The sequence below is a fragment of the Panicum virgatum genome, chromosome 8K, assembly GCF_016808335.1.
Source record: "Panicum virgatum strain AP13 chromosome 8K, P.virgatum_v5, whole genome shotgun sequence".
In the NCBI taxonomy this organism is placed as follows: domain Eukaryota; kingdom Viridiplantae; phylum Streptophyta; class Magnoliopsida; order Poales; family Poaceae; genus Panicum; species Panicum virgatum.
The window spans coordinates 22,786,535-22,858,466 of record NC_053143.1 but is presented as its reverse complement, the minus strand read 5'-3'; the positions used below and the strand labels follow the sequence as shown (position 1 = coordinate 22,858,466).

The 71,932-nt window shown below is 46.3% G+C and overlaps 1 protein-coding gene and 1 long non-coding RNA gene across 15 annotated transcripts; both read left to right on the top strand.

The window, feature by feature from the left end:
- Positions 1-14,591: 14,591 nt before the first annotated feature.
- LOC120644216 lies at positions 14,592-19,844 on the top strand. 14 transcript variants are annotated; one of them, XR_005663517.1, is made up of 11 exons: positions 14,592-15,595; positions 16,158-16,348; positions 16,438-16,557; positions 16,739-16,817; positions 17,034-17,084; positions 17,352-17,395; positions 17,485-17,581; positions 18,438-18,578; positions 18,728-18,825; positions 19,106-19,201; positions 19,433-19,842. It is a non-coding gene; the product is annotated as an uncharacterized LOC120644216 (long non-coding RNA). The 14 variants fall into 14 exon arrangements; XR_005663510.1 differs by having other exon boundaries at positions 14,593-15,595; positions 18,438-18,825; XR_005663512.1 differs by having other exon boundaries at positions 16,158-16,557; positions 18,438-18,821.
- A 43,509-nt stretch (positions 19,845-63,353) lies between these two features.
- LOC120644215 (cycloartenol-C-24-methyltransferase 1-like) lies at positions 63,354-67,540 on the top strand. Its single transcript, XM_039920779.1, has 13 exons — positions 63,354-63,460; positions 63,608-63,700; positions 64,997-65,063; positions 65,165-65,238; positions 65,343-65,427; positions 65,932-65,987; positions 66,073-66,127; positions 66,218-66,265; positions 66,356-66,439; positions 66,537-66,737; positions 66,826-66,951; positions 67,058-67,155; positions 67,274-67,540. The coding sequence occupies exons 2-13, from the start codon at positions 63,615-63,617 to the stop codon at positions 67,338-67,340; spliced, it is 1,047 nt and encodes a 348-aa protein (XP_039776713.1). The 5' UTR covers positions 63,354-63,460; positions 63,608-63,614; the 3' UTR covers positions 67,341-67,540.
- The last annotated feature ends 4,392 nt before the right edge of the window (positions 67,541-71,932 follow it).

Here is a 71,932-nt window from a genome sequence, read left to right as displayed (position 1 = left end):
TTCCGGGCTTAGATATGCCTTCCTAAATAGTGATGTAGAGTCTCTCGTGATCATTAGCGACAAACTCTCAGAAGAGGAGACAAACAGGCACATCACCATTTTAGAGAAGCATCGATCAGTCCTAGGCTATACCCTGCAAGACCTCAAGAGCATTAGTCCCGCTCTTTGCACTCACCGAATGCCTTTGGATCCCAAAATAGCACCTTCTAGGGAACCCCAAAGAAGGTTGAACAATGCTATGAGGGAGGTGGTGAAGAAAGAGGTTCTTAAACTCCTAGACGCTGGAATCATCTATCATGTTCCGCATAGTGAGTGGGTAAGCCCAGTTCAAGTCGTGCCCAAGAAAGGAGGCATGACGGTGGTGGAAAATAGCAAGAACGAGCCAATTCCGCAACGAACCATCATGGGATGGAGGATGTGTATAGATTACATAAAACTCAACAAGGCCATGAAGAAGGATCATTTCCCACTACCTTTCATCAATGAGATGTTAGAGCAGTTGGCGAAGCACTCCTACTTCTATTTTCTTGATGGTTATTCTGGTTACCATCAAATACCCATCCATCCCGATGATCAGAGCAAGACCACGTTCACATGCCCTTATGGAACATATGCCTACCGACGAATGTCGTTCGGGCTATGCAACACACCCGCTTCATTCCAAAGGTGCATGATGTCCATTTTCTCCGACATGATCAAAGAAATTGTGGAAGTTTGCATGGACGACTTCTCGGTCTATGTAACGATTTTGATCATTGTCTAGAAAATTTGGATAGAGTCTTGCAGAGATGCCAAGAGAAGGACCTAATCCTCAATTGGGAGAAATGTCAGTTCATGGTCCGTGAAGGCATCGTTCTAGGACATTTGGTGTCCGAGAGAGGGATAGAGGTGGACAAGGTGAAGATTGAAGTCATTGAGCAACTTCCGCCTCCCACCAATGTGAAAGGAATCAGAAGCTTCCTTGGCCATGCCGGATTCTATCGAAGGTTCATCGCGAACTTCTCCCAGATGTAACACCCGGTTTATAAAAGGACATAAACCGAGCAATCATATACGTGCCAGGATCAAGTCACACATATATACAACAAAATGAACAATATATCACAGCACATATCATGTAAAAAGTTATAATAAAGCGAATACGAATGTTATTTATTATATTAATGACAAAATGTCTGATACAGCGGAAGCGTAAAATACATATACGAAGTCTCTCGGAAGCTGGGCGCCACAGGGACGTCGACTGGGACACGAACGCCTAGAAGTCCTCGTACTCCTGGTAGCTCCGGGTGAACTCCCTCGCGTCGGCAGGAACTGAGCAGCAGTAGAGTATCCCCAAGAGGAAAAAGAGTAGAGTAGGCAAGAGTGAGTACACAACTTGTACTCAACAAGTATAACACAAACTATGAGGCTCTAAGGTTGGCTGACTTAACTGCATTAGCTTTTAAGTCTTAGCAAAATTTTATTAAAGCTATTTACTACAAGTTGATGAATTACCATAACCCAATTATATAGTAATTAATCAGAATTAATTATGATACTACTGAGAACCAAACCAAACCAAGCCACCCGAGGAAACCCTCCTAACCAAAGGAAGATAACCCCACTAATCAAAAGGAGGATCTGGGCCGCTCATAACCGTGAGCATGGCTAGTATACCAGTTTTACACTCTGCAAAGGTTGCACATCTTTACCCACAAGTCGTGAGTTATGCTAGTTGTTCATCACACTTCCTTAGGTGAGATGACTAGCAAACTCACTACGAGGCCGTTACAAAGGACCATGTTGGTAAGGGGTAACCGCTAAGGATTCAGGCTATGCAACGATGGTGCCCACCTCGAGGGGGTACAAGATAACATAGACCAAGCCTCGTAGCGCAGGGACCATTGAAGCTCGACCCCCCTCTTGCCCCGTCGGTAAGTTACTCCCGAACCAAAATGACCTAATTAGTAAGCCAAGACCGTCCCATTCCAGTCTTATGGTAGCGCTGTTGTCCCAGTTTGTCGCTTTATGAACCGGTCCTTATGGAGAGTGGCCAACCCAGCACTAAGCACCGTGCTGGCCCCCTAAACCATGTTTCTAGAAAAACTCATTTTAACGAGACGTGAGCCACTCAAACGGGCCACTCCCAGAATTAAGTTGCATATACCATTAATCAAATTAATTAAGAAGGACCAAGTGTGTTATAGCGCGGCACCTAGCACAACTAACCAAAATGCAACCCAAGGGATATATATAAAGGATATAAAGTGGCTAGGAAAGTCCTTATAGGCATACCGTATTAAAATGCAGTTTGAAAATGTATTTAAAGTGATAGGTGTTGTTCATGTTATACTTGCCTTCCGCAAAGTTCTCCTACTGCTCAAACTACTCTGAAGATAGCTCCTGGTACTCCTCAGATGGATCAACATCTACTCACGATCGCAACGCCAAAACAAGTCCAGCACATACACATACATGCAAACAAAGGCAAACACTAAGAAACAGTACAACAATACATAAAAACAACAAACAAAACTAAGCTAGAACTATTCTACGCGTTACAACGATCGTGTGGACATAAAGAACACCTAAAACGGAGCTAGAACGCGAAAACTACGCTTAAAACAAGATATAGGGACCTATCTGCGAGAAAAACTGAGCTACAGGGGGTTCTGGGCAAAAACTGGGGACTTATACGCAATTGAACCATAGCTGCAGGGGTTAGCACGCAAAACTGCCAAGGGTGGACGACGGGTTCTAAAAGGGAAAAGATCAGGGGGCTAAATGAATAAAACAGGGCCTGGATGTAAATATTTTTACACAAGTTAGGACCGCGGGTTAATTCTGGAAAAATCCGAGGGCTCTTTAACAAAAGCGCCAGGGCGAAGGGGTATCTTCAGATCTGATCCGTTGGATCGAGATCTGAGGGCCAGGGTTTCATGGCTCTGCAATCTAATCAGGGGCGTCGGGTTTAGATCGGGCGGTTCACGGGGGTTTGGTCGCGCGGGTGGCGGCGCCGGTCACCGACGGCTCTGTTCCGCGGCAGAAGCTCGCCGGCGTTTGTCAAAAATGGCGCTACCGGGCTCGGTTCAATGCGGGTTTGGGTCAGGGAGGATCTACGCATCATGCGTGATCCACCTGTGCGCTCAGGTCGGGGAAACGGAGCTCGGGATGGCATGCGCGGTGGCAGTAGCGGGTCTGCGCGGCGGCGATCGCCGGAGCACGCGCGTTCAGGCCGTGGCAGTGCTGGGATGTGTGTGCAACGGGGTCAGGGAGAACGCGCAAGGTGCGGCACCCCTATGGCATGCTCTCCGGGGCCTAACACGCAGTGCAGAGGGAGCTCGCCGTGGCGCGGCGGCGCTGGGTCGCCGGCGTGCAGCGCGCGGGTTCTAAAGGGCATTACGGCCTACGACCTCTAGTGAAAAAGGACCAGGACGGCACGGGGGTTCTTATCGAGGGCTCGTGATGGCCGGAGTAGCAGCGTAGGGTCGCCGGCGTCGATGGCGAGCGGCGGCGGACGGCGCTACGCACGGGGTCATGTCGCTACGGGGCTTCTCCGGAAGTCTGGTCGACACGGATCGACTCGTGGCGGACCTGGGATGGTGCATCAGGGGTTAAGGAGGTCCGGCGATCAACGGCGGTGAGGAATTGCTCGGATCAAAGGTTACCTACAGCGGCGGGATCCGGGGAAATTCCGGCGCGTGCAGGGTAGTAACAGAGCGTGGAGGCCTCGGAAAGGTTTCTGGCGTCGAGGTGAAGCTTAAGCGGGGTCTTGCCGGTGTCGAGGTACAGCGGGGCGGCCGGTCCTCGACGGAGCAGGGCCTCGGCGTGGCGGAGCTTGGTGGGTGCGGCGGTGCTAGGGCTCTGGGGTGTGGCAGAGAGGAGGGTGGGTGCGCAGAGGGGAGGCCGGGCGTTTAATGGAGGCGGCCGGGATCTCGGCGTGCGCACCCAGGAAGGAACGCCGGCGGAAATCACTAGACCCCTCAGAAGTCTCCTAGCCAAGGATGTTCCTTTCCAATTCACAGATGAGTGCCATAAAGCCTTTGACACTCTTAAAAAGGCACTCATCTCAGCTCCAATCATTCAACCCCAGATTGGAAGCTCCCGTTCGAGATCATGTGTGATGCTAGTGACTATGCGGTGGGGGCCGTACTTGGTCAAACCAAAGATAAAAAGCATCACGTGATCGTGTACGCAAGCAAGACACTTACTGGAGCTCAGCTCAACTATGCCACAATAGAAAAAGAGCTCCTAGCAGTCGTCTTTGCTATCAACAAGTTTAGATCCTATCTAGTGGGGACAACGGTCATCGTCTACACCGACCATGTAGCACTCAAGTACCTCCTCACTAAGAAGGATGCTAAACCAAGGTTGATCAGATGGATTCTCCTACTCTAAGAGTTTGATCTAGAAATTAAAGATAAGAAAGGAGTAGAGAATTCAGTGGTGGTTCATTTATCACGCATGACCAATACTAACACCCAAGACCTGCCGATAAATGACTTCCTACGGGATGATATGCTTCTCAAGGTAACAGCTTCGCACCCCTGGTATGCAAATATTGTGAACTTCATGGTTTCAGGGTAAGAAAGAAGCTAGCCTATGAAAGCAGATGCCACCTATGGGATGCACCATATCTGTACCGAGTTTGTGCAGATGGGTTACTCAGACGTTGTGTACCTACGGCAGAAGGACGCAAGATCATAGAAAAATGCCAAGCAGCACCATATGGAGGTCACTATGGTGTATTTCGCACTCAAGCGAAAATCTGGCAGAGCGGATTCTATTGGCCATCTATGTATGAAGATACAAAGAACTTCATCCGTAGATGTTCAAACTGCCAGAGGGATCACAGCTCGTATTGCGATGCCCCTAAACTATAATCTTCAGGTCGAACTTTTCGACGTGTGGGGTATTGACTACATGGGACCTTTTGTAAGATCCCAAGGATGCGAGTATATCTTGGTCGCCGTAGATTACGTCTCCAAACGGGTCGAAGCCATGCCATGCAGAGCCATAGATGCAAAGCATGCCCGTAAGATGTTCCATGAGATTATCTTCCCAAGGTTTGGCACACCACGTATGGTAATCAGTGACGGAGAGTCACACTTCATTAACTCGGCCTTCTGGAATTTTCTCAAGAAGCTAGGGACAAGGCACAACATCGCAACTTTGTATCATCCTCAGGCCAGTGGTCAAGCAGAAACATCCAACAAACAAATCAAGAACATTCTGCAGAAGACCATGAATGAGATGGGGAAGGGATGGAAGCAGAAATTACCGGATGCACTCTGGGCATACCGTACAACATACAAGACACCCATTGGAATGTCACCCTATTAGCTCGTCTATGGGAAGACTTGCCACTTACCCGTAGAGCTGGAGCACAGAGCGCACTGGGCTATCTAGAAATGGAACATGGATCTAAAACTAGCCGAAGAGTACCAGAGGCGTCAGATCCGGAACTGGAGGAATGGAGAGACAAAGCTTATCATAGTGCCTCGATCTACAAAGAAAGAACCAAGAGATGGCATGATAAGTGGTTGAAGCCCAAGAACTTTAACCCCGGAGACAACATATTACTTTTTGATTCCAAGGTCAAGTTGTTTGGTCACGGAAAGCTACGAAGCAAATGGAAGGGACCGTACCAAGTCATCGACACATCATCTCATGGAGCCATCACGATACAAGATGATGACGGTAACGCCTATAAGATAAATGGTTAACGACTCAAGCTTTTCCTAGATCATAATAAAGCTCTTGATGAAGAGATAGATGTGATTGACTTAGTCGATCACGAGTTTATATCTAATTAAGAGCCATATAGGCTAAAAGGGCAGGTGGGCCCATTATACCTCTAGTCTACTCGACCCCACCTGCTGACCAGCACAAGCTGGGGCCCACTGGGGCCCAGCTCTGGTCGGTCGACGAACATGGTAGGTCGAGCATGGGCCGAACATGATATGACTGGTTTAAAGTTGTTCATCTCTCTCATGTTGACCAGTTTGGGAATTTTATTTATAAAAACAAAACGGAGTTCATGGTCTTTTCTCTCTACCCACCATCCTACCAAAGCCATATGTTACTTTCCACTTCAAAATCCCATGCATTTGTCTCTTGGCTACATGCTGAGGTTGATCAAATTTTGTGACCCATCATGGTTTACTTTGTTTACGCTCTTGATTAAAAGATTTATGCTCAGATGAAACCCATGCTCCTTAAATACTGTCTGACAATAGTATGCAAAGAGAGAGAGAGAGAGAGAGAGAGAGAGAGAGAGAGAAAGAGAGATGAAAAGATAGCATGCCAAAGAAGCAAGACCCAAAAAAGAGAGAGAGAGAGAAAATGGCATGCCAAAGAAGCATGACCTAGCAAATAAAGTCAGACATGAAAAGGAGCATGTAATTATCTGTGCATTAGCCTAATCAGTCGTAAATATAAGTATCAACCTATGAATCTAATCTTTGACCTTGCAACAGATTTGTGTCAAGCAGATGCCCTTCTACCCTACCAGTCAAACTCCACATGTACCATCAAAACTGGTAAGGTAGAATAGGGGTGAGTTCTGGTAAGAAGTTATGAGTGACTTTGAGAGATCCATAGAAGAGAGTAAGACCATGAATACCTTTTTTTGTGAAAAATCTTTCAAAAATCCCCAAGTCAGGTAGCATGACAGGATGACACTTGAAGCCAAGATCATTCCGTTCTTCAACAACTCAAGACATCATGGTAGACACATTCAAGTTCACAAGCAAGAGCAAGGTCTGGAATAACTTTTGTGCATGATGTTCTATCAGGAAGATGCCAACGCACCTCAGTCCTGACCTTTACTCGGGACGAACAAAGGGCCAAGAGTGGGGGATCTTGTAGACAGTCACTAACGACCTATTTTGACTATCAACCCCTGCACAAAAATGAACCATAATGTGGAATAAATGCTAGGATAGGCTCATTTACTAACGAATTCCACAGATGATGTTCTAGAATGTGTGCAGGTGATTTTTAGCTAATTTTGCAGCATAATGGTGTGATATGATCCAAGACACAACATTCCAGCGAATCAGGATGCGACACATGTCAGAACATGGATTGGAGGGCCCACCAGAGCAAGAAACCGACATACCAGAGGCCAATACCCGTGCCAATGACAAGTAGGCCCAGGATGTAACCCACAGACCAAAAGGGAAGGTCGGTGGGCCCACCAGGTAGTCAGACGACCACTGTTCGGTATTTTAGCATCACGAATAAATCCGCAAGTGCACGGATACCGTCGTAGCTTTCACCTCAGAGTATTCCAAGGGTTATCGAATCCACAGGGAACGTGTGTGCGCTCTCTTCTATTCTAATTGGTCCAAGGACACACCAAGATAGGTAGAAGGGGAGAGAGGGTTCCTAAGATAGTGCTACTGCTGAGTTAATGGTCGATCTCTCGGGCACAATACTCGCTTCGGGCACCGCCTTACAACTGGTCTGCCAGTCGACTCCGGCTAACAGCTCTACACTATATTCGAACGTGGAGGATTACGAAGGACCAATAGGGCTGTCACCACCTACGGCCTACCTCTACTAAACCGTGGGATATAAGGCAAACGAAGGATAACCCTTAGCCTAGACACCATGCCTACACTACTGATTACTACTTCAATCTAACTACGTATGATATCCCGTAGCAAACTACAGCACTCTGTATGAATACAGAGCGACGAACCCGCGAGTAAGAGAACTGATCTCACTCAACTACAAGCACTACTAGCATATCCTATACCAAGTTAAAACTAGAGATAGGTACCACAAATACTTACTAAACTCGAAGAGTGTAGCAGCATCCGTAGAGGTACAAGCTGGGAGCAGAGAGCCGACACCAGGCACTTCTCCCGAACTACTCTCTCACTCTCGTAGAGGTATAAAATGGAGAAGAGCGCCGAAGACCGGCGCCCCTCCTGAGTATCTCTACCCTCTCCCTAAGCTAGGACAACTCTAAATCAAAGAGGAGGCTTGGAGTTGCACTTGGTGGATGTTTTCATTTGGAGCCCCCCCTCTACTATTTATAGAGGGGTGACATGGCCTCCTCAGCTGCAGGATTGAGCCGGTACCTCCTTGCACCGCCTTTGGCATCGAATGAGGGATCTCCACATGGAAGATGAGGCCGAGGTGAACCGACCTATGGTCGGCCGACCTATGGTCGGCCGACCTTGTAGGTCGATCGACCAAGAAAGGTGGCCAAACGGCCCAATTCTTGGTCTGAACACTGCTAGGTGGGCCCCCATGTTATGTATGTGGGTCATGGCTTGTCTTGAGGTGGTTTGGTAGCTCTGGTGGGCCTGTAGATCCTCGTGAACGCATCTGATTCGTCGAGAGGGTGTTGCCACGGATTGATGACATGTCACCTTGCTTGTGGGCTGCATTCCTTCTCATGTGAGGCTATCTAGTGGGCTATTTGATCCTTGTACGTAGTTGCGCATTTTGCCTTGATCTGTGGAGTGTGTTTCCCTGCTCATGAAGTGCGTTTTCTCCGTTAATTCACCTGCATACAAATATTTACCAACACTCGTGGAAATGGTCAGTAATAAACCCCTACCACTAGCTTGATGCTCACATTTTATGTATTTATGCAGGAGTTGACGGCCTAAAATTGGTACTTAGCAGCCATCAACAACACCCCCACACTTAGCCTTTGCTCATCCTCGAGTAAAGGACAAAGGACTAAGGTGGAATACTACTTCCAAAGATATGAAGCGAGCATAAGAGATATTCCAACACATATCGCTTCTGCTCCTCATGTCAAGTAGCTTGGAATTTTTCAATAAGTTTTCAAAATAAACCTTGTTTAGCTCCTCATTTGATTCTCTTAGATCGCTCAATGTGTATATGTCCTCACCAAGCATTTTACTTGCCTTTCCTTCATCCTACCTCTAATGATGGCTATATGTGGGGCTCGGGATAGGGTATGAAGGTTAAGGCATACTTGTATCACATATATTGCAAAGTCAAAAATAGGATCCACAGAGAAAATCAAATCATACAATTAGATCAAGATGTGCACGTGTATGGATTGTAATGGATGGAATGGAAACTCTGTCAGACCCGGGGCAGCAGAACTGCTCACGGGCATGGAATATTCTAGAGTAGGGAGTATTGCATGAGTACGTCCTACCTCTACTGTAACTACTCGTCTACTCGTATAGCAGTAGAACTAGCCTAAGTACATGAAAACAACCCAACCCACTCGGAATAGGACTCTAAACGTACTCGGCTAGGACTTTCCATGTGACCCCGTTCCCCAAGACTGTATAAGGGCGAATAGGGACCCCTCCAAAACATCGAACGATACCAGAGGGAATATAAACCACCACACAGGACGTAGGGTATTACGCTCCGGCGGCCGGAACCTATCTAAATCCTTGTGTTCCTTGCACCATCGCATTCTGATCTCGGCGAGTCCCTACTCATAACGACTCTCCTTGGAATACCCCTCGGAGAACCCGACGGAAAAACACCGACAGATGGCGCCCACCGTGGAGCCTTCGCCAAATGATCACTGCAAGAATCCGATGGCAACATCGAACTTCACCAATCTCGTGCTCAACGAGAGCACGAAGTTCGTCCCCCGGCTCCTTGATCTGCATCGCGGTTTCGGTGGCTTTACCGGCCATCTAACCAACTCTGGGAAGACGGAGGCATCTACAGCCACCTAGCGACTATGAAGACAGTCGGAGAAATTTATATCAGCACCTCGCTAAATCGTTGAGAAGTTGTCAACGATCTCGCCAAGATGGACGAGATCCAACTCAAAACTCACCAACACCAAAAAGCCGGAGGCTTGTGCATCAGAGACCGCGACTACATCAATGCAAGCAAAATCAGAGAATCCATCTAATCAGCATATTATTATTGCTGTTTCAAATCGGCGGATTTTTGCTTCGACTGTGTTTAGTTCCCATGGAATTGGCATGAAATTTGAAATTTGGCTGAAAAGTTGCAAATTGGTAGAAATTTAGCAAAAAAGTTGCAAATTGGCAGAAAAGGTCATGATTGTGTCCGGCCCACGTGGTGCGCAGCCCACCCCGCTCCCGCAGCTAGGCCGACCCTGCCTTATCCTTTTACCCCGATGCGGCGCCTCCCCCACAGTCCAAACCTAGGTGCCTCGTCTCTCCCCAATCGCCCCCCACTCCACACCCGCTGCCGCCGGCGCCTCCCAAATCCCCTGCATCCCCCGCCTCATTCACTACCTCCTCATCCAGATCCAGGCCGATGGACGGCCAGGACGGCGGTAGGCACAACGGTGCCGACGGCGACGGCGGGAGCTATGGCCATGACGGTGCGTACGGCGACGACGGCCATACCCGGGATTTCCTATCCCCGCAGGCGGCCTTTCCTCCTGGCTTTCCCTACAACCCCGTCTACCCCCCTGAGTATGGCATGAGCAGTCTTCAACCAAGTCGCCTCGACTTCGATGCGCTCGACCTCAACTCGGCGTCGGAGTGGTCAGACACCCAAGGATTCGGAGATCTCTTTCGTCCTGTTGGAGCGGCCGTGAGGCAGGGTCCGCCTCCCGTACGCATACACGCACGCTGCGGGAGGGGTACCCTCGGGTTGCGTGGCCCGCGCGGCGGCCGAGGACTTGGCGGACCTACGTTCCTGGGTGGTGGATCTGCGCACATCGGCGACGGATCTGCGTTCGGGGACGCAAGTTGTGCTGCCGTGGCCGGCGGATCTGCGTTCATGGGTGGCCACCCTGCGGCAATGCCCGGCGGATATGTGCCCTACGGCGGCGCATCGGCGTTCCAGGGCGGCGCATCAGCGTTCCACGGCGGCGCATCAGCGTTCCATGGCGGCTACGTGTCCCCTACACCCAACGCGGGTGGATCTGCAAGGGGACCAGCTCGCGGAGGCAGGCGTCGCAATGCCCGTCACCGAGTTGGGGTATATGTCTCTTCACCTACTTGTTTTTGTTCATGCAAACTCACTACTGCGCACCATTCAACACCTACTCTATGTTTTTGTTCATGCAAACTCATTAGTGTCCACCATTCCGTTCATTTCGTGCCGTTACCCCTCTTTTAGGAGGACACCAATAGGGGTTAGTGGACACCAGACCTTATCAAGCGGTTTTGTGAGATCTATTGCGGCGTAATGGATACTGGGAACGACAAATGCCTAAAGGGTAAAATGACGCCGCGCGGCTGGGAGGAAATCTCAAACAGGTTTTTGTTGGCAACCCAAATTTATCATGACACTGAGCAATTCAAGTACCTGTTGAAGAAGCTGCGGTTGAAGTGGAACTTCATAGAACAGAAGTTGAGGAAAGGCTCTGGGTTGGGCCGTGGGGATGGCACCATACCTGAGGCATCTACGGACTGGTGGAAGTCAGCGACTGCGGTCAGTATTGAAGAGAACACACGCCCAATGCCTTGTTTTATTTTACATTGTATAATGAACAATGAAAAAACTAAACTAATGCAGTCAACTTTTTGTAGGGCAACCAAGACTTGATGGTGCTCAGGGATGGGTTTCCTGACTACATTGAGGAGATGGATAAAATGTTTGCTGGCTTTGTTGCTGATGGTTCCACCTCGTATGCCCCTGGGCAACGCTCAGTACAGGACATTACCAGTGATGACGCTGAAGATGAAGAGGAACAAGAGCCAGATGATCAACATGTGGCCACACCTATTAGCGTTGGTAGCAAGAGGACCAGCAGCTCACGCAGCACACATAGCCTACGCAGCATAGCAAGCAGTCCCCATAAGAAGGTAAAGAGCCCAGCAGTGAGGGCCATGTGCGAAAAGATTGGGGGTCTCACTGCAACAATTGGTGATGGCCGTGAATACTTCAATGACACCCTGAGGCTGCGTGCAGCGTAACGTCAGGCAGCAGAGCAGGCTGCCATCCAGGCAGCGGAGCGGAAGAGGAAAGAGGAGGAGGCTTCAATGACACGAAGGATACATGAATGGTAGCGCAGGTGGACCTCATTATCAGTTTGGCTAAAGAGTGTGGCTTCACTGAGAGCAGCCCAGAATGGCTTGGTGTCCTCAACACACTCGAGAGTGAGAAGGCCATCATCTGGTTCCTCAAGAATGGTGTTGAAGGAAGGAAACAGACCATCAAAGCCTACGCAAATCGGGTCTAGACCTTCTCAACCATTCATGTATCCTTCGTGTCCGTAGACCTAAGTTTGTGATGGGTGTCTTAGTTTGTGAAGGTTGTGTGTTGGACAACTAAAGCTTGCATGTGTGTTATTTGAATTCGAAAGATGTGTGTTGGGAGTGAGTTCAACTGCTGTGTGTGTGACGATGTGCACTAATGAGGACCCCAATTAGTTGGCAACTTGTCACTGATGTCTTCTTTTTTTGTTGTTATTGTTGCTTACAGGTTCCAGCTCCTACCTTAGGTACGAACACCTCTGAGGGTCAATTGCATGGAGAGGATGAGGATAGTGAGGATGAGTTTGACGACCTCCTACTAGCCACCCTTGAGCATGAACAGGCTGCTGCCCATGCTGCATTGTTAGGTATGTCCACAGTGGCTATGCATGTTGACAAGTATTTCACCAGATCTGATTATAGGGTCGTAGAACCGGGTCTAAGTGGTGACGAGTGGGTTAAGAGGAACCTTTGCAATACCCAGGATTGCTATGACATGTATAGAATGACCCCCAAGCTATTCTACAAACTCCATGATCTGTTGGTAGAACTGTATGGGCTCACATATAGTGGAAAGTCTTCCACAATTGAGGCCTTAGGAATGTTCCTTTGGGTAGTTGGAGCTCCACAATCTGTTAGGCAAGCTAGGAACATATTTCGGAGATCATTGGGAACGGTGCATAACTTGTTTGTGAAAGTGCTCAAGTCTTTGGTGAAGCTAGCTAATGACATCATCAAACCAAGAGACCGACAGTTTAGAACCATGCATTCGAGACTGAACAACCGTAGGTTTTATCCCTACTTCAAGGATTGTATTGGGGCAATTGATGGCACTCATATTCCCTGTGTTGTCTCCAAAGATCTTGTGAATCAGTACATGTGCCGTAAGAACGTAACAACCCAAAATGTCATGGTCTGTTGTGACTTCGATTTGATATTCACATTTGTCAATGCTGGTTGGCCTGGTTCAGTTCATGACATGAGGGTATTTGATGATTCGATGAATAAGTTTGGACATGTGTTTCCTCACCCACCTACAGGTACTTAAGTGGCTGTTTTGTCTTTAAACTTCCAAATTACATGTACTTCATACTTACAGGTGCTTGCCGGTGCAGGGAAGTTTTATCTGGTAGACTCCGGGTATCCCAACCGTCCAGGGTACCTTGCACCGTACAGGACCACAAGGTACCATCTCGAAGAGTTTCAAAATGCAGAAGAACCACAAGGTAAAGAAGAGTTGTTCAACTACGCACACTCCTCACTTAGAAACTTCATTGAGCGAGCCTTTGGAGTGCTCAAGCAAAAGTTTAGGATATTGATGGGTATCCCGAGTTATAATCTACAAACACAAACACATATAGTAGTTGCTTGCATGGCACTTCATAACTTCATCAGGTTGAGTCAAGAAAGGGACCGACACTTTGCTCGTTGTGACCGTGATCCAAACTATGTGCCGGCTGCTGCTTCCGTACAGCAGCCACCAACTGAGGAGGCGCCTGTTGTGTTAGATAACCAACAGATGAACGAATTTCGCGATTTGATTGCATTTCAAATGTTTCATGGCGGCCAATAAATGTGTGTTCAAATGCATGGGCGCTCAATTAAATCATGTATTTGAAGTTGTAATTTTATGAGGACTTGTTTTTTTCAACTCGGTTTTTGTACGGGTTTCAAACATTTTTGTTATGTTTGTAACAGTTTTGTAATTTTTGTAACAGTTGTGTGTTGAATAAATTATTTCCTTTGGCCCAAGGAGCCATTTGCATACCCAACTGCCATCCATCATGAGGCCTGACACATGTATAGATTTCAACACAAATTTGACACAAATTGAGCAGAAATTTTGGCACCCAATTTTGAGATCTAAACACAGCCTTCGTGACGACCGGCAGTTCGAAGTCGATGCGAAATTGATTGCTGTGTCGGGTCAGACAAGGAATAGATTTCGGCAAGTATCGGTACAGCAGCAAGTCCAAGGTTGTGTTCACTTTTAAAATTTCTCTCTCCAAACTTCACTATTCATATATCACATCAAATTTTTTACCTCATGCATGGAGCATTAAATGTAGATAAATAAAAAAACTAATTGTATATTTTTGATGTACATGACGAGACCAATCTTTTGAACCTAGTTAGGTCATGGTAGGACAACAATTACCACAAACAAACGAAAAATGTTACAGTGTGCCACAGTGTCCGATGTGACCATTTTTACCACTATTTTATTGATCTAAACACAGCCCGAGTCAATAAAAGATGTGCATCTATACTATGGAAGAAACATTCCTCCTGTAAATTTCCTATCCACCTCTCACATTCTCTCTCGCTGTCCCCACTTGGAAGAAACATGGACATAGAAATCTAGAAGATCGAAGAAAAAAACAGCGTTTCTAAAATGTTTCCAATGAATTGACATTTTTTTTTCACCCTGGCGGCATCTACCCGCCCACGCGTCCCCGCCCAATCCCGCCCGTCAATCACGCTGCGTGCCCCCTCTCCTTTCCTTCCGTGTTTCCCACCTGCAGGCCGCATCGCCGTCCCGTACGTAGCCCCTGCTCCGTGCCCAGCCGACGCTATGTCCACGCCGCCGCTCCCCTCCCCCGTCCATGCTCCCGTACGTCGCTCCCTCCCCCAGCGTCGCAGATCCGCGTCGCACGTGGGACCGCTCCCCCGTTCCCGGCCGCCGTCCCCGGCCGCCGGCTGCTGTCCGCGCCTCCGTTGCTCCGTGCCCAGCCGCCATCCGCGCCGCCGTTTGCTGGAGCTGAACTGCAGCTGGTGGAGGCAAGGGCTTGAGGATCCAGAGAGGTGCATCTCGGAGCGGAGGAGGACGGGGTGGGGCGGATCTGGCGCAGGAGGCGTCCTAGCCATCGTCCATGCCGTCCTAGCCGCGCCGGCCCGACCGCCGATCCGCTTCCCCGGCTCCGCACCGTCCGCGCTGTCCCGGCGGATCCGCGACGCCCGGCGACGATCCACGCCCAGCCGCCGCTCCGTTCCCGGCTCCGCGCCGTCCTCACCCCCCGGCCGTCGCCTCCCCATCCCAACACGGTGTCACCCGTCCTGCACCTCCTCGCCAAAGACGCCTCATGCGCTGCCTCCCCATCCTCGACGCGCCACCGGGCAATGTCATTCAGTCATTCTTCATGAATGCCACGAGGAGGATCGATCCGGAGCATCCTCGTTCTACTCTGGATGCCGTGCTCGTGGCGCGGCTCTGCTCCTTGCCCCCCTCCCCCCGGTGTGCGCTACGGGCTGAGGGCGGGCACGCGCTCCTAATACCTGGCTCTCCTGCTCGCCGCCGTTCTTCCTTGGTTGTTGATCTACGGGATGTGCTAATCGATCTGTGTGTTGTGTGTGACAGCGCGTGCACGTGGGTGGGTGCAGGCCAACGCGATGCGGAGCCCGCAAGAGAAGAACATACCCCTGGAGAACATGATCTAGAGGATGTGGAACCTCGCCAGGAAGAAGAAGAGGTACGACTTTTCGCTCTTGGTTCATTTTTTCTCTCTTTTCGTGCTGCTTGTTTTGTTCCTGATGCGGTACGAGATGATGTGTGCCCATCCATTTTTGATAATTCGATCCACAAGTTGGGCTCCATAAAGAGGAGCAGTGGATTAGATTAGCAATTAGTGGTGCATTTTAGAGAGCACCATGATCTTGTGCATCCGTATTCTTCTAGAAGGATGGTGATTGGTAGGAGCACCCTAAACCTCAGGATCCGATCAACTGCGGCGCAAGCGGATCACAAGAGGCCGTAGGAGGATGTCGCCGAGGATTACTACTCCGTTCTGGGTGTGGTGTGTATATTCCGGAACCTTGGTGTGCCATGTAGCAATTACCTTGGCTTGTTTATTCTGATCGTAGAGGAAAGAATTAGTTCTTTGGGCTAAACCTCTGTAAGTAATTGCTAGATTGTTTTGCTTTTGGTAGCAACAAGTTCATAATTTTGTTTACAGGCTATATAACGTTTGGCGAAGAATCAAAATGATACTTTTACTTTGCCAAGAAAAATGATTTACTTCTCTTTTTATCTAGGTTCAGTTCAGATAATATTCCTGATCTTATCTATCTGAGATAGCATGGGGTGTGGAAGGGCAGGTGCTGAGCGATCCAGCACAACCTGCAGTGTATGATGAGATCCATGGGTACACAACAACAGCAATAAACCCTTTCTTTGATGACTGCACCCAAGGATCAAGTGTTCGTTGATGAGTTTACCTGCATTGGTATATTGATAGCTCTGCTAGGAATATAAGCTTTGCTTTTGGTTCATGAGTAGCACGATTCATTTATTTATGTGGATGCAACGGTACAGAGTGTAAAACTGTGCCAATATCTGCCCTAATGTCTTTCAAGTCGAGGAAGATTTTTGGATGTCAAGGGTCTACTCCCAGTTGGGTAGCACTGAACTAATCTAGGATGCCATTGATAGTTGGTGAGATCTTTAAGTGCTTGAATCTATTCAGTTGTTACTTGTTGTTTCCATAGCATTATTAGTGCAACGGTTCTTGCAAGATATTCAAGGTTTTCGAACAAATTAGTGAATATGTTGCTGATGTGTTTCAGTTCTCTGGATGCTAATGTCTTTTGTGCCAAACTTCTATTTCCATTTTCAGCCCTGTCGGCTGTATCCAGTGGACTTCTGCAGCACAACTGTCACTCCTTGAGAAGATGCGTAGAGTAGAGAGGGTGAATGTAAGTAAACTTTCTATGAGATGGAACTTAGAATTCGGTGTGGCCTCTATAGTTTTATTTACTGTTGTGGTTGACTCTGAAGCAAGTCCGGTTAATTTGCATTTTTATATAAGCGTGCATACTGCATTGTGTAGTAATTAATTTAGAAGAGTTATCTGCCGCTATTATCCGGAATTCTTCTAGCAGTACAGTAATCAGAATTTCAAATCTGAGCAGGTTGGTTTGATGCTTGCTGGTATGGGAGCTTCAGTCGATGTTTTCTGAATGGTAATTATATCTTTATTCATGTCATTTTATCTTCTTTACCTAATTTACTCCACGGCATGCTATAAGCTTCCATTTTCTTCAGTCATGGATGCAAATTAACTTAATTGCTCTCTATGGAAAAATTCAAAGTAATCTGTTGATGCCATACATTCAATATCGAGTTTACCAAAGTGCAATTGTATAAGTAACATGATTTCTTCTGGACCTGACCACTGCCTATCTGTGTTGTTGTTAAATGTCACCTTATATGTTTTCTATATGTGGTAGGCAAGAGCTCGCTCAAAAGAGAGGCAGGCAAAAGTCTTGCATTGGTATTGTCCGTTTGCACTCACCTTATGCAATGGTTTTTAATAGAAAAAAATATAAATGTTTTAAATGTAAATCTGCATGATTTTCACAGGAAAAAGTCAGAAAACGGATGGTGAACCAAGATAATTCAGACACAGGCAGGTCTTGGAGTGATGTCTGGGGATCCCCACCACGAGATCAAAACAATGGTAATGCTAATAGATTGTCAGAACTCAGAAGTACCCTGGTTACTCTGTAGCATTTAGCAAATATGTGGCCACTTATTGTCAGTCTACCAACTTTTGTATTGTTGAATCTGATTGTTGCTGGTGGATACTGTCAGTAGATATTATCGAAAATGAATCTGACTGTTGCTGGTGGATATTTTCCAAAGTAATAATAATCACAAAAGAGGAACATACATGCTCAAACTTTATAGTTTTTCTGTTACGGGGCTCAGGACATTAAATTTTAGTTATTTTTGAACTTCTCAAATTGTAAATTGATCATAATGGGCTTGGCAACTGAACCACTTTTTGGATAATTGGTACTGAGTTTATTTTCGAATAAAATTTATATTATTCCAACCATCACTACTAGACTACAGCTTTTCTACAATACCCTTTATCTTAAAACTGTCTTCTGATTGTAGGTAAACTTTTTTTTTGATGCTGATATAGATAAATACATCTGATTATCTTTTCCATTGGTATACTGTGGTCATCCTCTTTGCCCAATGCAGACTATTTTACTTTTCTAGCAGAAGATTTCTTCAAGTGGATACCAAGTGTCTTACTTTTTCTAAATTATTTTCATTCTACTATATTTGTGGAAGATGTCATGTATTGAATTCTATAGAGGATAAAATGCAAACAAATGGAAAGAAGTAAGCCCTTACTTTTTTTAAAAAAAAATGAATGTATAGAGTATTACACCATATCCTAATTTACCAATTATTTATTTTAGACTTGCCGGTTCTTTTGTTTCTAGAAACGGTATTAGAACATATTGTGCACCAAGATATCCTCCTCCGATTAACTTACAAGGTTTCTTCTTTACTTGCAGGGTGTACAAACTTGAGTTGGTATTTTTCATCCGGAAATTGATTGGTATGTATGTCTTGGCAATTGGAAGCATCAACAGACTTCAAGAAACAAAGCATGCTATTGCCTGTCCGAGGACTCGAGCGCCACAGTGCAGGCCACGGTGAGCAAGTCATCGGGTTCGGTCTCGGTCATGTCGATCACGTCGGCGCGGAAGCATGCTATTGTTTAGCTAGCTTCTTGCAGGGTCTGAGAGGACTTTATGCGGGCTTTTATCCTGCAGTTCTTGAATCAACTATTTTTTTTTGTAAGTTATAATAGAGCTAAACAAAGATACTTACAGAGGAAGGATGACCAGCTTCATTCGGTCTAACATCTCATCTCAGCTACAGAAGCAGTTTCTTTGGTTTGTACGTTGACTTATCTTTTCTCTTTTTTTTATGGAAATTGACTTATCTTTTCTAAAAGGATCAATATTGTTGGATCACTTTTTTTTCATTGTTCAGTCTAAGATTCAAACGTTAACTATTAAATTGTCAAAATGCAACTGGACCTTCTATAGTGTGCATTACCCTTATGATTTCTCTGACAACTGACATTAGTAGTGTTATTTATTTACTGATATTTTATCTGATCATTATGTGTGCCATTTATTCATGAAACTATTTTTATTGTTATTATACACTATAGAGGCGTCCTTGTTTACAAGTCCCATATGGCTGGTGAAGACAAGACTTCAACTCCAAACACCTAAACATCATACTTCAGGATATTATGTTGTTTCTGGTAATATACGCTTCCTTGAACTCTTTAAGTACTTATGTTGTATATAAATGCTCATGTTGTTATATATATGTGTGTAAAAGTAAAACACCTCGATATTGCCACTCCTTAATTCTGTTAAACCCCTTCAAGTATGCAGCACTGGGCATTGAAAAGTAAGTAAAAGGTGTCACATGCAATTTGTTTGAAACCAGAGCTCATCACTTAAACAACTAAACTTTATATCATTTTCAGCCTTCATAATCTGGAGAGTTGAGGCGACGTGGCCAATGGAGGCCAGGTGAAGAGGACGAGGCCATCAACGGGGGAGAAGAGGTGGCCGGAGCGAGCGCCGCTGACTTGGTGGGAGGCTGCGGCGGTGACGGCGAGGACGGTGGGGTTCGTGTTGATGAGGAGCTCATTGACGGGGAACCCTAGCGAGATCGCGATGAGCAGAGGTGGAGAACAGAGTATTATAGGTGCATAAACAATGATGCGTTACAAGACATTGACCATTAAGAGTTTGATTTTGTTGGTAGTTGATGGCCAGTTCATAAAAATCTTCTGCCAGTTTAACTTATATTATTGTAGTGTGTTTGAACCGCCAAGACAGTATTATATCATGTTGTATGATTATCTATATAATTATCTCCTAATTAGCCACACATGCTTCGTACTATCTTATACATACTATTTACCTATTTTTATAATACTAGCAAATGCGTTGCAATGGGGGAGAAAAATTGATCATAAGCCCGTGGATGTGTACTTTATTTGCAATGCACATGAATGTACAATTGATTACTCTACATGAGGGCTATGGAAAGTACGAGGTTTCAAAGTCTTTCACCGAAGAATAGCTGCTTAATAGAGTCCTCAAATTCCTGTTCTTAGGCTCAAGTATTGTGTTATTCAGTTCGTTTACTCCTAGGCTCAAGTACATGAGGGTTATGGAAAGTATGAGGTTTCAAAGTCTTTCACGAATAGCTGCTTAATAGGATCCTCAAATTCTTGTTCTTAGGCTCAATTGTTCTTAGGTGAGCAGCGGTACGGATGGGGGAGGCATCGCCAGCGAGAGGTGGGAAAGCATGCGGTGAGGCAGACGTCGCCTGTCGAGGCCCCAGGGAAGAATGCAACTTCGCCTACTACTAGGCGAGGGCTATTGGAGCATTGTTCAGTTCGTTTGCAGTGAATAAGAACGCAATGCATTATTGGAAAAGCAGCCGTGTTCATAGTGGTATCATGTTCATATTTTTATAATTATATACTTATACATTCTATTATACACTATCTTATGCATACCATTTACCTATTTTTATAATTATATATATTTTCATGTTTTGAATATTTTGTATATTTTCACCACAATTGAGACCTTGTTGCTTGTTTTCACCGTATATAGTTTCTTAAACACGCTTATTGCAACTAAAATTTAATATAGTTATTTTTTCGCAACATTGTTCTTCAGACACGTGCGATGCCGCACGTGCACCCTACTATTTTACTTTGATCAATTATAAGACAACAGACTTAATTGTTTATACATGTAAGACAACAGACTCAATTGTAAGACAACAGAACAAGAAGCTAATGAATCCGTAACTTTTACCCCCAAAGTTTATACATCAACATCAAGACTGCAGTAAAAGTAAAGTTTACGCTGAAGTTACCATTACTCCAAGTAATTTTAGTTTTGACAAGATTTGGGATTCGTTTTAAAAATTGATATTGTTTGAAATGTACTTAGGCTACTGAATTCAAACATTTATTTCCTAATATCTTCAGATTTTATGATTTTCATAACTGTATTGGTTGAATACGGAAATTCTTGTTTATTAGTTTTTTATGAATAAAATTTCTTTTTTTGCTAAATTGTTGGTTACTGAACCTATTCGTTTTTGCTAAAAATTTTGAAAGTCCTTTGCAACATGTATATCTTTTTTTATAAACATACTATTATTAGTCACTACAACTTTTATAATATAAACTTATTATGTATTAGAATTTTTTGGAACACGTGCGGACTCTACTAGTGTGCATCAAGGAAGGAAGCAAGACGTCAGTTCCTATTTTTTTGTTTCTGTGAATAAAGTCCTGGGAAATTATGCCATGTACACATGAGAAGGCTACCACGAAGATTCCAAGATGCTAGCCGATTGTGCACGTGGGATGCATATTCTAAAAAGCTTGCACATGCACCACTCCGTCAACTGCTCGGTCTCCGCTACAAGCCGTGTCCAGCCCATCAGCAACCTCGTTCGACCTGAAGCTACGACGACATCGGCAACCACGTCCACAACTCTGCCGGCGACCACTTCGTCTTTGTGAGTACGCTCGGCGATCTGCAACTTTACAAGAAGGTTCGGCGACTCGCCAGCAACGGCCTCGACTTCGCGAGAACGCTCCCCGAACCACTGGCAACTACTTCAACTTCGTCGATATTCATCGAAGAAATTCGATGGCTTCGTTCAACTTCAACAGCAGCCATCTCGTCAACGCAGGAAGCCGGAGGCCAAGCATCAAGTCGTCACTGAAATCAAAATTTCCGGTCTAATCACGAGAAGAAGTTTCAGTCCGACTTGGGTCACGGCAGGACTTCACTAGGCATGCATGCATGTCACGTATGCCTATATACAAGGAAAGCTAGAAGATTACGTAATCTACAAGGTCACACAATCAAATAGCATGGAAAATCAATCAAATACGAATCAAAAAAAGAGATGGAGTCTGAGATTTGTACGTGCTGCAATACTTGAGCACACACATACGTATTCCATCATGAGAAGAAAGCAAGGAGCGCTTGGTGCCCGGCGTTTGGACACAGGACAATGTCATCTTCAATTTCAAGCGCCATGCTGAACAAAGCACGACGATTCACCTCCGGCTCGTGATCACCGGCAAGGCGATGACAAAAATTCAGCATTTTTCATCTCCGGTTCATCTACTACGGCGGCAGTGCAGATAGGAAGCCCAAGCAAGAGTCCCGATCCAACTCGACTCGTACTCGTCGTGATCGGACGCGACTCCGGTTCGCATCAGTCACGATCCTAATTGCTCAGTTTGACGAAGGCCTGACGACCCAGAATCGGAATAGAAGACTCCGTTTTCATGTCCTATGGACCGGCCATGACAGTCTGAGTTCAAAGTGGAAAGGGATTAACTTCGATATTCAAATCCAAAGTAAGGCTTTTCAAATCTTGGATCGTACATCTGAACAGCATGCTCAAAAGATGTCCAGCTGCACCAAGAGAATTCAGCTAGTGCCTAAGCTATGGCTACTTCGACAACACAGCCACGGCGACACGACCCGTCGGCGGCTACTCCGACCTTGCCAACCTGCCGGCAACCATTACGCTCTCACGAGGAGGCTCGGCAACCTGCCTGCGACCACTTCAACTTCGCCAGTGTGCAGCGATAAAGCCCCAACATCACGCCACCAGAATTCATCTACAAGGAGGAAGTGATCAGCAGCATGTGTCGACGGCGGCTCCGGCTGCTACACGAAAGTTACGAACAAGGATCAAGACTTGCCACGGCTCTCGTCGGCCCTCGTCAACAACTCTTCTTGGTGTTCACCAAAATCCGGCCGCACCGATCGATCTCGGCGCCCGGCACGACTACAGTTCACGTCCCCGACGACCTCGGCAGCCACGTGCCCCGCACGGCCACGACAATCTGCAACCAGGCGCCTGCACATGCGCTTGCATGCAAACACATGTGTTGCCGGCCGTATGTGCACACATACTAACAAGAAGCTTGCAAACTACAGTGGCATACATGAACAATGATGTACGTGTGCCACCTCGTGACGAAGCAAGTTGCAGCATCTTCGTGCAAATGCCCAAGCTGTTACAAGACCCTGAAGCCTACCTAGGATGGAATATTCCTGCGGAACTGCTCCGCCCAGCATTGAGCAGCTGTCTAGACATCTGGATCGGCCCAACTCGTAGCCATGCATGGATCACTCACCCGCCGGCGAATACCGCAACTCTGCCATGGACACTTTCGGCAAGCCGCCGACGATTACTTCAACCTCGCGCCCGCTTCGCCGACACCTACTCAGGATCAACTACGACCAGTCGCACACCCAAGAGCCAATGGCCAGGTGAAACGCATCAACGGACTGATAATTGATGCCTAGAGAAAAGAATCTTCGATTCTACAATCAAGAAGGGAGACAAATAGCTGACAGAACTACAATGGTAATCCGGGGGCTACGCACTCAATCTAGCAAGGCTACTGGTCCGACACCCTTCTTCCTGGTATACGGCTCCGAAGCAATACCGCCGGCAGACATCATGTGGAAGTCACCTCGCCTGGAGATGTATGACTCAGTAGAAGCCGATAGAAGCCGCCAACTGGTAATAGACTCACTCGAGGAGATGAGATGCAATGCATTGCTACAATCCGCTCGATACCTTCAAAACATGCGAAGATATCACGATCGCAACATTCAGACAAGGTCTTTCAACGTAGGAGACATAGTCCTCTGCAGAATCCAAGATGCAACAGGCCTCTGCAGAATCCAAGATGCAACAGGCCTGCACAAACTCAATTCAAGATGGGAAGGACCTTTCATTGTCACTAAAGTCACAGGACCAGGATCCTGCCGACTAATCTACACAGACGGAATAGAAGTCCCCAACTCATGGAACATCGAGCATTTCAGGAAGTTCTATCCATAAGCTGTCAGAGACCTCCTCCCAAATTTCAAATATTCAATAAAGAAACATGGTCCTTCAGAGTTCAATTCAAATGCCCAAGACAGCTTCAGGAGTCGTAACTCCATCGGCTACCTCGAATACCAACCTTTCTTTGTTTAGTCAAAGTCAAAGGCACGACGAATCGAGTAGTCGAGGCTAAGGGCCATGAGCCTTGCCCTAGAGACAAGTTCTCTACCTTCTTTAGGAGTCGTAACTCCATCGGCAACCTCGAATACCAACCTTTCTTTGTCCACTAAAAGTCAAAGGCACGACGAATCGAGTAGTCGGGGCTAAGGGCCATGAGCCTTATGGGCCTAGAGACAAGTTCTCTACCCTCTTCAGGAGTCGTAACTGCATCGACTACCTCGAATACCAACCTTTCTTTGTTCACTCAAAAGTCAAAGGCACGGCGAATCGAGTAGTCGGGGCAAAGGGCCATGAGCTTTGCGGCTCTAGAGACAAGTTCTCTACCCTCTTCAGGAGTCGTAACTCCATCGGCTACCTCGAATACCAACCTTTTTTTGTTCACTCAAAGTCAAAGGCACGGCGAATCGAGTAGTCAGGGCTAAGGGCCATGAGCCTTGCGGCCCTAGAGACAAGTTCTCTACCCTCTTCAAGAGTCGTAACTCCATCGGCTACCTCGAGTACCAACCTTTCTTTGTTCACTCAAAGTCAAAGGCACGACGAATTGAGTAGTCGATGCTAAGGGCCATGAGCCTTGCGGCCCAAGAGACAAGTTCTCTACCCTCTTCAGGAGTCTTAACTCCATTGGCTACCTCGAATACCAACCTTTCTTTGTTCACTCAAAGTCAAAGGCACGGCAAATCGAATAGTCGGTGCTAAGGGCCACGAGCCTTGCGGCCCTAGAGACAAGTTCTCTACCCTCTTCAGGAGTCGTCACTCCATCGGCTACCTTGAATACCTATCTTTCTTCGTTCACTCAAATTCAAAGGCACGGATAATCGAGTAGTCAGGGCTAAGGGCCATGAGCCTTGCGGCCCTAGAGACAAGTTCTCTACCCTCTTCAAGAGTATCCATCGGCTACCTCGAATACCAACCTTTCTTTGTTCACTCAAAGTCAAAGGCACGACGAATCGAGTAGTCAGGGCTAAGGGTCATGAGCATTGCGGCCCTAGAGACAAGTTCTCTACCCTCTTCAGGAGTCGTAACTCCATCGGCTACCTCGAATACCAACCTTTCTTTGTTCACTCAAAGTCAAAGGCACGGAGAATCGAGTAGTCGGGGCTAAGGGCCATGAGCCTCGCGGCCCTAGAGACAAGTTCTCTACCCTCTTCAAGAGTATCCATCGGCTACCTCAAATACCGATCTTTCTTTGTAAACTCAAAGTCAAAGGCGCGACAAATCGAGTAGTCGGGGCTAAGGGCCATGAGCCTCACGGCCCTAGACACAAGTTCTCTACCCTCTTCAGGAGTCGTAACTCCATCGGCTACCTCGAATACCAACTTTTTTTTGTTCACTCAAAGTCAAAGGCACGGAGAATCGAGTAGTCGGGGCTAAGGGCCATGAGCCTTGCGGCCCTAGAGACAAGTTCTCTACCCTCTTCAAGGGGATCCATCGGCTACCTCAAATACCAATCTTTCTTTGTTAACTCAAAGTCAAAAGCGCGGCAAATCGAGTAGTCGGGGCTAAGGGCCATGAGCCTTGCGGCCCTAGAGACAAGTTCTCTACCCTCTTCAGGAGTCGTAACTCCATCGGCTACCTCGATTACCAACCTTTCTTTGTTCTCTCAAACTCAAAGGCATGGCAAATCGAGTAGTCGGGGCTAAGGGCCATGAGCCTCACGGCCCTAGACACAAGTTCTCTACCCTCTTCAGGAGTCGTAACTCCATCGGCTACCTCGAATACCAACTTTTTTTTGTTCACTCAAAGTCAAAGGCACGGAGAATCGAGTAGTCGGGGCTAAGGGCCATGAGCCTTGCGGCCCTAGAGACAAGTTCTCTACCCTCTTCAGGAGTCGTAACTCCATCGGCTACCTCGAATACCAACCTTTCTTTGTTCTCTCAAAGTCAAAGGCATGGCAAATCGAGTAGTCGGGGCTAAGGGCCATGAGCCTTGTGGACCTAGAAACAAGTTCTCTACCCTCTTCAGGAGTCGTAACTTCATCGGCTACCTCGAATACCAACCTTTCTTTGTTCACTCAAAGTCAAATGCACGACGAATCTAGTAGTCGGGGCTAAGGGTCATGAGCCTTGCGGCCCTAGAGACAAGTTCTCTACCCTCTTCAGGAGTCGTCACTCCATCGGCTACCTTGAATACCTATCTTTCTTTGTTCACTCAAATTCAAAGGCACGGATAATCGAGTAGTCGGGGCTAAGGGCCATGAGCCTTGCGGCCCTAGAGATAAGTTCTCTACCCTCTTCAAGAGTATCCATCGGCTACCTCGAATACCAACCTTTCTTTGTTCACTCAAAGTCAAAGGCACGACGAATCGAGGAAGTCAGGGCTAAGGGTCATGAGCATTGCGGCCCTAGAGACAAGTTCTCTACCCTCTTCAGGAGTCATAACTCCATCGGCTACCTCGAATACCAACCTTTCTTTGTTCACTCAAAGTCAAAGGCACGGAGAATCGAGTAGTCGGGGCTAAGGGCCATGAGCCTTGCGGCCCTAGAGACAAGTTCTCTACCCTCTTCAAGAGTATCCATCGGCTACCTCAAATACCGATCTTTCTTTGTAAACTCAAAGTCAAAGGCGCAGCAAATCGAGTAGTCGGGGCTAAGGGCCATGAGCCTCGCGGCCCTAGACACAAGTTCTCTACCCTCTTCAGGAGTCGTAACTCCATCGGCTGCCTCGAATACCAACTTTTTTTTGTTCACTCAAAGTCAAAGGCACGGAGAATCAAGTAGTCGGGGCTAAGGACCATGAGCCTTGCGGCCCTAGAGACAAGTTCTCTACCCTCTTCAAGGGGATCCATCGGCTACCTAAAATACCAATCTTTCTTTGTTAACTCAAAGTCAAAGGCGCGGCAAATCGAGTAGTCGGGGCTAAGGGCCATGAGCCTTGCGGCCCTAGAGACAAGTTCTCTACCCTCTTCAGGAGTTGTAACTCCATCGGCTACCTCGAATACCAACCTTTCTTTGTTCTCTCAAAGTCAAAGGCATGGCAAATCGAGTAGTCGGGGCTAAGGGCCATGAGCCTTGTGGACCTAGAAACAAGTTCTCTACCCTCTTCAGGAGTCGTAACTTCATCGGCTACCTCGAATACCAACCTTTCTTTGTTCACTCAAAGTCAAATGCACGACGAATCTAGTAGTCGGGGCTAAGGGCCATGAGCCTTGCGGCCCTAGAGACAAGTTCTCTACCCTGTTCAGGAGTCGTAACTCCATCGGCTAACTCGAATACCAACCTTTCATTGTTCACTCAAAGTCAAAGGCGCGGCGAATCGAGTAGTCAGGGCTAAGGGCCATGAGCCTTGCGGCCCCTAGAGACAAGTTCTCTACCGTCTTCAGGAGTCGTAACTCCATCGGCTACCTCGAATAACAAACTTTCTTTGTTCACTAAAAGTCAAAGGCACGACGAATCGAGTAGTCGGGGCTAAGGGCCATGAGCCTTATGGCCCTAGAGACAAGTTCTCTACCCTCTTCAGGAGTCGTAACTGCATCGGCTACCTCGAATACCAACCTTTCTTTGTTCTCTCAAAGTCAAAGGCATGGCAAATCGAGTAGTTGGGGCTAAGGGCCATGAGCCTTGCGGCCCAAGAGACAAGTTCTCTACCCTCTTCAGGAGTCTTAACTCCATTGGCTACCTCGAATACCAACCTTTCTTTGTTCACTCAAAGTCAAAGGCACGGCAAATCGAATAGTCGGTGCTAAGGGCCACGAGCCTTGCGGCCCTAGAGACAAGTTCTCTACCCTCTTCAGGAGTCGTCACTCCATCGGCTACCTTGAATACCTATCTTTCTTCGTTCACTCAAATTCAAAGGCACGGATAATCGAGTAGTCAGGGCTAAGGGCCATGAGCCTTGCGGCCCTAGAGACAAGTTCTCTACCCTCTTCAAGAGTATCCATCGGCTACCTCGAATACCAACCTTTCTTTGTTCACTCAAAGTCAAAGGCACGACGAATCGAGTAGTCAGGGCTAAGGGTCATGAGCATTGCGGCCCTAGAGACAAGTTCTCTACCCTCTTCAGGAGTCGTAACTCCATCGGCTACCTCGAATACCAACCTTTCTTTGTTCACTCAAAGTCAAAGGCACGGAGAATCGAGTAGTCGGGGCTAAGGGCCATGAGCCTTGCGGCCCTAGAGACAAGTTCTCTACCCTCTTCAAGAGTATCCATCGGCTACCTCAAATACCGATCTTTCTTTGTAAACTCAAAGTCAAAGGCGCGACAAATCGAGTAGTCGGGGCTAAGGGCCATGAGCCTCACGGCCCTAGACACAAGTTCTCTACCCTCTTCAGGAGTCGTAACTCCATCGGCTACCTCGAATACCAACTTTTTTTTGTTCACTCAAAGTCAAAGGCACGGAGAATCGAGTAGTCGGGGCTAAGGGCCATGAGCCTTGCGGCCCTAGAGACAAGTTCTCTACCCTCTTCAAGGGGATCCATCGGCTACCTCAAATACCAATCTTTCTTTGTTAACTCAAAGTCAAAAGCGCGGCAAATCGAGTAGTCGGGGCTAAGGGCCATGAGCCTTGCGGCCCTAGAGACAAGTTCTCTACCCTCTTCAGGAGTCGTAACTCCATCGGCTACCTCGATTACCAACCTTTCTTTGTTCTCTCAAACTCAAAGGCATGGCAAATCGAGTAGTCGGGGCTAAGGGCCATGAGCCTCACGGCCCTAGACACAAGTTCTCTACCCTCTTCAGGAGTCGTAACTCCATCGGCTACCTCGAATACCAACTTTTTTTTGTTCACTCAAAGTCAAAGGCACGGAGAATCGAGTAGTCGGGGCTAAGGGCCATGAGCCTTGCGGCCCTAGAGACAAGTTCTCTACCCTCTTCAGGAGTCGTAACTCCATCGGCTACCTCGAATACCAACCTTTCTTTGTTCTCTCAAAGTCAAAGGCATGGCAAATCGAGTAGTCGGGGCTAAGGGCCATGAGCCTTGTGGACCTAGAAACAAGTTCTCTACCCTCTTCAGGAGTCGTAACTTCATCGGCTACCTCGAATACCAACCTTTCTTTGTTCACTCAAAGTCAAATGCACGACGAATCTAGTAGTCGGGGCTAAGGGTCATGAGCCTTGCGGCCCTAGAGACAAGTTCTCTACCCTCTTCAGGAGTCGTCACTCCATCGGCTACCTTGAATACCTATCTTTCTTTGTTCACTCAAATTCAAAGGCACGGATAATCGAGTAGTCGGGGCTAAGGGCCATGAGCCTTTCGGCCCTAGAGATAAGTTCTCTACCCTCTTCAAGAGTATCCATCGGCTACCTCGAATACCAACCTTTCTTTGTTCACTCAAAGTCAAAGGCACGACGAATCGAGTAGTCAGGGCTAAGGATCATGAGCATTGCGGCCCTAGAGACAAGTTCTCTACCCTCTTCAGGAGTCATAACTCCATCGGCTACCTCGAATACCAACCTTTCTTTGTTCACTCAAAGTCAAAGGCACGGAGAATCGAGTAGTCGGGGCTAAGGGCCATGAGCCTTGCGGCCCTAGAGACAAGTTCTCTACCCTCTTCAAGAGTATCCATCGGCTACCTCAAATACCGATCTTTCTTTGTAAACTCAAAGTCAAAGGCGCGGCAAATCGAGTAGTCGGGGCTAAGGGCCATGAGCCTCGCGGCCCTAGACACAAGTTCTCTACCCTCTTCAGGAGTCGTAACTCCATCGGCTGCCTCGAATACCAACTTTTTTTTGTTCACTCAAAGTCAAAGGCACGGAGAATCAAGTAGTCGGGGCTAAGGACCATGAGCCTTGCGGCCCTAGAGACAAGTTCTCTACCCTCTTCAAGGGGATCCATCGGCTACCTAAAATACCAATCTTTCTTTGTTAACTCAAAGTCAAAGGCGCGGCAAATCGAGTAGTCGGGGCTAAGGGCCATGAGCCTTGCGGCCCTAGAGACAAGTTCTCTACCCTCTTCAGGAGTTGTAACTCCATCGGCTACCTCGAATACCAACCTTTCTTTGTTCTCTCAAAGTCAAAGGCATGGCAAATCGAGTAGTCGGGGCTAAGGGCCATGAGCCTTGTGGACCTAGAAACAAGTTCTCTACCCTCTTCAGGAGTCGTAACTTCATCGGCTACCTCGAATACCAACCTTTCTTTGTTCACTCAAAGTCAAATGCACGACGAATCTAGTAGTCGGGGCTAAGGGCCATGAGCCTTGCGGCCCTAGAGACAAGTTCTCTACCCTGTTCAGGAGTCGTAACTCCATCGGCTAACTCGAATACCAACCTTTCATTGTTCACTCAAAGTCAAAGGCGCGGCGAATCGAGTAGTCAGGGCTAAGGGCCATGAGCCTTGCGGCCCCTAGAGACAAGTTCTCTACCGTCTTCAGGAGTCGTAACTCCATCGGCTACCTCGAATAACAAACTTTCTTTGTTCACTAAAAGTCAAAGGCACGACGAATCGAGTAGTCGGGGCTAAGGGCCATGAGCCTTATGGCCCTAGAGACAAGTTCTCTACCCTCTTCAGGAGTCGTAACTGCATCGGCTACCTCGAATACCAACCTTTCTTTGTTCTCTCAAAGTCAAAGGCATGGCAAATCGAGTAGTTGGGGCTAAGGGCCATGAGCCTTGTGGACCTAGAAACAAGTTCTCTACCCTCTTCAGGAGTCGTAACTTCATGGGCTACCTCGAATACCAACCTTTCTTTGTTCACTCAAAGTCAAATGCACGACGAATCTAGTAGTCGGAGCTAAGGGCCATGAGCCTTGCGGCCCTAGAGACAAGTTCTCTACCCTCTTCAGGAGTCGTAACTCCATCGGCTACCTCGAATACCAACCTTTCTTTGTTCACTCAAAGTCAAATGCACGACGAATCTAGTAGTCGGGGCTAAGGGTCATGAGCCTTGCGGCCCTAGAGACAAGTTCTCTACCCTCTTCAGGAGTCGTCACTCCATCGGCTACCTTGAATACCTATCTTTCTTTGTTCACTCAAATTCAAAGGCACGGATAATCGAGTAGTCGGGGCTAAGGGCCATGAGCCTTGCGGCCCTAGAGATAAGTTCTCTACCCTCTTCAAGAGTATCCATCGGCTACCTCGAATACCAACCTTTCTTTGTTCACTCAAAGTCAAAGGCACGACGAATCGAGTAGTCAGGGCTAAGGGTCATGAGCATTGCGGCCCTAGAGACAAGTTCTCTACCCTCTTCAGGAGTCATAACTCCATCGGCTACCTCGAATACCAACCTTTCTTTGTTCACTCAAAGTCAAAGGCACGGAGAATCGAGTAGTCGGGGCTAAGGGCCATGAGCCTTGCGGCCCTAGAGACAAGTTCTCTACCCTCTTCAAGAGTATCCATCGGCTACCTCAAATACCGATCTTTCTTTGTAAACTCAAAGTCAAAGGCGCGGCAAATCGAGTAGTCGGGGCTAAGGGCCATGAGCCTCGCGGCCCTAGACACAAGTTCTCTACCCTCTTCAGGAGTCGTAACTCCATCGGCTGCCTCGAATACCAACTTTTTTTGTTCACTCAAAGTCAAAGGCACGGAGAATCAAGTAGTCGGGGCTAAGGACCATGAGCCTTGCGGCCCTAGAGACAAGTTCTCTACCCTCTTCAAGGGGATCCATCGGCTACCTAAAATACCAATCTTTCTTTGTTAACTCAAAGTCAAAGGCGCGGCAAATCGAGTAGTCGGGGCTAAGGGCCATGAGCCTTGCGGCCCTAGAGACAAGTTCTCTACCCTCTTCAGGAGTTGTAACTCCATCGGCTACCTCGAATACCAACCTTTCTTTGTTCTCTCAAAGTCAAAGGCATGGCAAATCGAGTAGTCGGGGCTAAGGGCCATGAGCCTTGTGGACCTAGAAACAAGTTCTCTACCCTCTTCAGGAGTCGTAACTTCATCGGCTACCTCGAATACCAACCTTTCTTTGTTCACTCAAAGTCAAATGCACGACGAATCTAGTAGTCGGGGCTAAGGGCCATGAGCCTTGCGGCCCTAGAGACAAGTTCTCTACCCTGTTCAGGAGTCGTAACTCCATCGGCTAACTCGAATACCAACCTTTCATTGTTCACTCAAAGTCAAAGGCGCGGCGAATCGAGTAGTCAGGGCTAAGGGCCATGAGCCTTGCGGCCCCTAAAGACAAGTTCTCTACCGTCTTCAGGAGTCGTAACTCCATCGGCTACCTCGAATAACAAACTTTCTTTGTTCACTAAAAGTCAAAGGCACGACGAATCGAGTAGTCGGGGCTAAGGGCCATGAGCCTTATGGCCCTAGAGACAAGTTCTCTACCCTCTTCAGGAGTCGTAACTGCATCGGCTACCTCGAATACCAACCTTTCTTTGTTCTCTCAAATTCAAAGGCATGGCAAATCGAGTAGTTGGGGCTAAGGGCCATGAGCCTTGTGGACCTAGAAACAAGTTCTCTACCCTCTTCAGGAGTCGTAACTTCATGGGCTACCTCGAATACCAACCTTTCTTTGTTCACTCAAAGTCAAATGCACGACGAATCTAGTAGTCGGAGCTAAGGGCCATGAGCCTTGCGGCCCTAGAGACAAGTTCTCTACCCTCTTCAGGAGTTGTAACTCCATCGGCTACCTCGAATACCAACCTTTCTTTGTTCTCTCAAAGTCAAAGGCATGGCAAATCGAGTAGTCGGGGCTAAGGGCCATGAGCCTTGTGGACCTAGAAACAAGTTCTCTACCCTCTTCAGGAGTCGTAACTTCATCGGCTACCTCGAATACCAACATTTCTTTGTTCACTCAAAGTCAAATGCACGACGAATCTAGTAGTCGGGGCTAAGGGCCATGAGCCTTGCGGCCCTAGAGACAAGTTCTCTACCCTGTTCAGGAGTCGTAACTCCATCGGCTAACTCGAATACCAACCTTTCATTGTTCACTCAAAGTCAAAGGCGCGGCGAATCGAGTAGTCAGGGCTAAGGGCCATGAGCCTTGCGGCCCCTAAAGACAAGTTCTCTACCGTCTTCAGGAGTCGTAACTCCATCGGCTACCTCGAATAACAAACTTTCTTTGTTCACTAAAAGTCAAAGGCACGACGAATCGAGTAGTCGGGGCTAAGGGCCATGAGCCTTATGGCCCTAGAGACAAGTTCTCTACCCTCTTCAGGAGTCGTAACTGCATCGGCTACCTCGAATACCAACCTTTCTTTGTTCTCTCAAATTCAAAGGCATGGCAAATCGAGTAGTTGGGGCTAAGGGCCATGAGCCTTGTGGACCTAGAAACAAGTTCTCTACCCTCTTCAGGAGTCGTAACTTCATGGGCTACCTCGAATACCAACCTTTCTTTGTTCACTCAAAGTCAAATGCACGACGAATCTAGTAGTCGGAGCTAAGGGCCATGAGCCTTGCGGCCCTAGAGACAAGTTCTCTACCCTCTTCAGGAGTTGTAACTCCATCGGCTACCTCGAATACCAACCTTTCTTTGTTCTCTCAAAGTCAAAGGCATGGCAAATCGAGTAGTCGGGGCTAAGGGCCATGAGCCTTGTGGACCTAGAAACAAGTTCTCTACCCTCTTCAGGAGTCGTAACTTCATCGGCTACCTCGAATACCAACCTTTCTTTGTTCACTCAAAGTCAAATGCACGACGAATCTAGTAGTCGGGGCTAAGGGCCATGAGCCTTGCGGCCCTAGAGACAAGTTCTCTACCCTGTTCAGGAGTCGTAACTCCATCGGCTAACTCGAATACCAACCTTTCATTGTTCACTCAAAGTCAAAGGCGCGGCGAATCGAGTAGTCAGGGCTAAGGGCCATGAGCCTTGCGGCCCCTAAAGACAAGTTCTCTACCGTCTTCAGGAGTCGTAACTCCATCGGCTACCTCGAATAACAAACTTTCTTTGTTCACTAAAAGTCAAAGGCACGACGAATCGAGTAGTCGGGGCTAAGGGCCATGAGCCTTATGGCCCTAGAGACAAGTTCTCTACCCTCTTCAGGAGTCGTAACTGCATCGGCTACCTCGAATACCAACCTTTCTTTGTTCTCTCAAATTCAAAGGCATGGCAAATCGAGTAGTTGGGGCTAAGGGCCATGAGCCTTGTGGACCTAGAAACAAGTTCTCTACCCTCTTCAGGAGTCGTAACTTCATGGGCTACCTCGAATACCAACCTTTCTTTGTTCACTCAAAGTCAAATGCACGACGAATCTAGTAGTCGGAGCTAAGGGCCATGAGCCTTGCGGCCCTAGAGACAAGTTCTCTACCCTCTTCAGGAGTCGTAACTCCATCGGCTACCTCGAATACCAACCTTTCTTTGTTCACTCAAAGTCAAATGCACGACGAATCTAGTAGTCGGGGCTAAGGGTCATGAGCCTTGCGGCCCTAGAGACAAGTTCTCTACCCTCTTCAGGAGTCGTCACTCCATCGGCTACCTTGAATACCTATCTTTCTTTGTTCACTCAAATTCAAAGGCACGGATAATCGAGTAGTCGGGGCTAAGGGCCATGAGCCTTGCGGCCCTAGAGATAAGTTCTCTACCCTCTTCAAGAGTATCCATCGGCTACCTCGAATACCAACCTTTCTTTGTTCACTCAAAGTCAAAGGCACGACGAATCGAGTAGTCAGGGCTAAGGGTCATGAGCATTGCGGCCCTAGAGACAAGTTCTCTACCCTCTTCAGGAGTCATAACTCCATCGGCTACCTCGAATACCAACCTTTCTTTGTTCACTCAAAGTCAAAGGCACGGAGAATCGAGTAGTCGGGGCTAAGGGCCATGAGCCTTGCGGCCCTAGAGACAAGTTCTCTACCCTCTTCAAGAGTATCCATCGGCTACCTCAAATACCGATCTTTCTTTGTAAACTCAAAGTCAAAGGCGCGGCAAATCGAGTAGTCGGGGCTAAGGGCCATGAGCCTCGCGGCCCTAGACACAAGTTCTCTACCCTCTTCAGGAGTCGTAACTCCATCGGCTGCCTCGAATACCAACTTTTTTTTGTTCACTCAAAGTCAAAGGCACGGAGAATCAAGTAGTCGGGGCTAAGGACCATGAGCCTTGCGGCCCTAGAGACAAGTTCTCTACCCTCTTCAAGGGGATCCATCGGCTACCTAAAATACCAATCTTTCTTTGTTAACTCAAAGTCAAAGGCGCGGCAAATCGAGTAGTCGGGGCTAAGGGCCATGAGCCTTGCGGCCCTAGAGACAAGTTCTCTACCCTCTTCAGGAGTTGTAACTCCATCGGCTACCTCGAATACCAACCTTTCTTTGTTCTCTCAAAGTCAAAGGCATGGCAAATCGAGTAGTCGGGGCTAAGGGCCATGAGCCTTGTGGACCTAGAAACAAGTTCTCTACCCTCTTCAGGAGTCGTAACTTCATCGGCTACCTCGAATACCAACCTTTCTTTGTTCACTCAAAGTCAAATGCACGACGAATCTAGTAGTCGGGGCTAATGGCCATGAGCCTTGCGGCCCTAGAGACAAGTTCTCTACCCTGTTCAGGAGTCGTAACTCCATCGGCTAACTCGAATACCAACCTTTCATTGTTCACTCAAAGTCAAAGGCGCGGCGAATCGAGTAGTCAGGGCTAAGGGCCATGAGCCTTGCGACCCCTAGAGACAAGTTCTCTACCGTCTTCAGGAGTCGTAACTCCATCGGCTACCTCGAATAACAAACTTTCTTTGTTCACTAAAAGTCAAAGGCACGACGAATCGAGTAGTCGGGGCTAAGGGCCATGAGCCTTATGGCCCTAGAGACAAGTTCTCTACCCTCTTCAGGAGTCGTAACTGCATCGGCTACCTCGAATACCAACCTTTCTTTGTTCTCTCAAAGTCAAAGGCATGGCAAATCGAGTAGTTGGGGCTAAGGGCCATGAGCCTTGTGGACCTAGAAACAAGTTCTCTACCCTCTTCAGGAGTCTTAACTTCATGGGCTACCTCGAATACCAACCTTTCTTTGTTCACTCAAAGTCAAATGCACGACGAATCTAGTAGTCGGAGCTAAGGGCCATGAGCCTTGCGGCCCTAGAGACAAGTTCTCTACCCTCTTCAGGAGTCGTAACTCCATCGGCTACCTCGAATACCAACCTTTCTTTGTTCACTCAAAGTCAAATGCACGACGAATCTAGTAGTCGGGGCTAAGGGTCATGAGCCTTGCGGCCCTAGAGACAAGTTCTCTACCCTCTTCAGGAGTCGTCACTCCATCGGCTACCTTGAATACCTATCTTTCTTTGTTCACTCAAATTCAAAGGCACGGATAATCGAGTAGTCGGGGCTAAGGGCCATGAGCCTTGTGGCCCTAGAGATAAGTTCTCTACCCTCTTCAAGAGTATCCATCGGCTACCTCGAATACCAACCTTTCTTTGTTCACTCAAAGTCAAAGGCACGACGAATCGAGTAGTCAGGGCTAAGGGTCATGAGCATTGCGGCCCTAGAGACAAGTTCTCTACCCTCTTCAGGAGTCATAACTCCATCGGCTACCTCGAATACCAACCTTTCTTTGTTCACTCAAAGTCAAAGGCACGGAGAATCGAGTAGTCGGGGCTAAGGGCCATGAGCCTTGCGGCCCTAGAGACAAGTTCTCTACCCTCTTCAAGAGTATCCATCGGCTACCTCAAATACCGATCTTTCTTTGTAAACTCAAAGTCAAAGGCGCGGCAAATCGAGTAGTCGGGGCTAAGGGCCATGAGCCTCGCGGCCCTAGACACAAGTTCTCTACCCTCTTCAGGAGTCGTAACTCCATCGGCTGCCTCGAATACCAACTTTTTTTTGTTCACTCAAAGTCAAAGGCACGGAGAATCAAGTAGTCGGGGCTAAGGACCATGAGCCTTGCGGCCCTAGAGACAAGTTCTCTACCCTCTTCAAGGGGATCCATTGGCTACCTAAAATACCAATCTTTCTTTGTTAACTCAAAGTCAAAGGCGCGGCAAATCGAGTAGTCGGGGCTAAGGGCCATGAGCCTTGCGGCCCTAGAGACAAGTTCTCTACCCTCTTCAGGAGTTGTAACTCCATCGGCTACCTCGAATACCAACCTTTCTTTGTTCTCTCAAAGTCAAAGGCATGGCAAATCGAGTAGTCGGGGCTAAGGGCCATGAGCCTTGTGGACCTAGAAACAAGTTCTCTACCCTCTTCAGGAGTCGTAACTTCATCGGCTACCTCGAATACCAACCTTTCTTTGTTCACTCAAAGTCAAATGCACGACGAATCTAGTAGTCGGGGCTAATGGCCATGAGCCTTGCGGCCCTAGAGACAAGTTCTCTACCCTATTCAGGAGTCGTAACTCCATCGGCTAACTCGAATACCAACCTTTCATTGTTCACTCAAAGTCAAAGGCACGGCGAATCGAGTAGTCAGGGCTAAGGGCCATGAGCCTTGCGGCCCCTAGAGACAAGTTCTCTACCGTCTTCAGGAGTCGTAACTCCATCGGCTACCTCGAATAACAAACTTTCTTTGTTCACTAAAAGTCAAAGGCACGACGAATCGAGTAGTCGGGGCTAAGGGCCATGAGCCTTATGGCCCTAGAGACAAGTTCTCTACCCTCTTCAGGAGTCGTAACTGCATCGGCTACCTCGAATACCAACCTTTCTTTGTTCTCTCAAAGTCAAAGGCATGGCAAATCGAGTAGTTGGGGCTAAGGGCCATGAGCCTTGTGGACCTAGAAACAAGTTCTCTACCCTCTTCAGGAGTCGTAACTTCATGGGCTACCTCGAATACCAACCTTTCTTTGTTCACTCAAAGTCAAATGCACGACGAATCTAGTAGTCGGAGCTAAGGGCCATGAGCCTTGCGGCCCTAGAGACAAGTTCTCTACCCTCTTCAGGAGTCGTAACTCCATCGGCTAACTCGAATACCAACCTTTCATTGTTCACTCAAAGTCAAAGGCGCGGCGAATCGAGTAGTCAGGGCTAAGGGCCATGAGCCTTGCGGCCCCTAGAGACAAGTTCTCTACCGTCTTCAGGAGTCGTAACTCCATCGGCTACCTCGAATAACAAACTTTCTTTGTTCACTCAAAGTCAAAGGCACGGCGAATCGAGTAGTCGGGGCTAAGGGCGATGAGCCTTGCGGCCCTAGAGGCAAGTTCTCTACCCTCTTTAGGAGTCGTAACTCCATCGGCTACCTCGAATACCAACCTTTCTTTCTTCACTCAAAGTCAAAGGCGCGGCAAATCGAGTAGTCGGGGCTAAGGGCCATGAGCCTTGCTGTGACACCCTAGGTGTCTTCACAGTAGAAATGCATTTATTTTATGCGTCATGTGCTTAATTTGCTTGAGCAAGGGTCTTATTTTAAAATTATAAGGCTAATTGTGTAAATATGATTTAATGCAAGGACCTTCCTATAGTTTAATTTGAATAGGATGGACAAATATTCCTTTTGTGGAGGGTTTATTTGTAAAATTCAGTGTAATCATTACTTGGCAGGGAATTTTACTTTTCAGTCTGAATTTAAGGTGAATTTGCTTCGAAAAAGACAAAAGTCCATTAAATTTAAAATCCTTCCTATGTTTTCAAAATAACTCTTTAACCTTTGGTCAAATAAATTTTTGCACAACACCAAAGTTGTAGATCTTAAAAAGTTGAACAACTTTCATGTTGGGCACTTTTTCATTTACACCCTAGTTTAGGATTTATTTTTTTACAGTAGGACCCCTGAACTTTTCAGAAATTGCAAAAAGGTCCAGCTGCTGTCTTCCTCCTCTCTCCCTCTCTGCTTCGCTCTGCCGCCGGCGTAGAGCGGCACCGCCGCCGCCCAGGGAGGCCGCAGGCCACCTCCTGCTGCTCCACCGCCAAACGCAGCACCCCCGCAACCCCCTGGCCCCACTCCACCCCGCTCTGGAGCACTCCTCCCCTTGCCATGCCGCCCAGTCGAGCTTCGTGGCCGCCACCTCGCCGCCGCCGTGGCTAGCTCAGGGAAAATCCCGGCTTCCGCATCTCTCGCGCGCCTCAGCACCAGAGAGTCCCCACAACGCATTCCCCTCACTCATTAGCCACATCCCTGCCCAAACCCCCAGAACACTGCCGCCATCCACCCGCACGCCGGAGAGCTCGCTCACCATCGACCCACCACTCCAGACCTCCTCCGCCCATGCAAACCCCGCCAATAGCTCCGTCTCGCTCTCGCGCAGCTCCTTGGCCATTCCCCTTCCACCCTTGACCCCCGGAGCAACCTCCCCGCCGATCCCGTACGCCGACCGCCGCTGCTCACCGTCGACGAGCCTCCTCCGGCCGCCTCCTCCTGGACCTAGACCCTCTAGCAGGTAGCGCTTGACGCCCTGAAGCTTCCTAGCCCCTCCACCCTCACCGCCGGTGATCAGAGCCACCGGAATTGGCCGGTCAAACTCCACCCTTTGCTCTGACTCCGGCCAAGGGCCTTTCTGCAAGCATCTTTTTACTTCTAGGGGCCTAACTGCAAGTTTTAAATCCTTTTCCTTTTGTTTCTAGACTGAACTTTGAAAATGTCTATAAATTCGTAGAAAAATAAAAAATAAAAAATCCAAATGTTTTGGAATCTTTGTTACAAGACCTACAAGTTTTGTTACATACACATCTCAGTTTTGGTCTGCATATTAATCCAAGAAAAAGAATAAAATAAATAGGCTTTAATTGTTCTAGGAGTTGTACTCATTAACTTCATGTGATTTTTGGCCAGAGTGTGTCTTGCAGTGTTGCTAGTACCTGGTAAAAATTTGAACCCTTTTTGACATAATTAACTAGGTAAAAGTTTCAAGATTCCTAGATCTACTAGTTTTGCTAATGTATTTATGCTGGTAGAAATATTAAAGTTCTAAGTATGAAACTTTTTCCATGCATGCACGTCACTAAAGCCTTGCTGTTGCGCAAGTTTGAGAAATTTTAGATCTGTTTAACTATATCTTTGATTTAATGATTGTTAAGTAGGATTTAATTGTGACAAATAGTTTCCTTAATTAGAAAAATCTGAGAATATTTGTGAAACTCTACTTTGCTCATATGTTCATGTATGTAAAATTTAGGATCCAGAAATGTTATAGAACTCTCTGTACTAATTAGTTTTGCCATATGTGGTTTAATTTTGTTAAAAATATTACTTCTGTTTTATGCCTAGATAAATTCTAAAAAATTTATAGGACGTTCATATGTATATGAAGCCTGTTCTTCGAAATTTTGAGCTTCATAAGTGTTATAGTTTATTCTATAGAATTTAATCTTATTCTAGGTGTTGTCAGAGTAAATGTTTTATTCTGAATAATTGGCTTCATGAAATGGTATGAAATTTACAAGATAGATTGCTCTCTGTACTTCCTATTTGAAGTAATTTTTCTAAGTTTAAATACTGTTTGTGTACTGAGTTACTTATTTCTTAGCAAACCATGATTTATTTGCTATATGAACTAACTAAAACTTACTTTGTGAAGATAATCAAGTTGTCTTGTGAGGTCAATCATGTTGTTTTGTGTAGTAAGACATATTACATAACTACTCTATAAACGATTGCCCATATGTTATGTTATGTTTGCTAGTTGTTAGACTGCAACTTTATCACGAAGTGTGTGTAATTGTAATACCGTTTCTTGCATGACATATAGATACAACTGTTTTAGCGGACGGGATGTACGAGCTGATCTCGGAGTCTGAAGGAGGTGATCAAGAAGCCCAGCTGAATGCCACTACACTGACTGAAGACCCGGACAAAAGTTCGGAAGAGCCCAAGGCTGAGTTACCTAGTGACTACCGCAAAGGCATGCCCCGGACATAAACCCAGTATTTCAAATTATGCATTTTATATACTACTTACTTGTGCATTTACAGTTCTTAGGATTTGAATTAAAACCCTAGATGCATGATCCTAGGAACCTATGTACTGAACACTAGATTTGAGTTTGAGTAATTGCTATGCTTATAGGACCGGTAAAAGTCGAGTGATTGCCTGTCACTCGCGAGCTTATAGGAGTTGATTGTTTACTTTCTGCAATCACTATAAGGACGTCGGACGAGGTCATGTTTGATATCATGACCTTGGGTGAGACCCCTCTGTGTTGATGCTGCTAAGGTCGCGGTGTGTGGTAGCGGTGGTTAAGTGTTTGAACGTACTAGCCACATGTCGTAAATATGGTACACGGTAAGCCTAGTAGCTGATCGGACCAGTGAGTGGATATACCTTTCACTCTCTCTTAGAGATAGGTTTTTATGTTTAAGTTGCGCAACACCACAGGTGTAGGGAGGAAGTTCGTGCCCTGTAGTCGGAGAGAGTGACCCTATCCACAAGCTGGAATGAAAGGTCAATGGTTGTTTGGGAACGACCCGACGGTGTTCCAAACATGTGCGTTAGGTTTACCTTGCAAGGATGGAAATCCGATTCAAATCGTCCATCTCTCGCGGATATTGAGACTGCTTGATCCCTTTGCCACACAGGGTAATAAGAGTAATAATATTATGATCAATCTTGATGTTTGACTAAAGTTCTACCATGGTTGATTAGAATTAGTTGCTCACATAGAATGGTTAATCAACTAGAATATTGCAAGCTAAAATGTGAAATTAAGTACCTACTCTTTATTGCTTTTCAGCCTTGCCATGCCGCCCAGTCGTAAGGGCCATGAGCCTTGTGGACCTAGAAACAAGTTCTCTACCCTCTTCAGGAGTCGTAACTTCATGGGCTACCTCGAATACCAACCTTTCTTTGTTCACTCAAAGTCAAATGCACGACGAATCTAGTAGTCGGAGCTAAGGGCCATGAGCCTTGCGGCCCTAGAGACAAGTTCTCTACCCTCTTCAGGAGTCGTAACTCCATCGGCTACCTCGAATACCAACCTTTCTTTGTTCACTCAAAGTCAAATGCACGACGAATCTAGTAGTCGGGGCTAAGGGTCATGAGCCTTGCGGCCCTAGAGACAAGTTCTCTACCCTCTTCAGGAGTCGTCACTCCATCGGCTACCTTGAATACCTATCTTTCTTTGTTCACTCAAATTCAAAGGCACGGATAATCGAGTAGTCGGGGCTAAGGGCCATGAGCCTTGCGGCCCTAGAGATAAGTTCTCTACCCTCTTCAAGAGTATCCATCGGCTACCTCGAATACCAACCTTTCTTTGTTCACTCAAAGTCAAAGGCACGACGAATCGAGTAGTCAGGGCTAAGGGTCATGAGCATTGCGGCCCTAGAGACAAGTTCTCTACCCTCTTCAGGAGTCATAACTCCATCGGCTACCTCGAATACCAACCTTTCTTTGTTCACTCAAAGTCAAAGGCACGGAGAATCGAGTAGTCGGGGCTAAGGGCCATGAGCCTTGCGGCCCTAGAGACAAGTTCTCTACCCTCTTCAAGAGTATCCATCGGCTACCTCAAATACCGATCTTTCTTTGTAAACTCAAAGTCAAAGGCGCGGCAAATCGAGTAGTCGGGGCTAAGGGCCATGAGCCTCGCGGCCCTAGACACAAGTTCTCTACCCTCTTCAGGAGTCGTAACTCCATCGGCTGCCTCGAATACCAACTTTTTTTTGTTCACTCAAAGTCAAAGCCACGGAGAATCAAGTAGTCGGGGCTAAGGACCATGAGCCTTGCGGCCCTAGAGACAAGTTCTCTACCCTCTTCAAGGGGATCCATCGGCTACCTAAAATACCAATCTTTCTTTGTTAACTCAAAGTCAAAGGCGCGGCAAATCGAGTAGTCGGGGCTAAGGGCCATGAGCCTTGCGGCCCTAGAGACAAGTTCTCTACCCTCTTCAGGAGTTGTAACTCCATCGGCTACCTCGAATACCAACCTTTCTTTGTTCTCTCAAAGTCAAAGGCATGGCAAATCGAGTAGTCGGGGCTAAGGGCCATGAGCCTTGTGGACCTAGAAACAAGTTCTCTACCCTCTTCAGGAGTCGTAACTTCATCGGCTACCTCGAATACCAACCTTTCTTTGTTCACTCAAAGTCAAATGCACGACGAATCTAGTAGTCGGGGCTAATGGCCATGAGCCTTGCGGCCCTAGAGACAAGTTCTCTACCCTGTTCAGGAGTCGTAACTCCATCGGCTAACTCGAATACCAACCTTTCATTGTTCACTCAAAGTCAAAGGCGCGGCGAATTGAGTAGTCAGGGCTAAGGGCCATGAGCCTTGCGGCCCCTAGAGACAAGTTCTCTACCGTCTTCAGGAGTCGTAACTCCATCGGCTACCTCGAATAACAAACTTTCTTTGTTCACTAAAAGTCAAAGGCACGACGAATCGAGTAGTCGGGGCTAAGGGCCATGAGCCTTATGGCCCTAGAGACAAGTTCTCTACCCTCTTCAGGAGTCGTAACTGCATCGGCTACCTCGAATACCAACCTTTCTTTGTTCTCTCAAAGTCAAAGGCATGGCAAATCGAGTAGTTGGGGCTAAGGGCCATGAGCCTTGTGGACCTAGAAACAAGTTCTCTACCCTCTTCAGGAGTCATAACTTCATGGGCTACCTCGAATACCAACCTTTCTTTGTTCACTCAAAGTCAAATGCACGACGAATCTAGTAGTCGGAGCTAAGGGCCATGAGCCTTGCGGCCCTAGAGACAAGTTCTCTACCCTCTTCAGGAGTCGTAACTCCATCGGCTACCTCGAATACCAACCTTTCTTTGTTCACTCAAAGTCAAATGCACGACGAATCTAGTAGTCGGGGCTAAGGGTCATGAGCCTTGCGGCCCTAGAGACAAGTTCTCTACCCTCTTCAGGAGTCGTCACTCCATCGGCTACCTTGAATACCTATCTTTCTTTGTTCACTCAAATTCAAAGGCACGGATAATCGAGTAGTCGGGGCTAAGGGCCATGAGCCTTGTGGCCCTAGAGATAAGTTCTCTACCCTCTTCAAGAGTATCCATCGGCTACCTCGAATACCAACCTTTCTTTGTTCACTCAAAGTCAAAGGCACGACGAATCGAGTAGTCAGGGCTAAGGGTCATGAGCATTGCGGCCCTAGAGACAAGTTCTCTACCCTCTTCAGGAGTCATAACTCCATCGGCTACCTCGAATACCAACCTTTCTTTGTTCACTCAAAGTCAAAGGCACGGAGAATCGAGTAGTCGGGGCTAAGGGCCATGAGCCTTGCGGCCCTAGAGACAAGTTCTCTACCCTCTTCAAGAGTATCCATCGGCTACCTCAAATACCGATCTTTCTTTGTAAACTCAAAGTCAAAGGCGCGGCAAATCGAGTAGTCGGGGCTAAGGGCCATGAGCCTCGCGGCCCTAGACACAAGTTCTCTACCCTCTTCAGGAGTCGTAACTCCATCGGCTGCCTCGAATACCAACTTTTTTTTGTTCACTCAAAGTCAAAGGCACGGAGAATCAAGTAGTCGGGGCTAAGGACCATGAGCCTTGCGGCCCTAGAGACAAGTTCTCTACCCTCTTCAAGGGGATCCATCGGCTACCTAAAATACCAATCTTTCTTTGTTAACTCAAAGTCAAAGGCGCGGCAAATCGAGTAGTCGGGGCTAAGGGCCATGAGCCTTGCGGCCCTAGAGACAAGTTCTCTACCCTCTTCAGGAGTTGTAACTCCATCGGCTACCTCGAATACCAACCTTTCTTTGTTCTCTCAAAGTCAAAGGCATGGCAAATCGAGTAGTCGGGGCTAAGGGCCATGAGCCTTGTGGACCTAGAAACAAGTTCTCTACCCTCTTCAGGAGTCGTAACTTCATCGGCTACCTCGAATACCAACCTTTCTTTGTTCACTCAAAGTCAAATGCACGACGAATCTAGTAGTCGGGGCTAATGGCCATGAGCCTTGCGGCCCTAGAGACAAGTTCTCTACCCTGTTCAGGAGTCGTAACTCCATCGGCTAACTCGAATACCAACCTTTCATTGTTCACTCAAAGTCAAAGGCACGGCGAATCGAGTAGTCAGGGCTAAGGGCCATGAGCCTTGCGGCCCCTAGAGACAAGTTCTCTACCGTCTTCAGGAGTCGTAACTCCATCGGCTACCTCGAATAACAAACTTTCTTTGTTCACTAAAAGTCAAAGGCACGACGAATCGAGTAGTCGGGGCTAAGGGCCATGAGCCTTATGGCCCTAGAGACAAGTTCTCTACCCTCTTCAGGAGTCGTAACTGCATCGGCTACCTCGAATACCAACCTTTCTTTGTTCTCTCAAAGTCAAAGGCATGGCAAATCGAGTAGTTGGGGCTAAGGGCCATGAGCCTTGTGGACCTAGAAACAAGTTCTCTACCCTCTTCAGGAGTCGTAACTTCATGGGCTACCTCGAATACCAACCTTTCTTTGTTCACTCAAAGTCAAATGCACGACGAATCTAGTAGTCGGAGCTAAGGGCCATGAGCCTTGCGGCCCTAGAGACAAGTTCTCTACCCTCTTCAGGAGTCGTAACTCCATCGGCTAACTCGAATACCAACCTTTCATTGTTCACTCAAAGTCAAAGGCGCGGCGAATCGAGTAGTCAGGGCTAAGGGCCATGAGCCTTGCGGCCCCTAGAGACAAGTTCTCTACCATCTTCAGGAGTCGTAACTCCATCGGCTACCTCGAATAACAAACTTTCTTTGTTCACTCAAAGTCAAAGGCACGGCGAATCGAGTAGTCGGGGCTAAGGGCGATGAGCCTTGCGGCCCTAGAGGCAAGTTCTCTACCCTCTTTAGGAGTCGTAACTCCATCGGCTACCTCGAATACCAACCTTTCTTTCTTCACTCAAAGTCAAAGGCGCGGCAAATCGAGTAGTCGGGGCTAAGGGCCATGAGCCTTGCTGTGACACCCTAGGTGTCTTCACAGTAGAAATGCATTTATTTTATGCGTCATGTGCTTAATTTGCTTGAGCAAGGGTCTTATTTTAAAATTATAAGGCTAATTGTGTAAATATGATTTAATGCAAGGACCTTCCTATAGTTTAATTTGAATAGGATGGACAAATATTCCTTTTGTGGAGGGTTTATTTGTAAAATTCAGTGTAATCATTACTTGGCAGGGAATTTTACTTTTCAGTCTGAATTTAAGGTGAATTTGCTTCGAAAAAGACAAAAGTCCATTAAATTTAAAATCCTTCCTATGTTTTCAAAATAACTCTTTAACCTTTGGTCAAATAAATTTTTGCACAACACCAAAGTTGTAGATCTTAAAAAGTTGAACAACTTTCATGTTGGGCACTTTTTCATTTACACCCTAGTTTAGGATTTATTTTTTTACAGTAGGACCCCTGAACTTTTCAGAAATTGCAAAAAGGTCCAGCTGCTGTCTTCCTCCTCTCTCCCTCTCTGCTTCGCTCTGCCGCCGGCGTAGAGCGGCACCGCCGCCGCCCAGGGAGGCCGCAGGCCACCTCCTGCTGCTCCACCGCCAAACGCAGCACCCCCGCAACCCCCTGGCCCCACTCCACCCCGCTCTGGAGCACTCCTCCCCTTGCCATGCCGCCCAGTCGAGCTTCGTGGCCGCCACCTCGCCGCCGCCGTGGCTAGCTCAGGGAAAATCCCGGCTTCCCCATCTCTCGCGCGCCTCAGCACCAGAGAGTCCCCACAACGCATTCCCCTCACTCATTAGCCACATCCCTGCACAAACCCCCAGAACACTGCCGCCATCCACCCGCACGCCGGAGAGCACGCTCACCATCGACCCACCACTCCAGACCTCCTCCGCCCATGCAAACCCCGCCAATAGCTCCGTCTCGCTCTCGCGCAGCTCCTTGGCCATTCCCCTTCCACCCTTGACCCCCGGAGCAACCTCCCCGCCGATCCCGTACGCCGACCGCCGCTGCTCACCGTCGACGAGCCTCCTCCGGCCGCCTCCTCCTGGACCTAGACCCTCTAGCAGGTAGCGCTTGACGCCCTGAAGCTTCCTAGCCCCTCCACCCTCACCGCCGGTGATCAGAGCCACCGGAATTGGCCGGTCAAACTCCACCCTTTGCTCTGACTCCGGCCAAGGGCCTTTCTGCAAGCATCTTTTTACTTCTAGGGGCCTAACTGCAAGTTTTAAATCCTTTTCCTTTTGTTTCTAGACTGAACTTTGAAAATGTCTATAAATTCGTAGAAAAATAAAAAATAAAAAATCCAAATGTTTTGGAATCTTTGTTACAAGACCTACAAGTTTTGTTACATACACATCTCAGTTTTGGTCTGCATATTAATCCAAGAAAAAGAATAAAATAAATAGGCTTTAATTGTTCTAGGAGTTGTACTCATTAACTTCATGTGATTTTTGGCCAGAGTGTGTCTTGCAGTGTTGCTAGTACCTGGTAAAAATTTGAACCCTTTTTGACATAATTAACTAGGTAAAAGTTTCAAGATTCCTAGATCTACTAGTTTTGCTAATGTATTTATGCTGGTAGAAATATTAAAGTTCTAAGTATGAAACTTTTTCCATGCATGCACGTCACTAAAGCCTTGCTGTTGCGCAAGTTTGAGAAATTTTAGATCTGTTTAACTATATCTTTGATTTAATGATTGTTAAGTAGGATTTAATTGTGACAAATAGTTTCCTTAATTAGAAAAATCTGAGAATATTTGTGAAACTCTACTTTGCTCATATGTTCATGTCTGTAAAATTTAGGATCCAGAAATGTTATAGAACTCTCTGTACTAATTAGTTTTGCCATATGTGGTTTAATTTTGTTAAAAATATTACTTCTGTTTTATGCCTAGATAAATTCTAAAAAATTTATAGGACGTTCATATGTATATGAAGCCTGTTCTTCGAAATTTTGAGCTTCATAAGTATTATAGTTTATTCTATAGAATTTAATCTTATTCTAGGTGTTGTCAGAGTAAATGTTTTATTCTGAATAATTGGCTTCATGAAATGGTATGAAATTTACAAGATAGATTGCTCTCTGTACTTCCTATTTGAAGTAATTTTTCTAAGTTTAAATACTGTTTGTGTACTGAGTTACTTATTTCTTAGCAAACCATGATTTATTTGCTATATGAACTAACTAAAACTTACTTTGTGAAGATAATCAAGTTGTCTTGTGAGGTCAATCATGTTGTTTTGTGTAGTAAGACATATTACATAACTACTCTATAAACGATTGCCCATATGTTATGTTATGTTTGCTAGTTGTTAGACTGCAACTTTATCACGAAGTGTGTGTAATTGTAATACCGTTTCTTGCATGACATATAGATACAACTGTTTTAGCGGACGGGATGTACGAGCTGATCTCGGAGTCTGAAGGAGGTGATCAAGAAGCCCAGCTGAATGCCACTACACTGACTGAAGACCCGGACAAAAGTTCGGAAGAGCCCAAGGCTGAGTTACCTAGTGACTACCGCAAAGGCATGCCCCGGACATAAACCCAGTATTTCAAATTATGCATTTTATATACTACTTACTTGTGCATTTACAGTTCTTAGGATTTGAATTAAAACCCTAGATGCATGATCCTAGGAACCTATGTACTGAACACTAGATTTGAGTTTGAGTAATTGCTATGCTTATAGGACCGGTAAAAGTCGAGTGATTGCCTGTCACTCGCGAGCTTATAGGAGTTGATTGTTTACTTTCTGCAATCACTATAAGGACGTCGGACGAGGTCATGTTTGATATCATGACCTTGGGTGAGACCCCGTCTGTGTTGATGCTGCTAAGGTCGCGGTGTGTGGTAGCGGTGGTTAAGTGTTTGAACGTACTAGCCACATGCCGTAAATATGGTACACGGTAAGCCTAGTAGCTGATCGGACCAGTGAGTGGATATACCTTTCACTCTCTCTTAGAGATAGGTTTTTATGTTTAAATTGCGCAACACCACAGGTGTAGGGAGGAAGTTCGTGCCCTGTAGTCGGAGAGAGTGACCCTATCCACAAGCTGGAATGAAAGGTCAATGGTTGTTTGGGAACGACCCGACGGTGTTCCAAACATGTGCGTTAGGTTTACCTTGCAAGGATGGAAATCCGATTCAAATCGTCCATCTCTCGCGGATATTGAGACTGCTTGATCCCTTTGCCACACAGGGTAATAAGAGTAATAATATTATGATCAATCTTAATGTTTGACTAAAGTTCTACCATGGTTGATTAGAATTACTTGCTCACATAGAATGGTTAATCAACTAGAATATTGCAAGATAAAATGTGAAATTAAGTACCTACTCTTTATTGCTTTTCAGCAAAAGAAAAACCAGAGCCTTACAGAACCCTGCATAGTCTAGCTAAGTGGACTAAGTATATCCGTTGACGGTTAAGTCTTGCTGAGTATTAGTATACTCAGCCTTGCTATTGAATCCTATTTCAGGTATGAGTTTTGAGGACCAGATCGCTAGTCTGATTTGGCCCTGCTCTTTGCCCCCTGGCTGGTCCGTAGAGTGGGATCCGTCTCCGGCCGGCAATGACCCCGACGAGTGATACCTTGCTTGGGCTACCTTGGTATACTTTTGCGACGTGTTGTAGCTGTAATGTTTTCTTTTTGCTGCTTAACTCTGAACTTTAAACTTATGTTTTGTATAATGTTTTACTGAGTTTGGTCTTGTAATAATACTTTGAACTTGTTGTAATAACTGATATGCCTGTGTTGTAAGATATATGGTTGTAATATCTATGGACTCGCCTTCGTGCGGGGTATGCTTGTTCGATCCGAGATCCGGTGGTTGTATCGGGATGTTATCCGACAGATCAAGAATTGTTTCGTTTGAGGTGCGTTTGAGTTGGTGTTGCCTTTATGGTGATGGCCAGCGCACTTGAGCCGGGATAATTCAGGTGGTTCTGCCACACTTGCGGCCCTAAAGACAAGTTCTCTACCGTCTTCAGGAGTCGTAACTCCATCGGCTACCTCGAATACCTATCTTTCTTTGTTCACTCAAAGTCAAAGGCACGGCAAATCGAGTAGTCCGGGCTAAGGGCCATGAGCCTTGCGGCCCTAGAGACAAGTTCTCTACCCTCTTCAGGAGTCGTAACTCCATCGGCTACCTTGAGTACCAATCTTTCTTTGTTCACTCAAAGTCAAATTCACGGCGAATCGAGTAGTCGGGGCTAAGGGCCATGAGCCCTGCGGCCCTAGAGACAAGCTCTCTACCTTCTTCAGGAGTCGTAACTCCATCGGCTACCTCGAATACCAACCTTTCTTTGTTCGTTCAAAGTCAAAGGCACGGCAAATCGAGTAGTCGGGGCTAAGGGCCATTAGCCTTGCGGCCCTAGAGACAAGTTCTCTACCCTCTTCAGGAGTCGTAACTCCATCGGCTACCTTGAATACCAATCTTTCTTTGTTCACTCAAAGTCAAAGGCATAGCGAATTGAGTAGTCGGGGCTAAGGGGCATGAGCCCTGCGGCCCTAGAGACAAGCTCTCTACCTTCTTCAGGAGTCGTAACTCCATCGGCTACCTCGAATACCAACCTTTCTTTGTTCGTTCAAAGTCAAAGGCATGGCGAATTGAGTAGTCGGGGCTAAGGGACATGAGCCCTGCAGCCGTAGAGACAAGCTCTCTACCTTCTTCAGGAGTCGTAACTCCATCGGCTACCTCGAATACCAACCTTTCTTTGTTCGCTCAAAGTCAAAGGCACGGCATGGGGGTATTTATTTTGTGGAATGAGTGGATGGTACAATGCTAACTTCTCAAAGAAGCATAGCATGGGGGTATATGGCGTGCACGTGAATCTTGATCATGAAAGTATGAAAAGAATTCTCTTAAGGGTCACAACAATTTGTTAAAGCTAAATGCAAAAACAAGTAACATATGTGTATATGGTTTTCAAGAAGTATCATCGTATGGCTTTTGGTAGGACTTTGCATATCAAAGAGGAGCTTCGCAAAGGGTTTTCCAAATTTTCAAATAAATTTCCCAAGCACTTAAACAATAAAGAGCGAAGATCATATCATTCAAACCATATCTCAAACATCAACTACTTAGATAAGCATGCTTTTCTAAGGATTTTTGTTCACATGCATCAAGGTGACAAGCATGGAATAAAACATATGCAAGCCAACCATAGGAAACATGTAGAGCAGGCGGATACACTGATTCACTTTTTGAGTTTGATTTTACTAAGTCAGATTTAGAAACCATTCAAACTCAAGAATCAAGAGAGTTGAGAGATAGAGGGTGCACATACAATCATTGTTGAAGAAGATGAGGATTAAGGCAATGGTGATTCAGCCAAACCACTAGGTGGCTGGCTGAATTTAGTGTCCTTGCCTTGTCTCTTGTCATGTTGGTGCAGACGATGTTGCGTGATGCATCTGTGGGAGATCTCGAATGTGTATGACAATGATGATCTTGAGAGATCTCCCCCCACACTTGTACTTGTACCTGGTGCTGTATTCAATGAGATAGTGGAAACGAAATAATGGCTTTAGTGGTTTTAAGAACTAGGGAGCTCTAAAATTTATTCAAAACTAAATATTAATCTCACCATGAGACTTACTCTGGCGATCCTCAGGCGACCTCCCGGCAAGGCTTTGTTTAATGTCAAAAGCAGGACATTAAGAGTACTTACCACAACACTTTGTTGATGAACACTTCAATGTTGCCGCCATGGCAATTCCTCTCTTTTTTATATATAGAGCAAGATGCAGGAACTAACACCAATTCCAAAACAAGATATGGATTGAGAAAGAACTTACTTCGGGGCACTCACATACCTCCCCCACATTTGGAGTTTGCAAAACTTCAAGTGTATGGAGTTCAAGTCTCCTTTTGTAGTTGTTCCTTCATCAAGGCATATCGAGGGGTTGTAGTTGGTGTAGCTCTCATGTTTGTAGGTGTTGCTTGTCTGTCATTCTTCTTGATCTTTCCCTGGAAAGGTTAGCGACAAAAAATACCCGAAGGAAAAATACATTATAGAACATGCTCTTGCTTTTATTGAAGGGAAATAAATAAGTAAATAAATAAATGATAATCCGGGCTATCTCCCGGTAGTGCTTTGTTTTTATGGTCATAAGCTCGACCATGAGATCCCTTGTAGCCATCATTGGTGATGGGTCATGGTTTCACCACCAATTGTTAAAGCTAGCTACAAGGTTAGTGCCACGGTGCACCCCCGAAATCTGCAATGTTTACGATAAACATATACATCTACATCCAACCTCCTGAAAGTTTTACAGAAGAGGACCATAAGGTGGTTGTAGTCCTCGTGTGTGCATAGTGCACTAAGCATGCCTGACTCTGGAGTTGCATTAAATGAGTATGATATTTTAAAGATGATGGTCTCATGCTCATCTGTGGAATTCTTTTCATCGGACTCCAGAGTCGGCACCTCACAAAATTCCATGGCCCATAGATTCTCCATCTCAAGAGATTCATCGTGGGAAAGCATAGTTGAATCTCGATCGTGGTCGAGAACAACTTTCACATGGCCAGAGAGAAGAGGCTCAAACTCGCTCAAGAGGGATAATGATCGTTCGTCTTCAGAAAAGTGAAGGCCAACTTCCGAGTCGTGCTCTTCGGAAGCTGCATATTTTGCAACCTCGGAGAGAACAGGCTCGTATGATGCTCGGGAAAATGCTTCGCCATAGAATTTTCTAAGCAAGAGACAGGGGCAAAAGCGGTTTTTCTAAGCTTTTTATCTAGACTCCCTTGAGATGTGAGAAGTTTTTCAAGCGGGGAGCCTAGGAGAAGATCAAAATCGAGGATATCGAAGATATGGAAATCTATGTTGACATCAATTTTCTCTATTATGAACGGCATGGCACTTGCAACCCCCCGACATTTAAGGATGTGTCCTGAGGGATAAGTCTTTAAGAGCGTGTCAGATGGTCTTAGCATAACATTACCCAGAAGTGTGTACGCTAAGTGCCATGGCAAAACATTAACCTCCATGATGGGGTTAATGTGGGCTTCTATGGTGGTTCCCCTTATTGAGAAAGGAGTGATCGTGGAGGGTGAGCTAATCCAAATTGCTTCAGAAAAGCATTTCTCTCCATCTGACCAATCCTCTTTCATGGCTTCCTAGAGAGGTGCTTCATTATGAGGATCAGGAGGAGAAGGAGGTATCGTAGGCCTAAGGAAAGGTTCTGTCAAGAGATCTCTAGATTGATCGGTGTGGACAGAGGAAGGTTCCTTCCCTGAATGGGCATCTATGAGATTCAAGGTGTTTCTATGGTTTCCCGTTGATTCATCCTCGAATCTAGAAGAGAACTTCAGGGGGTGAATCTCTTCTCCCTCCGATGTTCCTGGTTCGGGCGAGATTTCTAGAGCTGAATCTAAGGATGTGGAAGATGAAAGATTGGATTTAACTGCTTGAAGATCCTCTAGGTTCGACTTGCATATTTTCCAGAGGACTTCGGGCATGATCGTGAGGGCGATAGAATCTATGATGTCATACAAGAATTTCCTACCTTCAGCTAGAGTCATATGGGAAAATGATCCTCCAGAGACAACATCGAGATGAAAGGCGGAGTAACTGTCAAGGCCCTCATAAAAGTTGCGAAGCAACAAGGATTCGGGTATTGATAGTACAGGTCCTAATTCTATCAAACTCAAGAATCTGTACCAGGCCGCTCTAATGCTTTCCCTCTCATTCTGATGGAAAGAGAGGATATCCCTATGTAGAGCAATGATACGGGACATCGGGAAGAACTCAAGACAGAACTTGTCTCTCAGCTTATCCCAGTTGTCATGTACACTGCCTACGGTATACGTGTACCATTGTTAGGCCTTCCCTATAAGAGATAAAGGGAACAATTTCCACTTAAGAGTATCTTGTGTCATTCATGCCTGCAATGGCAAACAATGAACACAGATGCTCAAAATCGGACAAATGGTGGTATGGGTTTTCACTTTCTAACCCAGAGAAGGGAGGCTTCCGAACCAGAGTGATAAAATCAGGAAAGAGTTCACAGCCGGATCTGAGAATTATTCGTGTAGATGATGGTGGCTCTGGGAACTCTTCCCTAAGGGCAGGGAGGCTGTGAAAGGATGGCTTCTCCATGGGTAGCGAGGGTAAAGATAGTAGGAATAAAACTAAAAATGATACGATAGAGAAGCTTTTAAAAGATAGCTCCTCTATGGGTAGCGGGGGTCAAGGTAGAAGAAAAGAAAAGCAAAGGATACGAGGACGACTAGGTTCGGAGAAAGATACAACAACCGTTCTCCGGCAACGGCGCCAGAAAGCTTGTTGGGTATTTTAGCGTCATGAATAAATTCGCAAGCACACAGATACCGTTGTAGCTTTCACCTCAGATTATTCCAAGGGTTATCGAATCCACAGGGAACGTGTCTGCACTCTCTTCTATTCTAATCGGCCCAAGGACACACCAAGATAGGTAGAAGGGGAGAGAGGATTCCTAAGATAGTGCTACTACTGAGTTAAAGGTTGATCTCTTGGGCACAATACTCGCTTCGGGCACCGGCTTACAACTGGTCTGCTAGTCGACTCTGGCCAACAGCTCTACGCTATGTCCAAACGTGGAGGATTACGAAGGACCAAAAGAGTTGTCACCACCTACGGCCTACCTCTACTAAACTGTGGGATATAAGGCAAACGAAGGATAACCCTTAGCCTAGACACCACGCCTACGCTACTGATTACTACTGCAATCTAACTACGTATGATATCTCGTAGTAAACTACAGCACTCTATATGAATACAGAGCGACGAACCCGCGAGTAAGAGAACTGATCTCACTCAACTACAATCACTACTAGCATATCCTATACCAAGTATAAAACTAAAGATAGGAACCACGAATACTTACTAAACCCGAAGAATGTAGCAGCATCCGTAGAGGTACAAGATGGGAGCAGAGATCCGACACCCGGCACTTCTCCCGAACTACTCTCTCACTCTCGTAGAGGTACAAAATGGAGAAGAATGCCGAAGACCGGCGCCCCTCCTGAGTACCTCTACCCTCTCCCTAAGCTAGGACTACTCTAAACCAAAGAGAAGGCTTGGAGTTGCACTTGGTGGATGTCTTCATTTGGAGCCCCCCCTCTACTGTTTATAGAGGGGTGCCATGGCCTCCTCGGCTGCAGGATTGAGCCGGTGCCTCCTTGCACCGCCTTTGGCATCAAATGAGGGATCTCCATGTGGAAGATGAGGCCGAGGCGAACCGACCTATGGTCAGCCGACCTTGTAGGTCGGTCGACCAAAAAAGGTGGCCAAACGGCCCAATTCTTGGTCTGGAGACTGCTAGGTGGGCCCCTATGATATGTATGTGGGTCATGGCTTGTCTTGAGGCGGTTTGGAAGCTCTGGTGGGCCCGTAGATCCTCGTGAACGCGTCTGATTCGTTGAGAGGGTGTTGCCACGGATTGATGGCATGTCACCTTGCTTGTGGGCTGCATTCCTTCTCATGTGAGGCTATCTAGTGGGCCATTTGATCCTTGTACGTAGTTGCACATTTTGCCTTGATCTGTGGAGTGTGTTTCCCTGCTCATGAAGTGCGTTTTCTCCGCTAATTCACCTACATACAAATATTTACCAACACTCGTGGAAATGGTCAGTAATAAACCCCTACCACTAGATTGATGCTCACATTTTATGTATTTATACAGGAGTTGACGGCCTAAAATTGGTACTTAGCAGCCGTCAACAACCACCCTGGTCGGCCGACCAGCCCGTGGGCCCCACCGACTTAACTCTGCCACGTGGAGGCTCAACATTGGATGCTTAGGTCGGTTTGGAGAGGATTAGCTGCAGAAGAAGTCCCCCTCGGCCGTGGATCCCTCCTATAAATATAGAGGGGGGGGTGGGGAAATGGAAACACAACACGCCACACAACTCAACTCATCTTCCCTCCTTGGAGCTTGAGGCCTTCATCCTAGATGCTTAGGTAGACTAGGAGGTGTAGAAGAAGAGGAGGAAAGTGAGGAGGAGTCGGGGGAAGTGCCGGGTCTGTCGGCGCTCTTCTCCGCTTGTACCTCGACGGATGCTTAATCGGTTGTAAGTGTTCGAGACTTTCTTGTTTATTTAGAATTAGAGTTTAGGTCGCAAGTTATCATCTCTGCCTTATATTAGTTGATGTGTATGCTTATAAAGTAGTATTTGATCTTAGCTTACCCCGGATAGAAAAGGGTAGTCTTGGCCAGGGCTAAGGTTAGTAGGGAAAGGCATAGACATGGTGTCTAGGCTGGACTATACCACTCATCAGTTGTCTGATAGTCCCATAGTTTGTAGCGGTAGCCGGCAGGTGGTGATAGCCCTGTTCGAGCCCTAGTAATCCTCCACGTTCGGATATTGGATAGAGCACGTATTACTGGAGCTATCGGCTTGTATAAGCCGGCCGAAACCAACACTACGTGAAAACCTCAAATAGGTAACACGACATTAGTAATGGGCTCTAGAGGCCCGTTACAAAGAAGTAAAACTGTAACAAACCACAAACAACGCGTGTTACCAATAATCCTGGCAGGGCCCAGCCCGACCACGCCACCACAACGCCCGTTACTAATAATCAACAATAGTAACGGTTGTAAGTGAAGACCGTTACTGGATTCTGGGCCGTAACAGTATCTGCACACAACCGTTACGAATGGGGACATTATCATTAACGGTTTGTTAAAGACCGTTACTAAAAATACCAAAACGCATAACGGTTGGTTTAACCCCCGTTACAAATGGCACTGACATGAGTAACGGTCTGCTATGACCGTTACTGATGTCTTGTTTTCGTAACGTGGGAGAGCACCCATTTCATATGTTGCTCAACGCCCATTACGAATGGCTCAGACATGAGTAACGGTCTGCTATGGCCGTTACCGATGTTTTATTTTCATAACGTGGGAGAGAACCCATTACATATGTTTCTCAACGCCCGTTACAAATTGTCTAGCAATGATTGAGGTGGAGCACTTTAGCAATGATTGACATGCGGCATCATTCTAGCACTGTAGCCTCTCGATCGCCGGCGTCGTCCACCCGGCGCCAGCAGTCCTTCGCCGCTGAGACTGCCGCCGCTGTGCCCGCCGGCGGTGTCTCTGTTGCGATTGGTCGCACTCCGTCTCCACCACCAGCAGCGTCCGCCGCGCTGCTCCTCTGCTACGCCCGCTGGCGCCTCTGCTCTGCTCTGCGACCGCCAGCGGTGCCTCTGCTCGCCCGGACCATCGTCGCCGCTGCTCTACTCTGCGACCACCGCCGGCGCCTCTGCCGCGACCTCGGGCCGTCTCTACTGCGAGTTTGCTCCACTTGGCTCTACCGGCGACCCCGCCGGTGCCCCCTGCTCCACTTGGCTCCTCCGGCGACCCCTACGGCAGCTTGGCTCCACCACGTGGCTCCGTCGCGCCACCGTGTTCCCTCCCCGGCACTCCTATAGCAGCACATTGAGAGTGTATGTAATTTGAGCCTCCTAATCCTCCCAAGTAGTTGGCAAACCTCTAGTAGAATAAATATTTATCAAATACAACCAAAATACTATTGTTGATCCATGTTTTCAAGTTTTTGCTAAAGCCTTTGTAACACTTTGTTTCATAGTACAAATTTGACCAATATGAAATGAACAAAACATCTTGTAGATGGCGGTTGATCGGACTTGGATGTACAGTCAGCCCCGAGTTTGGGAGACCTTCCTAAGTGGAGTTAATGGTTTCCTTGCTCAAGCAGAGGCGGACATGAGAAATCGGGGTGTGCCTTCAATGCATTGCCCCTGTGTTGACTGTCTGAACCAAAAGAAGTTTGGACAACGGGACAACATTTTCCATCATTTGATCACACGTGGATTCAAAATGAATTACATGTGTTGGAACAAGCATGGTGAGGAATGCCTTAATGAAGACGAAGATGGATGCCTTAATGAAGATGTAGCGCGACGCCATGCTAATGTCCATAATGAAGGTGAAACGAGTAACTATTGACTTTACTCATTGATTTCTCATTGTTACAGGGTAGAGCATAATGGATTAACTCTTTGATTTGTCATTATTATAGGAGAAGAAGAATGTGGCAATTATGACTTTGAGGAAGATGAAGCATTCCCACCGGGCGTGATGCAGCCTGAGGAAATGACTGACCAAGAAGTTACGGGTTTCAACTATGATGATTTACTGCCTTGTGTGAACAATGTTGATCAAATGTTGAGAGATGTTGAGTTTCAGGGCGTGTACACATCTTCAGAATTATCGAGGCTGAAGCAATTCATCGAATATTCAAAGAAACCCCTGTACCCTGGTTGTCACAAGTACTCTCGGCTTTCTGGTGATCTCAAACTTCTACAGCTTAAAGCAAGTCATGGTTGGACCGACAAAAGTATCAAACAACTATTGGATCTGCTAAAAGACATGCTACCAGAGGGAAACCAAGTGGCCGGGTCTGTCAATGAGGCTAAGAAGATAATCTGTCCTTTGGGTTTAGAGGTGGAAAGAATACATGCATGTAAGAATAGCTGTGTGTTGTTCCGTGGAGAGTATGAGGACCTTGACAATTGCCCTAAGTGTGGGTTCGGTCGTTTCAAGAGGACAAAAGATGGCGGAGATAATAATGCTGAGGACGGGAACAAACCCGTGGAGATCAGAGGCAGGAAGGGTAACAGAGGGGGTCCTGTGAGGGTGGCATGGTATTTTTCACTCATTCCTTGCCTGAAATGCATGTTTGCCACATGAAAGGAGGCCCAACTCTTGCGTTGGCATAAGGAAGGCCGTAACAAGACCGAGGATGGCAAGCTTAGGCACCCAGCAGATGCAGCACAGTGGGGTAACATTGATGCCCACTTTCCTTGGTTTGAAGAAGATTGCAAGAACATTCGGTTCGCTATGAGCACAGACGGGGTGAACCCATTCGGTAATCAGAGTTCAACGCATAGCACCTGGCCTGTCGTGTTGTCAGTGTTGAACCTTCCACCGTGGCTTTGCAAGAAACGTAAATACTTGATGTTGTCAATCTTGGTCTCGGGGCCAAAGTAACCCGGTGACTGTATTGATGTGTACTTGAGGCCCTTGGTTGATGACCTGCAGACACTTTGGAAGCCTGGTGTGAAGGGTGTTTGGGATGAGTTTGAGCGTAAGGACTTTACGTTGGAAGCCATGTTGTTCAAACAATGGAGCATTTAAGGCAGCTATGAAAGATATTGCGAGTTTGCAGCGGCGATTCAAGTCGCATTTAAGTGCAGATTTTGTTCGGCAAGACGAGCTTCCCTATGAGAAGCACCCCTTTTTAAAGCAGGAAGACTGGGAGGAGTTTGTGGAGACAACCAATTCTCCATTGTTTGACCATGTGAGCCAGGAGATGAAAGAGAAGAGAGCCAAGCACAATAAGCGACACAAGATGGATAGAAAAGGTTATCATGGTAAAAGGAAAGAGTGGGCGGAGGAGGATACAAAGCTAGCTGCAGAAGGAAAGGAGAACCCTTGGGAGCAATTTCCTGGATGTTCGAGGCCATATCTGCGGGCAAGGTCAGGGAAGGCGACTAGTGAAAGCGGGAACATAACATTCAGTTCCCCTCTGGTGGCGGAAGTAGCAGATAAGGTGAAAAGAATTGCAGCTCAAGCTAGCGATGGTTCTTTCACCGGGGTTAGGGAGAATGATGTTCTTACTGAGGCACTTGAGAATCCAGAGCATAGAGGTCGGGTGCGAGGCAGTGTCAAGTTCACTTGGCTGGGGTAAAGGGTTTGGCGAAGAGTGTGCTGGAATGTACAAGAAGAAAAAGAGGAGGAGGTCTGATGTGGACAAGGAAGAGATCGTTGGTGAAGAAATCACCAGAGTTATGGAGTTGCTGAGAGTTGCAGGCGTGCACATACCGGATGGTCTGTGCCTCACCCAAACTGGAAACAATAGTAGGTGTGAGGAGGATTTGCACATTGACGAGGACCAAAATGATGGTCCACCACCTGATGAGCCGGGCACAATAGAGCAGCTGACAGAGCCAACTAAGTGCAGTCTTGTGGATTGTGGCGGATGTGACATGGAGCTCGCATTAGCCACTGTCTATCCAAATCAACAGACTTGCCATACAGTACCGGTGCAGAGTGGGTATGCAGTGGTGCAACCAACTTACGCGTGGCCCAATGCAAGGCACATCAAACTTCCTATCCCAGTAGGGGATGAAATCATAACCATAGGTGATTCTCTCTTGCAATGCATACAGTGGCCAAGACAGAGAATTCTTGTACCACCCAGGTCTAGAGATCCAAACTCTGCAGCAACATCAACAGAGAATGCTTGTACAGGTTCAGATGGAGCTACTTTAGCTCCGCGTCAGCAAAAGGAGGCTCAGCAGAAGCCGCACCTCAGCCAGCAGCCTAAAAATAAAATGGGGCCACATCAGCCTGAAAATCAGTCGGAGCAGCTAATAGAAAGCCAAACTCCAACCAATCAGCAGTAGCTCAGCCAAACTCCAACCCAGCAGCTCAACCAAACAACGCAGCTGCACAAGCCACAACAACAACAGCAGATGGACCAACATCAGACTAGAAAAATGGACGTTGGCGCTGCTTGGACTATGGCTAATCCAAAATACAAGCCTGGTGAGCCTATGTTGTCAGAAGAGGCTTTAAAGATTGCTGGGGAAAGTTGTGAAGGCTTGCATGCTTTTGTCATGCAAAAAAGTCTGCATGGTACTACTGAAATTTCTGCAAAGGTGCCTGCATCCTGCTTTGATACTGACGGTGAATTGCAATTGACAGTAGGATTCAATGACTTGTATGACCTTTTCAACTTGGACAGTCTGGATGTTGGCTTGTTGAGGTGCTGGACATTGTAAGTCCCTTCAATCTAAAAAACATTCTTTAATTCTTTACAAACAAGCTCATGCTAAGAAATTGTTTATTTGTAGGAAAATGATGAAACTAGCTGAGGAGATGAAATGCAATGTTGGCTTTTTGGACCCACAAATTTTCTCGGCTACAGTGGTTCAATTCAAGAGCAATGATGTGATTCAAGCAATTAAAAAGGCTATGAATCACGACTACGTGGTCGGTGCCTTCAACACCGGTAGCCACTGGGTACTGGTCATCATTGCGATGAAGTGGAATGTGGTCTGGTATTTGGATTCTTCTAAAGATTTTCCATTGCGAAAGTTCAAGGATGTAGTAACTATTGTCAACTGGTAAGTATATTATAGGTTTTGTTCACAAAAATTCCATCTCTTAATGTTTCTAATCAATATCGCTGATTGTGCAGGGCCTATTCTGAGTACATTGATCCTAAGATGAAAAAAAAAATAAAAAAACAAACCTAAACTCACACACAAGACAGATACCCCGGTAACAGCCCGGTTTTTCTTTAAAAGTGCCTTCATATGTGTTTTGTACCGCCTTAACTTTGTCATTTTTGTACCTTCTTCATGCAGTGCGCTCAGCAGCCGTCGGGGAGCACGGCGTGTGGATTCTATGTTGCATTTAACATGTACGAGCTACTGTGTGACATGCGCAATGTGAAAAAAGCTTCTGTAAGTATATATACTGATCAGCCTTGTCTCTGCTCACATTCTGTATTTCAATTCAGAAACAGATATTTAATTGTATTCTCAATAATTGTATTATGCAGGATTTCAAACCAAGCAAACAGGCAGATCAAAATGCACTAAGGATGGTCCAGGGGATGTTGGCCGAATTCATTCTTAAGGAGATCATCGACCCAAAGGGTTGCTTCTATGATCCTACAGCAGATGCCGCCGCGTGAGTTCATTCTAGATGCTCAGAATCTGTGTTCTTTAAACTTGATACTTGTAACTTGTAACCAGCAGTGTACATGTGTACATGTGTAACTTGATGATGTGTACATGTGTATCTATATATGTGCTTGATGTGTATATATATATGTGTGATTGATGTGTATGTGCTTGTTGTGTGATCTCTGATGTCTGCTGGTGGCTGCCAAATCCTGACTGGTTTCAGGATGCAGCCAGAAAAGCGGCAAATGCTGGGGTGGCAGATATATGTGTAACGGGCATTAACTAAAGCGAGTTACAAACACCACCGAGCTTGAAACGGGCATCAAATAAAACCCGTTACCTAAAACATAATAGGTAACGGGCACCAAAACGACGCGTTACCTATATAATATTATGGTAACGGGTGTTAAACATAAACCGTTACGGAAACTGACAAGTGGGACCAGATAGAGACGCATGGTCAATGGTAACATCTATTTGTAACGGGTATTACAAAACAATGGTTACCTATATTCTATTTCAGTAACGGGCCTATGTTAACAACCGTTACCATATCTGACCAGTGGGACCAGAAAAAGATGCTTTGGTTATGGGTAACACCTGTTTGTAACGGGCTTTCCTAAATGCGCGTTACCTATATAAATCTATGGTTACGGGTTTCACAAGTTGACTGTTACCAAATATGACAAGTGGGACCATGTAAGACACGCTTTGGTCATGGGTAACCACATATTGTAACGGGCTCCGTACAACTACCGTTACCTATATTATAAAAGGTAACGGTCTTTGTTAGCATGGCGTTACAAAATATAAGTATTTGTAACGGTGGTTGACAGACACCCGTTACAATTTTGCTCTGTGGGCCCACAGAAAACTCAAGTTTGTGTTACGGGTCACAACTTTTTGTAACGGGCCAGGTTTAGAGCACATTACGATTATATGCTCTATGTAACGGGCATGCGCCCGTTACCTTTATACTGTTATTTGTAACCCGATAACAGTAACGATTGCTAGGACCGTTACGGAAGGACCATCCGTGCCCAGTACAAATATGTGTTTCTCACGTAGTGCAATAGCTAGAAGTATAACGGCGACGTGATCTCTTCTTCTAGGCATAGATTCTAGATCTAGAAAGTCCTCTCTTCTATCTTTCCTACACCGGCATGTGTGTCCTTAGATGAGACTGAACCCGTAGATAGTGCTTTCTATAAAAAGGTGGGCCAAAGAGCCTTTGGCCTAAAAAGTTGAAGTTGGAGTCGGAGCAGCCTTCGTGAGGCGGCAGCAGCAATGGCACCACAGCTCTCACGAATAACATCCAGCTGCGCGACTAGCACTTTGGTCTCCCGCTAGCTAGCACGTTTGTGTGTGTGTGTAGCTAGCACGGGTTGGTTAACCTTGACAGCTCTATCCAAGTGATCTCGAAGAAATCACAAGAAAAATGGAAAAAAATATCTCACTAATTTCCTCGGGGGCCTAAGAAAAAAGATACTCATGCATAATTTCTACTAATTAGTAATCTGAAAATACATTAAGCTAAGTGCCTTTGTTTTATGGCCGGCTAGCGATAACCACCATATTCTTGACTGCTCTGGACTTCACTTAATGCACACGCATGCAACTGCGTGCTGTGTTTAGACTTGATAGCTTCCTAGAACTCAACTAATTATATGGGAAAAAAATAGACTTTCTCATGTATCTCTTCCACACAAATTAATGTGGTTGTTGGCTGATGATCGGTAAGGTTGACGGTGACGAACGCAGGCAGCGCCGTGCCCGGCGGCGCACAAACCCAGACAAACAAGGGCTGCGATGGCAGACGCAAGAGAGACAAGGATCGGACGTCGTGCTTCCGGCGGAAACGGTGGCGTTTGTGTGGTCGTTCTGAATGAGATGAAGAGTGGTTGGGAAGGCGATGCGTTGATCACGTCCGCTCCAAAACTGATCATGAAATGGATTGCTACGGCCTACTTTAGTAACTTCTTGCTTGGGATACAACGACAGCAGATAGGTACTGGACTCCACTGCAACAGGGACGACGATGACGACAGACAACTAAGTATTTGTAGAAATAATTTCAGGCCACCGCGACAGGCTATAAATAGAGGCTTCTCAGGGCCACCATTGCAAGCAGCTCGATCGGCGTGACCAGCTACCACTGCTGATTGTTTGGAAAAAGAAAGTGTTTTGAGCGCCAGATCGGGGCTTCCCTGGGGATCAGGTCGTTGTTACTCTCACTCTGTGCTCACGCACGAAAGAGGAAATACTACTCGATCAGAACCCTTTAGTTTGTTGTGTCTTTTCTCGCGTTTTGTATTGATTCCGTACTTTCTTATAATTCTCATGAGAATCATGCCCCTTTCTGCAGAAAAACAATGTCACAGTCTGGGGCCTTGCATCTTTCTACGGGCTTGCAAGGGAAAAACATTGACAAGGATCAACTTGACTCGACCGTTGAACAGTTCTCTCTCTCTCTCTGTGTGTGTTCATGCAAAACAAGGCCATGTTTGGAAATTAACACATGACTTTAAAAATATAAAAATCATGAATTGGGTATTTACCATTATTGTTAGACTAATAAGGTGATGAATTATTCATTCCGAACCAAGAAGTGATATGCCACAAACTGGTTTTGTTTTTATTCACTATATTTTACCATGGCAGAAGGTACTCTGAGAGTTATTAAGTCAAAGTCATTAACATGTGTGATGACAATAAGTGGTGATTACTGGTTGGATTGGAAATTTAATTTATCCATATAGCATGCCTTCAGAAAACCTAGTGATTTCGAGCAAATGGGTTATTTGCAAGGTTTTAAAGTTGAAAACAGTTAAGTGAATGATAGTAGTTATAAGAGTTACTTTTGGACGAGTCCATATATATTTTATAACAAGTGAGGGACGACACACACCATGAATGACTCAAAAATTTGAGAAAATGAACAGGTGGTCTGGACTCTAGAGCATAGTTATTAGGACTGTACTGCGCTGGTCTGGTTGGTTATTAAACCGCGAACCGGAGCTCTCTTCGGTCTGTTTGAGATAAAAGACCAGCATGCAAGTGAACCTGATAAATCCGGATCCAAACGCCAGCTTTTGCATGAAACCATCTAGTTTTTCATATTTGAAACCGGATAAATCCCGATCCGACCGCCAACTTTTCCACGAAACTGTCTAGTTTTTCATATTTGAAACCAGAGCAAACCGGGCAGGCTCAAGCTGGCAAGAACTCGAGGTGCGAGGGGCTGAGGGAAAAGAGGAATAAATGCTACAAATAGCATGCAGAGGTGTTCGAACGTGCTGCTCCATAGTCTGTTTGCTTACCACCACTCCACTCCATTAGATGCATTTACAATGAATTATGTACCCTGTTTAGACCATTTTGAACCGGTGCCATCGAACAAATGCAAGGAGATGAGCGGTTTGATCACCCTCTGGAAGTAGTTGGTATTAAACGAAGCAGCTGATCTAGATATTTGGATGGAGATCCAAAATGGTTAAAAAAGAAACAGATGCCTAAACTCTTTAAACGATGACAATTTGAGACCTATTTGTGATAGATAACAATCAGAATTTTTTTATAGTAGCGAGCATCTTTTATTAATTAATGAATCCATAGATTACTACACTTAATTCCATATGACATATAGGAGTGTTAAGTACAATCACTGGATGTCCCCATGTTAGAATAATTTTTTTTCTAGTTTTTTTTATTAAATCTTCCTCGTAACAGCTCCTGAATGTTCAATTTGCTTCAGATATGCAAAGTATCATGACCTGCACGGAGGTGATGAGGAATTCAGGAAGTCGAACTATAGTGATTTGGTAAAAAGAATTATTTTCTTTTGAGCCAAAGTGCAGTGCATACTCAAATGTTTTAATACTGGTTGGGACTCAAATTTGCATAATTGTCACTGTACAACCAGGTAAAAAAGTATTACGATCTAGTAACCACCTTCACTGAATACCACTGGGGTCAATCATTCCATTTCGCCCCAAGGTAATAAAATATGAACGCCTTCATTTTGTCTAGTGACTTCTCTACATCACAATTGTGTTATATATTCATTCTACTGAACTCCATTTATATCTTTTAATTATTAGATGGCATGGAGAAACTCTTCGTGAAAGTATCAAGAGATTTGAGCATTTTATTGCCCTTCAATTGGGGCTCAAGAAGGGGATGAAGGTTGGAACATAAAACACAACTGCTTTGTTAATTTAGCATATCATATTAGAGATTTTTATGACCCTAGGAGCTACCCAAATTTCCAATAATGGTACGATCTAAATCTGTCCTAGACAATTGTGATGTATAGATATATTTAAAATAAACTGTATATCATTACTTTGTACTAATTTTCATCACAGGCCTTCTAGCCATCACTGATAAATAGGAAGCCATGAACCTATCTTACACTTATTAACCGCTAGTGCTACTAACACTGAGTTGACTTTTTGTGCAAATAAATTTTTTGGATCCATACAGAATTCACTTCAAACATTGTTCAAAGCCAATTCACATAAATCATATGATTGTAGTGTCCCGGCTTTTAGCCACATTATTGTAATTTGAAGTCAAATTAACATAGCTCTTCTACTTGTATATGTTGGTAGATACAATGCTATCAACAGTTCTGCCACATTTAATTTTCTTGAATTCAGCATCCATATGGTCGTTGTTGCATCGCAGGTCCTGGATGTTGGATGTGGAATTGGGGGACCCTTAAGAGAAATCGCAAAATTCAGGTACTGAGCTAATCATTTAAGCCTGTGATGAAATTCCTCGGAACATGTAAATATATAGCAGTCTCAGTGCTATTTATCATTTTAGCTCAGCAGAGATAACTGGGTTGAACAACAATGCTTACCAGATATCAAGGGGCAAGGTTTGCTTTTTTACATCTTTTCCTGGAAACAGAAAGAACCATTGTGAGCATACTTGTGTATCAGTTGTAAACTGGTTTATTGGATTTCAGGAGCTCATTTCTTTGGCAGGTTTGAGTGAACAGTGTAACTTTGTAGAGGTGAACTTGCATCCTTATCATTAGTATATCATGCTTGAATCTAGACCATTTTTTATTCTAATGGTCCTTATCTCTAATTGGCTATCGTAGGGAGACTTCATGAACATGCCATTCCCTGATAACACCTTTGATGCAGCCTATGCAATTGAGGCCACAATTCATGCACCTGATGCAGTACAACCCACATCATAAATTCCCAGTTTCATTTACGTTTTTGAGCCAATAATTCCAGTGTTGCCAATTTTTTTCCCTCTACCTCTGCTAATTGCAGCTAGGTGCCTACAGGGAGATATACAGAGTGCTGAAACCAGGCCAGTATTTCGCACTAGATGAACTGTGCTTGACTGATAAGTTTGATCCAAACAACACTAAACATAGGGACATCAAGGCAGAAATTGAGCTTGGCAGTGGGCTGCCTGACATCCGTAGAACTCGCGAGTGCATCCAAGCGATGAAAGATGCAGGATTCGAGGTTATGAACAAAAAAGCATCATGCCCATGGTTTAATTTGAATTACCTTAGGTGCTAGAATGACTCGGTTCTTTTTTTTTTTGTTTCAGGTTATCTTCGTGAAGGATCTTGCTGAGGAATCCGAGTGCCCTTGGTACCATGAATTAGAGCCTGGCCACTTCTCATTGAAGAGCATCAGTAACTCACGTGTCGGACACCTCCTGACTCGTGCAATTGTAATCTGAGAAGACTCTACTTTAGGACATGTTTCTAGGTAATTGTACGATCTGCTGGTTTTGGTCCTCAGATACCTTACCGTACTGCTTTACCATTTTTTTGCAGGTTGGCACACTTGAGTTCCTCCGTATTGCCCCCAAAGGCTGCAATAGATTGTTCAGCATCCTGCAGACTGCTTCTCACGGCCTGCTGATGGGCAGCCGGTATGTCTTTTCTTTGTTTCAAAGGAAATTTTAAACGCCTAATAATCGGATCACACAAGTGAGCAACAAATACAAATTAAATGAACCTAATGGATCTTGCATGATGCCATGATCTCAGGGAACAGATTTTTACGATGACCTTCTTTGTCCTGGGCCGGAAACCTCTCAAGGAGAGTGAAATTTAAAGCAGCCTACAACAATAATGCCGTATGTAGTATGGGCTTATAATCATGAGCTATAGGACTAAAGTTGGCTGTGATCCTTGCACTGTACTAAATATTGCTAAAGTTCTATAAAATAATGTTGTATGCAGTGTTCTGAATTACTGGGAAATTAAGATTACTATCTGCAATAAACATACTTGTATCCTGATATTGAGCACTCTGAAAAGTTAGCAATATCTCTGTACAAACATATTGATCAATGGCACCATATCGCAAGCAAGTGCTTCACCATTTTATCCACTACAATAGAAACGCTTATCTAGGAGACTCAGTTTCATACGCTGTCTTAAGACAAGGCAATAACGCCAGTTGATGTTGTCGAAAACTTGCTTGCAATAATATTGGTAGATACTGAGGGAATATTCGTGACCTTATCCTTCAGAACTTACGAAATGTTAGATTTTGTGTAGTCCACTTGAGTTACATATTTTGCTCATCCAATTCATTCGAACGAATTGATGAGGCCAAGCACTTACATCGGTGTATATGAAAGAACTACATCACAATTATTTGATCTGGATTTTGCTTCAACAGCGCACATGTCATAGTTCTGGTCGTTTTATTTATCGTGACTTAATTAGTAGCATCCATTGCGACATTTGGACAGTGGCGACGCATGTAACATCCTCTGAGAAGGACATCTGACTTCTGAACCAATTTCTCCAACTGGGGCAAATAAAAAAATCTAAAGCTCAAGTATATATTTTTCAGTTATTCTTAGAGTGGACTACAATTCCCCTTCATTTGTCTGGGTCATTGCCTTTTTAGTGTGAAGTAAAAGGAATTAGGTGGACCTAAGTACTTGACTGCTTTCGGGATCATAGAAAAACTGCTTGAACATTAACCTTCCACACGCAACAATCCACACTCAGGCTCACTAAAGATTATTGACACCAACTGACGAGATCGAATCAGAAATCACTGTCAGAGACAGGCAGTAAGATCATAATTGTTGGATCGGGACTATTTGTATGCAATGAAATCAATGAAAATTCATTCTGTCCTCTCTCCCTGCGAGCCTATATAAGAGAAACACCCTCCTCATATATATTTTTGCATGAGCAACAACTCTCACAGCTTCCTAAGCTACTACTGCCACACCATATTCCCAGTCGCGCCCTCACAGAAGTGGTGAGAGCAGGCCTCTTGAACCATGTCATGCTACGTTATCTGCAAGGGTAGGTGGATGATCAGGTTCTGGAGAGCGCAAGGCGCGATTGCTTGCTAACTCTCTAAATTCGTATGACTATTTCCAGTACTTACTGGAGGACTTGTACACGGGACAACACTGTGAACATGTTGGTGCCACTTAAGAACACCAATTGTTAACCGCAAGTGTATAGATCAATGTAAATTTTCCTTTAGAATACTACCTAGGGTTTATCAATCCACAGCATAAATGGTGTTGATTCAACTATTGTAGTAAATTTACTAACTGAACAAAGCAGGAGTATATATGAAATCTAAGTAAAGAAACAAAACTAACAGGCCAAAGCCTCTGTTGTAAATAGATATAAGTGGAATGTTCATCACAAAGATTGCCTGCTAGTTTTCCCTCCTGTTGAGAAATGTTCATCACAAAGCACTTGACCTTTTCCCACCTGTATACTATAACTGCACAGGATAATCAACCATTTCGCAAAGCACGTTATGATGATGTACAAATGATAAATAACAACCAAAGATTATTGGAACCCTATTGATCCAACTAGCCAAGCACATTAAAGCACTCATCAACATATATAATATGATAAAAATGGCCTTAAACATAAGCATAGAAATTATATCAAGATCCCCTTTGATCCTAGAGACAAATCCAAAGGATCAGTGTACTGCAACTAAAAACATATATAATATGATAAAAATGGCCTTAAACATACGCTTGTTCGATTTGTGGCAATAGATCAGTGTACTGCAACTAAAAAGATTACGTTGCCTCAAATATGGGTGGACCCAATATAACAAACATCTGGGCCCATGAGCAATAGGATCGATGGACCAAGACTGTCATTGGAACGAGGGAGGCGCGTGATCATCGTGATCAAGGTAATAGGTCGGTGATAAGACAGGCAAGAGGCAGGCAGGATCATCGTACTTCTCATAAACAAGATTCGGACTGTTGGTCGGCGGCTACTTGCTTTCTTAAGATCGGACTCGTTGGCCGGCGGCTGCATGCATGCTTTCTCTTGAACAAGATTGCGGAGTCATCGCGGCCGGCAACTGCTTGCGTGGCCACATGCAAATTAGTTAGGATCACCACAAGGCGATGACTGTTTTGTTGTATAATTGTTAGTAGGGTAACGCTTTAACTCAGCTAATTTGGTGGTGCATTGTTATACTTATGAATTTCATTGCAAAACATATCTCGTGTTCACAACTAAACATTGGTCGTTGCCTCAAAATAGGTGATAATTTGTGTTGGATTATATTTAAAAAAAAAGAAAAGTAATTATGTAGGAGTCTGAACTGAAACAAGTTAGGATTACCATCAAGCTGTGTCCGAGTTGATGTAGAAGTTTCACTAGGGGTTACCCTTTATCCAAAACAAGTCTGCTTATGTCTCCAGATCGCGGATCAGACCTATAGCCTCCGGCATCACGAATTAATTTGATTATGTCTCGATCTTCTATCTAGCTACTAGTTCCGGCATCACGTATCACAAAATTTGTTGCCCTCACCCCATGCTGGCTACCGGCTATGCACACCACTTGCAGGATCCCACGTTGCCCGGACGATCGACCGGCAAGCAGACAGAAGCCTTCTGATGTTCGTGGCTCCCACATTGCCTAGAAGATCGGCCAGCAAGCAGCCCAGACGAATGGCCGCCCAGTGAGCAGCCCGGACAGACTGCCGGCGAGCCGCCCTGACGATTGGATGGCCGGCGAGCCGCCCTGACGTTCAGACTCACTACTAGAAAACATGCCATCGGTCCAGCCTAAAAGTACCAGCTGCAATAGCAACCGGTACTGATGACATCAGTACCGGTTGCTATTGCAGCTGGTACTTTTAGGCTGGACCGATGGCTCAAGGCTCCTAGAGAGAGATTTTGGTACCGGGTCGTAGCGCAATCCGGTACAAATGGTTGAGAATCAGCACCAGTCGGTACCACTGGCTGGGACCAATGAAGAAAAGATGATTTGGTACCGGGTGATAGCATGCACCGGAACCAAAAACAAGACTTTTGGCACCGGTTGAAAGAATCACCCGGCACCAAAAAAAAAATGGCCGCCCACTCATCCTCCTTGATATTTTTAAGTCCCTGTCATCTCTCGGTCTCTCCCATCTCTCATTCCTCATCTCTCCCATCTCTCATTCTCTCATCTCATCTCTCCAATCTCTGGAATGCGTGGGGGCTGGCCGCTGCCATCCGCGGCCGCTGGCTTTCGACCGCGGCCTCCGCCACACCGCTCTCCAGCCTCACCGACGCGCTCCTCGTCACCCGCCTTGCGACCGACCTCCTTGCCACGCCGCACCTGCCGGCCGCGCTGCTGCCCGCGGCGCCGCTGCCGCTCCCCGTCCACCTCCACACCCTCCTCCACCCGGTGCTCTCGCCGGCCTCCAAGCTCTCCTTCTTCCTCGCCACCACGCCGCCGGCCTCCCCGCTCCTCGCCTCCAACTTCCCCGCTCTCCTCCGCGTGCTCGCCGCGGGCTCCCCGACGCTCCTCGATGAGCTCCTCCCGTTCGCGCTCTCCTGCCCATCCCCTACCGCCCTGCTCCCCGCCCTCCTCGCGTCGATCCTCTCCGCGTCGCGCCTCGACGCCACGCTCACCCTCTTGGACGCCGCACCGCCCGACCTCCTCCCACGCCTCGCTGCCGCCACTCTCCCTTCCCTCACAGCCTCACCGAACATCATCGCGGCCGTCACCGCCGCCACCGCCGATGCGGGAGCCGCCGCCGCGGAGGGGCGCACGGGCCGCCACCGCCACCACCGCCGATGGGGGAGCCGCCACCGCGAAAGGGCGCACGGGCCACCACCGCAGCCACCGCCGATGGGGGAGCCGCCGCCGCGGAGGGGCGCGCGGGCCGCCACCGCCGCCACCACCGATGCGGGAGCCTCCGCCGTGGAGGGGCGCGCCGGCCATGGGGAGCAGGTGCACGGTGCGCAGACCACCGCTGTGGGTGATTTTTCTTTTTTTCTTACTTTTTTGAAATAGAGATGCACTGGATTGTATCTATCTTATGAGATTGTATATATCTTGTGAATGATCTCTGAATACTTTGTGGGGTCCATGAGTATTTTGTTTGGGTTGATTCAATATTTTGTGGTTGAGTTTTTCGAATGAATCGTTGATTATGCTAGTGGAGGATGGCAGGGGAACGGGAGAGAGTGAACGGGAATGGGAAAGGGAAAGGATGCGAGTGTTGGCGCTCCTTAAGTATCCATTTTATTATACAATTAGGAGTTGTTTTGGTAAATTCTTCGGGATGATTTATGTACTAACCCGCCACTTGGCACCCGAACTTGACCATTTTCGATTTTGTCCTGGACTTTGGAGCATGTTGCATTTTGACAGGAATTTGGACATTTTTGGAGATGTTTTGACGCATGGTTA

Excerpts from the sequence above, each read along its gene's own strand:
- LOC120644215 (XM_039920779.1), top strand. The coding sequence starts at position 63,615 with ATGTCACAGTCTGGGGCCTTGCATCTTTCTACGGGCTTGCAAGGGAAA. Across the intron at positions 65,064-65,164 it reads AGTCGAACTATAGTGATTTG|GTAAAAAAGTATTACGATCT; the intron begins GTAAAAAGAATT and ends CTGTACAACCAG. Across the intron at positions 66,440-66,536 it reads CAATTCATGCACCTGATGCA|CTAGGTGCCTACAGGGAGAT; the intron begins GTACAACCCACA and ends TGCTAATTGCAG.